Here is a 54,758-nt window from a genome sequence, read left to right on the forward strand (position 1 = left end):
TGGCTAGACAACTGGTTCACAGCATCTCCACAACTGCAGCTCTTGTGGGATGTTCTCGGTCTACAGGTGTCAGTATCTATCAAGAGCGGTCCAAAGAAGAAACAGTGGCGGATCAGCGACAGGTAAAAGGCGGCCGAGGCTCACTGATGAATGTGGGAGCGAAGGCTGACCTTTGTGGTCCGATCCATCAGATGTGCTACTGTAGCTTAAATTACCAAAAACAGTTCACGCTGTGTATTCTGACAGAAAGTTGTCAGAATACACAGCGCATTGCAGTTTGTTGCGTATGGGGCCGTAGAGAAGCAGGCCAGACCATGCTGACTTTGGTCAACCACTGAAAGAAGCAACAATGGACACATGAGCATGAAAACTAGACCAAAGAGCAATGGAAGAAGGTGGCTTTGAGATTGTTGCAGACCAACAACTGGTTTGACGAGCACATCAGCGAGTTTGAGGTGTTGACTTGGCCCCCAAATTCCCCAAATCTCAATCCAAACGAGCATCTGTGGGATGTGCAAACAAATCCAATCCATAGATGCCCCACCTCGCGGCTTACAGGACTTAAAGGCTCTGTTGCTAACATCTTGGTGCAGATACCACAGCACACCTTGAGGGGAGGAGTAGAGTCCATGCCTCAATGGCTGTTTAGGCAGTAAAAGAGGGACCAACACAATATTAGGCAGGTGGTCATAATATGGTGCCTGAGGTTAATATTTGAATTAATCTTATAAATAATGGTTCCCACTCTTCAGTTAGCTGTACAGTATGGTTATCTGCTTGACGTGTATCTGCTATTGTTGGACGCTTTCACAGGTCCACTAGAAAGTAAACTAAGGGTTGGTGGCACTGAAGCACTTTGAACATACATCAAAAAATGTGGAGGCATTTAAAACTGTAAAACATAAACTCACATGAGAGGCCTCAGATGTGATCACTGATAACTTTACTGATGCCCACAGCACATAATTGGACTTCCAAATAGCTAACAGCACACAAAAGGCAACGTGAAAATAAAACTTACTATCACGTATCAACAAATATACATTAGGGATCGTGACATCCATCGTCTCTATGTACAGCATGTACAGTATGCACAAGGCAGCAGGTGGCTGTTTGCCCATGTTGGCGAGCAGGTGATCGTTAAAAGCAAAAATGAATGGAATCCAACATTAATTAAAGCTAACGATAAACTAATGTAAATAATAACTCAGACAACATAAATCAAACACAATGTTTTCCATTGCAGCAATAAAATATTATAGTGAGCGTCAGATTGCAGACAGCTATGACATGCATGTGTATGAGGACTTAAATACGAATGTGGGTTCAGTGTGTGTGTGTGTGTGTGTGTGTACATGTCTGAGGCTCGGGCCGGTCCCTGTGCAGGCTCTGCTCATTCTCCTCAACTGCAGCCTTTCCAGGAGCTTGTCATCGGTGCTTAGTCCCACCACCGCTGACCGTCTGCCCTGCGTCTAATGGGGGCATCCTAAAACAAGAGGCGGGATGACTGACACGGCAACACAGACTCACTCTCATACCCTGTCTGACATGCGAAATATGGAAGGGAATGCAGTCCTCATCAACCCACCTCAGCCAGTGAACAACAGCCAGTGTGGTGATTTTCATGTATTGCACAAGCTGCAAGTACAGACTGGAAATAGAGCTCAGTCAGCACACTTTCACTTGACATTTTGAAACATAAATCATATCAGTACACTGTGGCGAGGCTGAATTAAGTAATAATGACAAGCTAACAATCAGCATTTATGTTTCAAATTATTCTTTCCATCATCTGGACATAATTTACACAGGACTGTCTGACAAATATCTCATCAGCTTCTGTGTTGTGTTGACTCATTTCATCAACCCTCAGCCCACATTTCTCCAGTCAGCTTTAAAGTCAAATCAGAAATCAGATATCACAGTTTCTTTTCTTTTTTTCTCTTCTCAAACAACCCCACGTGATGACATGACAAAAATATCACTATTTCGTTTAAAAATAAATGCTATATATGAGTTGTTTTTCAGGCAAAACTGTATAAGAAGACGGATGAAACTCTCACATTTGATACTTTCAAAGAAAGCAGAAGCCGGGAGCCACTTTAACTCAGCCGCAAACTGGAAAGTGTTTTAACACATTTCTGTTTCCACCCTTTAAAAAATTAAAGAAAATAATTTAGCTGACTCTAGCCTCACACTTGTGTGTTGAAAACTGGAACCAGCATGATTCTTTCCTAAACAAATACCTACCACCTCCAAAAGCCTGCAGACACACCTGCTGTTTCCTCTGCGCTCAACGAACATGATATCCTGCAGCTTCCGGTTAGAGCATCAGGCGTTCCCAAGATCCGGGAGAGCCATTCCACTTCCTGTTTATCCAACCGCACAGAAACGGGCTGCAGTTCAACCAGAGTTGCAACAGGGGGCGCTTAAAAGATGGTCCTACATGAATAATAATAAAGCGTATTAATGTCGTATGCTTTACGACATCAATACAATGTCACATTGACAAAAGAAATATAAAAGGATTTTTTTATCAATTAATTTTTTGATAAAGGATTTTGAGATAAAAATCAAAATACTACTTTAACTTTGTCGTAAAAAAAACCAAAACAAACAAAAACAAAAACCCCAGGAATTATTCAAATGAAAATTGGCCTTATACACCTTCGCACAAGATGCCTCACAAAATGAAATTGGAGGTGAGTTAAAACATGCAAAATATAAGGGAAACATTTAAGACAACCAGAAATTTCTTCTCTGATCACTAACTCATCAGGAAAGTGTTTACTGAGGTCAGAGGTCAAGTACATACGAGACATTTGGAGTGTCGCCCCCTGCTGGCAAGTGCAATGCACACAAGTCTACAGTATTTCCATGTTGGTTTCATTTATCAGACCCAAAAGCCACCTGCAACTTTTGTACTGCTGTAAAACTGCAACAGAAACTCACACATGTAAGAAACATGACAGATTAGCAGTGGCCGTTGCCGGATGCAATAAAGTATCTCCCTTGTGTTGTGGCATCAGAAAATTATTTCACGACAATCCGAACCTACAAAAAGAAATAAATGAAGAAGAATTCATAACATGATCAAAGATTGCAGAAGAAAAATGTCTTTCCACGTGAAATCTGTATTTTGTTCTACATCTTATGACCACTCACTATGAAAGCAGATATCCAGAGAGTAGAGGCTTTTAGTATTTAAAGTTCCTTGGCTATAGTTATGCAATATGCGCATAGAAGGTTGGGTTCACGCAGGAACAGCATGTGATGTGGAAGACTCATTATCAAAACTGTAGAATCAGCAGGCATGTCAGTAAGGACAAAAACCCTTGGAAGCTTTAAAGACAAGCTTAAAAATTAAGAGCATTGTGCTAGCATGTGTTACAATTACTGGACAATGGAAAAAATATAAGAACAGCTGACAGTCAGAGTCATTATAGAAGTCATCTAAGAGGTAAATCTGAAAAAAAATATATATATAATAACCAATATCCAGTTTTCCATAGTGAGTAAACAAGAATGTTAAAAACATTATTAAAAATTATTGTGTCCAGCCAAGAATTTCTTTGACACTCAAATCCCATTCCATTTCTGTATATTGAGTATAACCAGTTAATCTGTCAGCACCAGCGACATTAAAAAAATTCTTTCTGAAGAAAATGTCCCATAATTACCAAAGAACATTTAGATTTGAGTCAATCCATATAAGAACTAGTTTTTAAAAAGTGCACAGTATCTTTGCTGTTCCTATGACTGCATCTCGGATGTTATTCCTGGGATCTGCTAGAGCAACACTCGCCCAACTTGGAGGCCACAGTACTGACTGCATGTATATATATATGGAACGAGAGAGAGATTGTGAATAAATTGCAGCAATTCCTATTTAATGTCTAAAATGAAGGGGGGGAAAGTGTTGGTACACTGGATGTTTGATCTGTTTCCTGAGAATTCACTGGAGAAAACTTCAAAAAGGTGCATTCTGGGAAAACTTTCACGGCTCATATCACCCTGTGGGATAGGTGGCTGATCAGAACAAGTTGGAGCATGTGAAAGGTTTCATTTTTACCTACGGGTGATACAAGGCCCATCTTCTAGCTGCTTTCTCTTCTATGTCACAACAATTTTCTAATACTGTCCTTTTTTAACACTTTCATGGCTGAAAAATGGAAAGACACATTGGTATTTACATGCTATAGTTAGGTAACTGATTAAACAACTTTTTCCAAAGCTAAAGTTTTTGTTTTATTTATTTTGACTTTGAAGGCCAGTCAGTGAAAATGGTGATAGTCTGAAGGGAAATAGCTTCACTAAATATGATCACGTTATTTTACACAAATGCTTTAGCTGATTCTGAAGAGCTCAAGTGGGAGGCAATTACATCTTAGAGAGAAAAAAAAAGTTGGAAATGAAATTGTTATAAAAAAAAAAGTAGGTTGACTTTAACATTCAGTATTAATCCAAAAAGAAAACTGTCTTTTAAATGTTTCAAATGAAGCTGCTCAGTCTGTCTCTGAAGGAAATCACACAGTAAAAAAAAGGACGTGTGGAAGTTTATTCGTTATGATTTAGCAGTTATCCTTCAATCAGGCACTTGTGACATGATTAAAAGCTTCTAAGAAATTCGGCAGCCCTGAGGTCAACAGCACAGCACAGGGCTGTGAGTTAAGTGATGTTTTTCACTTCTTTAGAGTTTTGAATGCGCAAAGAATAAAGACAAATTTATAGGTAGGAGAGTCAAATGGAGGTTGCACATTTCTTGAATGTCCAGCTCAGCTTTTGTTTTCCATAACAGGAATCCAGGGTGTGTTCGGAGCTGCAACATTCTGCATAGTTGGGAGTGTTAGTGGATTTGACAGTTCTCCAAGTGTCCCATGGCCCTGAGTTCAGCGAACACACTCCAGACACAACAGTGACAGCTGGGGGAGGGATAAATAAAAACAGTGTCTCTAGCTCCGTTACAAGACGGTAGTCCAGACAAACAGCCCGGTAGCCTGTGTGTGCGCGCGCGGACACATCCGCACACAGCGCCGGACATGCGTGAACAGACACGCACGCGCCTCCCCTCACACGTTCGCTCCTTCACACTTACTGAATTCACCGCTGCAAGGGCAACAGATGGACAAACGAGAGAGGCGAGAAGAAGGGGAAAGCGCCACAGAAGATAATAAATGCTGTTGGACTTGGCCCGTTAGCAACCGGCATTCCTCTGACAGGTGTAACATGTTTACCAAACAAACAAGCAGCGCGCATGTCAGAGAAATGAAAATGGTGACTTGAGGTTGCATGACCTGTGAAAAGAAGCCTGGTATCCATGCTGGCATATGTATGAGAGCTTTGATGGTATTTCAGAGAGATGAGAAGACTGCGTGCCACACCAGGATTGCAAGAGTGTCTCGCAGAATTTGTCTTATGTTACTGGCCTCAAGCATCCCAGGCAGCTCCGGGGCCATCCGGGGTCACAGGCGCTGATGGGCAGTTTTTAAGCTTCTCACTTTGACGACTACATTCCACTTCAGGGCAGAAGGAAAAATCGTCTCGCATCACAATCAAGCAAAATAACCACTTGGACCTGTCGAGCCAGACATGGGGACTTCCGCTCTGGATTACAGTGACCTTGACCTCCAACAAAACAAGTTATACCCAACCAACCCTTCAACAAGGATCACGATAACAAGCCAATATAGTAGTCACCGATTTCATTTTGTTCCTATACTCGTCATGCATCTTTATTTTCCATAATAAGACTCAAACATATGCCACAGAGCAAGGGACTTTTTTATAGACCTCATCACTCTTTGTGTGCCAAAGCTAAACACACTGTCAGGAGACCATGGCTGCAAACTGCCAGTTGATTAGTTTGATGTTTTACTGGTGGAAAATAATTGGAGTGAGCACAAGTCATATTTTCTAGCCCCAGGCACAGGCTTACCTTTCCAGAAAGGAATGCAATCATTAGCTTTGAAAGTCATTTATCTTGTGAATCCATGTGCTTCGCTCTGACAAAGTAATGATGTACTCTTACTACACTGCACTGCGCTGTGTGCGGAAAGAAAAGTGAGAAGAAAAACAGTTTAATCGCTAACACTCCCAACGTAAACCTCTTGTTTAATGTAAAAGGTTGTGAATAAATCACACTGTCGTTCAAGCAGAATTCAGTTTATATCAGCTACTCAGGTTTTATCAACCCCAAAAATCACATTGATCGATATTTCATGTCAGTAGTAGATTATATGAAAGATGTTACTTTACTTTGCGAGCAGGAACCAAAATGTGTTCCGGCTAACTTGTGTGTAAAAAATGAGCAAATATTTAGTTAGAGTTAATCATGTTACAAAGTGGAGGCTGCTTTGTGTTATTGATAATTCATCATGGATGTCCCCTTTGGTAAAACGTGAAAGCAATAATAACAAGTCAAATATCTTTTCTTTTCATATGTCGTAGTAGGGTCTACATTTACAGTAAAACCTGAATGGATTCAAGCTAAGAACCGACCCCCATTCAATCAGGAAGGTCTAATATTGAAATTCCGTGAACTGTAAAGATTAATCTTGACTATGTCCAATGCAGCTTTGCACATCCAGTAGCAACAATTTGAATTTTGAAGTAAATGTCACGGCTGCCGAGGTGAGCCGTGTGGAGTTGGAAAAAGGACCCAAGAGCAAGCAGTGTATGAAAAGATTAGTGGAGTTTATTTACAAGGTGTCAGTGGCAGGAACAGAAAACGAATAATGAGACAAACTAACGGAAACCTAAACTGGGAAAACTAAAGAGCAACTAGAAATCCACAGGACACGGGGTGAAAGGCAGAGAGACGCAGACTGACGGAGGATACAAAAACGCAGAGAGACACAGATGAATGCAGAAAAGCGCGGACTTACATGGAGTAATACAGACGAACTGGCAACAGGCAGGAGAACACACAGGGGTTAAATACACACCAGTAATCAGCGGATAAGAGACAGGAGGGCAACACAGCTGGGAGAAATCAGAGCTGACGGGACAGGGGAAATGTAAACTGAACACACTCACATCAGACATGAACCTTCAGAATAAAACAGGAAATTAACAGACAGAGAACCAGACAGGACACTGAACTTGACAGGCAGACTCATGAGCAGACACAATAACACCATGGACAGACAGAGGGAACACAGAGAAGTGGGAGCAGGCAGGCAAAGAACAGAAACCTAACAAATGGCAAAAATAACAACAGAATACACACTCGGAATGAACAAAAGCATAAGGAAACACAAACACTGAGTGCTCAGACTCAGGACCATGACAGTACCCCCCCCCCTCAAGGGCTGGCACCAGACAGCCCAACAGAAACACAAAAACGGACCAAAACCAAAAAAAACCCCCCACGAACCAAAAAACAGAAAACGACCCGACCAGGGCGGGCGGTGGGGGTCCAGGACGGAGGGACACAGTCCGAAAAGGCCCAGACGGACAAGGTCAGGGGGCCGACCCGGAGGCCAAAACAGTTCAGTTCCGGGGGCCGACCGTGTGAAAGGCAGCGGCAGTGGGGCAGGTCCGGAGGCCGGCCACGCAGTAGGCAGTGGTGTGGAAACAGTTCTGGGGGCCGACCGTGCAGACGGCAACAGCGGCGTGGAAACAGCTCTGGGGGCCGACCGTGCGGACGGCAACAGCGGCGTGGAAACAGCTCTGGGGGCCGACCGTGCGGACGGCAACAGCGGCGTGGAAACAAGTCCGGAGGCCGGCCACGTGGAAGGTAGTGGCGGCGTTCAGGAGGGCGTTCACGGTGGCGGAGATGCCCAACAAGCGGCCTGGCAGATGACCGACGATGTGGAGGTGGTAGTAGGGGACCTGAAGGCTGCGTGGCCCCTGCAGCCCCAGGCGAAGCGGAGGCTGGACCAGACGAAGCCGACGAAGCCGACGAGGACGCAGAGGCTGGACCAGACGACGAGGATGAAGACGCAGAGGCTGGACCAGACGACGAGGATGAAGACGCAGAGGCTGGACCAGACGACGAAGATGAAGCAGAGGCTGGACCAGACGACGAAGATGAAGCAGAGGCTGGACCAGACGAGGATGCAGAGGCTGGACCGGATGAAGCCAAAGCAGACGCTGGACCAGGCGACGAGGATGAAGCCAAAGCAGATGCTGAAACCGGACCAGGCGAGGCCGAAGACTCTGAGGCCGCAGCAGGCGAGGGTGATGAGACTGCAGCTGGTGATGAGACTGCAGCTGGTGGCTGGACGGGCTCCTCGGGCCCCCCAGCTGACGAGGCAGATGGCTGGACGGGCTCCTCGGGCCCCCCAGCAAAAACAGTCTCAGAACCAGTGGGCACTGGAGCCCCTGGCACACACAGAACAGAACCAGCAGGTGCGGAGACCTCTGGCAGGAACGCAACAGAACCAGCAGGCACCCGGGCCTCTGGCAGGAACGCAACAGGACCAGCAGGCACACGGGCCTCTGGCAGGGACAGGACAGGACCAGCAGGCACACGGGCCTCTGGCAGGGACAGAACAGGACCAGCAGGCGCGGAGACCTCTGGCAGAAACAGAACAGAACCAGCAGGCACAGTGGCCCCTGGCAAACACATAGCAGACTTCAGCTGCCCAGAGCGTTGACTCTGCTCAGGCAGTGACAGCTGGGTGCAGTCCTCAGCTGGCTTCTTGACCTCCAGGGATCCAGAATCAGCTGGGGGCTGAACCCCGGCCTCTGGGGAGGCCCTGGAGTGTGTCGCAGTCTCAGAACTGGCCAGCTTTTGAGGACTGTTGACAGTATTGTTAGATTTGTCTCTCTGCTTGTAGTGGATGGGCGAGGAGCAGTGTCTTTCGGGTAGAATTGACTTGTATGGTTTTACAGGTGGAACAACTGACACAGGATGCAGGGCTGGTGGCTGCTGAACAGGAGGCTGAACTGAGGGTGACTGACATAGTGGTTGTGATGACAACGGTGGTGGAATTAGAGACTGAGCTTGAGGCCGCGCGGCTAACTGAGCTTGAGGCTGCGCGGCTAACTGAGCTTGAGGCCGCGCGGCTAACTGAGCTTGAGGCCGCGCGGCTAACTGAGCTTGAGGCCGCGCGGCTAACTGAGCTTGAGGCCGCGCGGCTAACTGAGCTTGAGGCCGCGCGGCTAACTGAGCTTGAGGCCGCGCGGCTAACTGAGCTTGAGGCCGCGGTTCAAATGAATAAACAGTCCTAGTATTATCAGAGCTGGTGTTAATGGTCTCTGGGTTATATGTCACAGTTTTAGCAGACCCTGGGTTGGCTGACACGGGTTTAACAGTTTCAGAAGAACAACAGCCCTTTGCTTTCACTGAAGTCTTAAAAATGCCAACCTGGGAGAGATCGGTTACCACGAAGGTACAGTGGGGCAAAAAAGTATTTAGTCAGCCACCGATTGTGCAAGTTCCCCCACCTAAAATGATGACAGAGGTCAGTAATTTGCACCAGAGGTACACTTCAACTGTGAGAGACAGAATGTGAAAAAAAAAAAAAAAAAAAAAAAAAAAAAAAAAAAAAAAAAAATCCATGAATCCACATGGTAGGATTTGTAAAGAATTTATTCGTAAATCAGGGTGGAAAATAAGTATTTGGTCAATAACAAAAATACAACCCAATACTTTGTAACATAACCTTTGTTGGCAATAACAGAGGTCAAACGTTTACTATAGGTCTTTACCAGGTTTGCACACACAGTAGCTGGTATTTTGGCCCATTCCTCCATGCAGATCTTCTCGAGAGCAGTGATGTTTTGGGGCTGTCGCCGAGCAACACGGACTTTCAACTCCCGCCACAGATTTTCTATGGGGTTGAGGTCTGGAGACTGGCTAGGCCACTCCAGGACTTTCAAATGCTTCTTACGGAGCCACTCCTTTGTTGCCCGGGCAGTGTGTTTTGGATCATTGTCATGTTGGAAGACCCAGCCTCGTTTCATCTTCAAAGTTCTCACTGATGGAAGGAGGTTTTGGCTCAAAATCTCACGATACATGGCCCCATTCATTCTGTCCTTAACACGGATCAGTCGTCCTGTCCCCTTGGCAGAAAAACAGCCCCATAGCATGATGTTTCCACCCCCATGCTTCACAGTAGGTATGGTGTTCTTGGGATGCAACTCAGTATTCGTCTTCCTCCAAACACGACGAGTTGAGTTTATACCAAAAAGTTCTACTTTGGTTTCATCTGACCACATGACATTCTCCCAATCCTCTGCTGTATCATCCATGTGCTCTCTGGCAAACTTCAGACGGGCCTGGACATGCACTGGCTTCAGCAGCGGAACACGTCTGGCACTGCGGGATTTGATTCCCTGCCGTTGTAGTGTGTTACTGATGGTGACCTTTGTTACTTTGGTCCCAGCTCTCTGCAGGTCATTCACCAGGTCCCCCCGTGTGGTTCTGGGATCTTTGCTCACCGTTCTCATGATCATTTTGACCCCACGGGATGAGATCTTGCGTGGAGCCCCAGATCGAGGGAGATTATCAGTGGTCTTGTATGTCTTCCATTTTCTGATGATTGCTCCCACAGTTGATTTTTTCACACCAAGCTGCTTGCCTATTGTAGATTCACTCTTCCCAGTCTGGTGCAGGTCTACAATACTTTTCCTGGTGTCCTTCGAAAGCTCTTTGGTCTTGGCCATGGCGGAGTTTGGAGTCTGACTGTTTGAGGCTGTGGACAGGTGTCTTTTATACAGATGATGAGTTCAAACAGGTGCCATTCATACAGGTAACGAGTGGGGGACAGAAAAGCTTCTTACAGAAGACGTTACAGGTCTGTGAGAGCCAGAGATTTTCCTTGTTTGAGGTGACCAAATACTTATTTTCCACCCTGATTTACGAATAAATTCTTTACAAATCCTACCATGTGAATTCATGGATTTTTTTTTCACATTCTGTCTCTCACAGTTGAAGTGTACCTCTGGTGCAAATTACTGACCTCTGTCATCATTTTAAGTGGGGGAACTTGCACAATCGGTGGCTGACTAAATACTTTTTTGCCCCACTGTAGGTAGGCTTAGCGAATTAGCTCCCACTGACACACCCCGAACAATCCCGGAAGAAAAAGTCTTAAGGTCCGAATTGGAACTGTTATCCTTCCTACTCACCTCAGTCGGCCGCTCTGATATCCTGGGGTCCGACTGTGGCGAGGGGCGTCGACGGCGTGAGTGCTGATCCCCATTTGAAGGCTGGATCGACGGGCCGGGCAGGACACTCTCCGTCGGGTCGGGGAGTGAAGCATGAGTTGCAGGGTGGGTGGTAGCAAGGGGGAGAAGATGAAGCTCGTTCAGAACAAAATTCTGTGTGAGCGGGTGAAGTGAGCTGAGCAACCAGGGGAGACCAGAAAGTAAGCGCTGTAGCCGAACAGCTATGCTTTGGCGGAATTCTCTCCCCTCATGCTCCAGCCATAGGTTAATTAATTTGTCCACTGAGTACATAATGTCCTCCCGGAGCTCCTCGGGCGGGTTGACTGCTGCTGGGTCCATAGTGGCCGGTTCGTACTGTCACGGCTGCCGAGGCGAGCCGTGTGGAGTTGGAAAAAGGACCCAAGAGCAAGCAGTGTATGAAAAGATTAGTGGAGTTTATTTACAAGGTGTCAGTGGCAGGAACAGAAAACGAATAATGAGACAAACTAACGGAAACCTAAACTGGGAAAACTAAAGAGCAACTAGAAATCCACAGGACACGGGGTGAAAGGCAGAGAGACGCAGACTGACGGAGGATACAAAAACGCAGAGAGACACAGATGAATGCAGAAAAGCGCGGACTTACATGGAGTAATACAGACGAACCAGCAACAGGCAGGAGAACACACAGGGCTTAAATACACACACCAGTAATCAGGGGATAAGAGACAGGAGGGCAACACAGCTGGGAGAAATCAGAGCTGACGGGACAGGGGAAATGTAAACTGAACACACTCACATCAGACATGAACCTTCAGAATAAAACAGGAAATTAACAGACAGAGAACCAGACAGGACACTGAACTTGACAGGCAGACTCATGAGCAGACACAATAACACCATGGACAGACAGAGGGAACACAGAGAAGTGGGAGCAGGCAGGCAAAGAACAGAAACCTAACAAATGGCAAAATAACAACAGAATACACACTCGGAATGAACAAAAGCATAAGGAAACACAAACACTGAGTCCTCAGACTCAGGACCATGACAGTAAATTTCATTTGCATTTTGGAGCAAATCTTGGGTCTGATGATGTGATGATGATCTTGGGGCTGTTGTAGCAACAGCGTTGGGAAAAAAAAAAAAAAAAGACCCAGCGGCTGAAAGTCAATAAAAAAAGTCATGACTGCTGCCTTCATTTTAGTTCGCGGATGTGCAGCGCATCCAAAAACCACATGCAAAAGACCCCAAAAAATTACAGCTGAATACTTCGCAAATGTTTATGTGTTTATTTTTCAGGACCTGCAGATTCAAACCCACGGATGCAGGAGCAGACAAACTTCCCTCTTTTTGCCACCTTGCATTTCCATGCGGCCTATCTCCCTTTTTTTGTGGTGATTTTGTGTCTTTTCATTTTTATGCACTTCGACTTTTTTTTTTTATTGATTTATGGTCCTTTGCAGTCCTGTCACAGTAGTGCATACATACAAATCGTGAGCACAAATAAAAGTCTTATTTCAGTTGGTGTACCTTGAGGGCTGAACATAATTATCCCTAATGAAAAAAAAAAGAAAAAGAAAAGAAAAGGATCATCTAAGGACAAAAGTGGATCATACACGGCAACACACCCTCCTATCTCCCGCACGCACCTCTGCACACACACAGGCACATGTTTAATCTATATGCTGGCATTAAGAACAAGTCACATCACATCTACACATCAGCCAAGAGCAGTGGTGACCTGAACTTTTACAAAAACAAATGCTGAGAGAAGAGAAAAGGGGAATTTGAAGCTCCGTTCAAACATAATATCTAAACTACTGCAGCAAACAACACGATCACAAGCATGAAACTGGGAAGTCATTATTTCAAATGATTTGTGACAGGAGCTTCTTTACCTGAAGCTAAGGCAGAGTAATGGCATTTTAGGAATAAAAAGATTACAAGTGCCAATGTAGTCCATGGTAACAAAACAAAACAAAGGCACTCATTTGAATGTTCTTCACTTAATGTTTCCACTTTGACTGGCCAAACGTAAAACTCTCGAGGGGCCGAGGAGCTCCTTTGGCAGTTAATCCTGTTTTCTGAACGTCTTTTACAACTTAAGGAGCAGAAATATGGACGAGGTGCTTCGCTTCAGGCCAGAGGAGTGCTTGATCCAGGATAAGAGACACGTTTTCGTCCTGGGAGGAAACGTGTTAACCCCTTCGAACCCTAAGGTAATGATACGTGATACTGAAGGTGCTGAACTTAGACTTTCACTTGCAGAGTGACGGTGGTGAGTATTCCTCGGACACTTTCTACTTAACCTTGTTTCCTGATGAGAATGCGTTAAGAGAGACTAAATACCGCTTGGTCAGGTTGTCTGTATTCACTTACATTTGGTCCTAACTAGAGATGGCACGATACCACTTTTTAATGTACAATACCGATTCCAATATTATAAATTTGGATATCTGCTGATACCGATATGAATCCGATATAGCGTATTTTGTCATCAATAAAACTGTTTTTATAAATATCTTGCTGCATTTTGTATAAGTTCATACTCAAGTTTTAAAAAACAAGAGACTGAAGCTATTCTGTTATACCTGTATGCGAAAAATGCACTCCACCCAAAACATTTTATAGTTCAGCAACATTGATCAATCTAATAAATTTAAACCTACACCATCCTCCCTATTCTGGTATTTTAAAGAGTACTTACCTACCTAACTAATAGGGTTGCAAACTCCCAGCAAAAATATTAGGGAACCACCCCCCACCCTTAATCGATGTAATCAACTTTAATTTAATGCAAGTGTAAAACAAATGCACATAAATCAATTATTTTTCTACAATATTTAAATAGATTCAACATCTTTCTTCAACAGAATTGCAGACTGCACAGATGGTACCTTCCCAAAGGAAAAAGTACTATAGTTTACTAGGGTGTATATTACACTTATTAGTTACTATATACAATAATGGATTTCTATACATTTAATCAGGTGACCACTTTTGTTGTAAGATTCAGATAATTATTTATTCAAATTTTTTAAATGACATAACAAAGAAAAGTATTTCTTTGTGCCCCCCTTTCCCTGTTAATGCCCACCCTGGCCCCCACAAAACTTTGCTAGACCCGCCCCTGCACAGTTACCAGCTGTCAGCTATGTAGAAAAGGATCCTGGTGTTATTTGTCTCTCAGAAACAGTTCATAAGTTCCATTCAACTCATTCGTGTCACCTAAAAGGTAAACCTGTTTCTCCATCACCTGTTCAGCTCTGATGATTCAGTAAGGACATCTCCTGGTTTCATCTTCATGTTTCCCTCTCACCAGATGTCCAAACGGACATCATGACCAGCAGCTTTTACAGCTGTGGCTCCAGCAAACCTCAGCTGATACTAGAAAGTAATATTAAATACATTCTAACAACAGCTTATCACGCTTAAACGTGCTGCTGTTGTTTATCCGATGGTCTTCTCTTTCTAGCGTAAACTGGGCGATAAACAAACAAGAAAGACGGGACTTGCAGCAGAAAAGCCGATCAGCTGATCGTTGATCAGTTTCATGTTTGAAGTAATAACAGGAGAGGAAGGGGGAGTGAATGAGAGAAGTAGATGCAACTGCGCAGCAAAGACAAAAATAACTCCAGCTTTGTGTCTATTTTTTAATTCTAGTTGAAGTCCGGGACAAATTGCTTCCTTTTCACCTCAATATGGAACTCTGATGGCCAGTCCAGCTGTGGCTCAATATATCAGTTGTTAAGCTTAACGTGGAAATACTATGCAAACATCCAGGGATGAACTTAGACACTTGCTTTACTTCTCTGGGAGAGTTTTCGCCGAGATAAAATGCCGCGGTTAGGAAGCATGTAGCGAGGCTCCAAATGCTCCAACAGACCGTGGACAGGTCCTGCAGACAACAGCCACTCTATCACCTGACACATACTGCTCCGATGCGCCGAGCTGGGTTACGCCAAGTAGCGCGTTTTGTGAGGTGATTTTGTGATGCTTCGGATCATTACATTTTTTATTTCTCTCCGATATCTGATCCAGTAATTTAGGTCAGTATCAGACCGATACCGATACGTAATATCGGATCGTTACATCTCTAGTCCTATCTAACAAAAATGTGAGACATACCCCTATAGCCATTTAATGTAAGTATAATTATTCCTATTGCTATGATGATTACCTTTCTATATGGTATCTGCCATCGTTATTGGGAAGAACTATTATTTCTTTAATGACTTAAAGTGCACACATATGCATGAGAAATTCAAAGGGGTTAGACAGTCATGCATTAACTGTAACAGTTTACTAATGGGATTAGTTTCTTAGAAAGAAAGTCTCAACTAAAAAGGAGTTAAAATTTCCAGAATTAAGAAATATCAAGGTTAACGCAACCCCTAAAAAGGGTTTCAACTTTTCCCCCAAAAGGAAAATGACCAAGATTTTATTAAAATATTTTTATTATTTATTAAGGGGTTTAATTTACTTGCAAAAATCAAAATAACAGCAAAACATTTATAGAAACTCATTGCCATAAATATATGCAGACCAATCATGCGGTGGCGTGTAGTCACCCCCCCCCCACAAGTGCCCCTAAAGTGGCCTTATTTACATGTTGTGTCTTATCTAAAATTAAGTGATGGGCCAGACCAGAGTCAACTTAGTCAATGAGATTCATGAAAAAGAAGAACGTCTATAGCTAAGAGGTGAGGCTAGCAACTAATGTACTACACATGACATCGCCCACTAGTGGAAAACACAGCAACTGCAGAGAAGTATAATATACCTTTAGTTCACATGCTAATGCAAGTCATACTTTACAATATGGAGTCATTAACATTGAAAATAGAATGTTGCAGGCCTTTATTAATATACTACAGGTGTTTAAAACAAACAAACAACTCCCTGAATCTCAGAGGATGAGGTGGAAGGAGTTCATGTAAGTTCTCAGTAGTTGTTTGCTGTAGTGTTGCTGTTCCTAAACCCACTGGAACTTAACTCCCCTTAAACAGGTAAAGCCAACTGCATGATTTAAAAACAAAAAAACAAAAACACAAGCAGTGTACAGGAATTTGCATAAAGAGAGCTGCATGCTTCATACCACTTTTGTTTTATTTCTGTTCCATCCTGACAAACACATAATGCCAATCAAGGCAGAGCGTACGGTAAACACACAAATCAAGGGGAAATTCCAGGACTGTATGCACTGCAAAAATACATGTGAATGATAAAACTAAGCTGACAAATGCGGCCCAATGCTCCAGTGAATCTCTAAGGGGCTGAATGGCATGGGAATGAGCTTTTAGCAGAGACACCGGGGGTGGAAGAAAGGAGTCTCATTGCAAAAGAGTTGAATTACCATATCACTGAGGAGCAAATACAAAGCTCCTTGAGAGCAGCGGGGGATCCATCATCCAGTGAAGAGCGGTGTTGAAATGTGGATATTTCTGAGCGCTCAGACACCATACACTGGTAATAAGCAGTGGGGGTGATCACGCAGTTGTTTGAAGCTCACATTAAACATACTAAAAAACATGTGAAACGAAAAAAAAAAAGAATTTTCTTGCCAATCTTTGTAAAATATGAGCTGCCTGTAAACAAATTAACATGAATTAAAGGCTTATAAATGAGAGCAAACAGTATGATTCTATTAAATGCTAAAGAGATTAGAAGCCCAAGTTTCCTCGAGCCATACAGTAGCCCAGTTTGTTTTCGTTCCCCAGGAAAGACATGAAGCCCACATAGGCCTCGATTTGAATGGGCTGGTTAAGGACCAGCACGCCATTGGCTTTCCCGGGAATCGGCTTCAAGGTGTGGACTTTCTGTGCTGCATCCTTCAGCTGTTCACGAAACTTTTCGACCTGTGGACCAGAGAACAGGAAAATCAGAAATACAGAGAATTCAGAGCACTTTGCTGTCTGCACACTTTTTTGCTTTGTGGTTTTTCGTTTATATCACTAAACACCCAAATCCTGCTTTTTTTTTTTTTACTACAAAGGACTATATGTAGCTTTTTAAGGACAGAAAAAAGTCATTTATTAGATTGAAAGATAATAAAATGCTGAAAACTTGCCTAATAGATTTCAGTTTGTTCCTGTAAATCAGGAGTCTTCCTTACACATAAAGGTTGGTCATGGAGTTCCACAGGGTTCAATGCTGAGACTCATGCGTTTTTACAATATACATGCTTCTCTAAGATAATATTACAAAATGTATCATAAATTGTCAAAGCTATGCAGATAATATCCAGTTATGTTTAGAAATTAAGCCAGATGACAAATCAATTGATTAAACTCTGGACATGTCTTAATGAATTTTCTAAACTAAGCTTCTTCTATTTCTGCCTAAAAAGAAACCCTCAGGAACATAATCCCTGCTTTCTTTTTATCTGACCAGTATCAATACTGATCCTGTTACATATCCTATCTCAGAGTGACACTGGGACTAACTAGCTCATGTATTTGTTACTTCTAGGCTGAACTATTGTTATTCATTATCAGGTTGTTGTACAAGCTCTCTAAAAAGACTTCGGTTGATTTTAAATGCTGCAGTGAGACAAGTAACAGGGGTAAGAAAGACAGACCACATAATATTAGTTTCTGTTCATTGGTTTCCTTTAAAATCCAAAGTTTAATCACAAAGCCTTCTCCTTAGATACAAAGTCCTGAATGATCATGTAGAACATTATTACTATCCAGTCTGGATTCAGGAGAACCATCCCTTAGTTGTCCTACTATAGGCTCAGACTCCTTTAGTTTGAAGGCACAAGATAATCTGTGCTTGAATATCTCAGAAAAAAATTAAACTAGACTTATTTTAATTAGGTGGAGCTTGTTTGCAACAGGTTTACTGTTAAGCAAACCAGTTGTGAAGGCTGGGTCTAACTCCTGGCTGTGTCTGTGACTGCACTGATGACTCCTACCTGAGTAAATGCGTGAGTAATAGCGCAATATGTGGGTGCAGCAATTTCCCTTTGATGCTTTTCACCCTGGGGTGAAAGAAGTAAAAGAACTGATGTCTTATTAACATCTAAACCTTTCTGCATCTCACTCTATCGTATTCTCTGAACTTCTTTTTTAAACGTTGATTTAAACAGCAATCTCTTGAGATTAAACCCAAGTGTCTAAGAGCATTAAAACAAATAAGACAAGAATAAATAAATGAAATCAAGTGATCTAAAATACCAGACAGTGAAAACATGCTGAGAACACAATGTTCCAACCTGGAAGATGTGTTTTAATTAGTTTAACCTCCTAAGACCTGAACTCTTCCACGGCATGCATTTTTAATTTCTCTTTGATATTTGGGCTGATTGGGACCCGATGAATGTAAAAACAAAGAATTACCAGATTTTTTTTTTACCTTATTTTTGTTTCTAAGACAAATAAGAGCCACATATGAGGATATTCGTTTAAATTTTGATAGAACAGTAGCAGCATAATGTCCTCGTAAGTGGATATCAGGCCCTTGTAGAGCAAAATTGAGTATTTTGGGCTAAATAACCAAAAATGTGATGTCCACATATGTGGACGCCAGGTCCTAGGAGGTTAAAGGCCAGATGGTGCTAATAAAAGGACTGTTTTGATGCTAACTGAAAGAAAATCTATCAATTGATTTAGCTAGAATGACATTGTATGGCAGAATCTTAATAAAGAGTGAGATGTTTAATCCGAAATATACTCACGTTTGTGAAAAGGCTGGATTTGTCAGCGATATAAAATATTAAAGACTCTAAATCGCATCCATTGACTGTATTGACACGACAACTCAACACAATATGGGACATATGCTGAGAAAAAACCCATCCTCTAATTTCCGCCACACATTACATCGTCTGTAGTATCTGCCCATAAACATCTTATACTGAAGTTCTGCACAAATTTCCCCTTAATGGTCTTCAGTGTCATCGCGAAGAGTCTCCCTAACCTGAAACCTAAAATCCAGTCGTTTAAGTTGCTGTTCCAACACCTTTAAACGATGCTTTCCCTCCTTTCCATCCGTCATGTGTTCATCCACGCAGAAGTCAATAACCTTGTGTCACGACACTATTTTTTGTAACTCTTAATCTATGCAGAAGTGAAAATAAAACCAAGCAGCTTGTTTTGAAGTGGAACGGAATTTCAAATGCAACGTTTCATGAAGCTCAACAAATGTTTCTGTGTACTTTTATATACAGCCTGTCAGTGAGCTGAAAGTACAGAGGCTGTATTTGATAAATAAAATGTTAATGTATGATAATGCAACTCAGAGATGGGGAAAGATGCAAGAGTGAAAGGACGCGGGAGAGACCTGCGAGATTAGTTGCACAAGTTAAGAACTCACATTTTATGAGCTGTAAATTTAAAGTGATTCCTTTTACAGATCTTTATTAATCAGACAGCGCATCAGGACACGATGTGCTGCTGGTATTATCTGGTGATTTCATACCATCAAATGTAATTCACAACAAACTGCTGTTAGGAGACCGTTTTTACAATTTAAAACTGCCAAGCTGTTTGTTATGTGTCGGCTTTTTTGTGTTTGAATGATTCATAGGTCAGTGTCAAGGTGGATTAACAACGTTTTCTAAAAACTGTTCTTTGATTTGTCGCTTTTAAAAGGGACAAGGATTGGAACCAAAATGAGTGAAAAAGCAGCCAGTGTCCAAAGAAGGACCATTAGAAAGCCTGAAGAACGATTGCTCTGGACCACTTTTAAATTAAAAGAGTAAGTATGGCTGATTGGAAGTAAAATACATAGAAATGAGGGATGACTTCAGACCCTTGCATGGTACTGTAATCTGCAGTAATGCAATGTGTTGGAGTGGTGAAGAACCGGTTGTGGTGTCTGTGCTCACTCTTAGATTAGATCAGTTTTGCCTCACTTGACAAATTCCACTGCTTTCTATTAACTAGGGGTGAGGGTTAGGATTCTTCCACCTGCCAAATTCAACTTTAACCACTGCATAGATTCAGATGGGTGTTTATCTTCAGTAGCTCATTAGGTGTTGAAAATGATGAATTACACATCAGGTGTTATCTGATGGCTAATTCCAGCTAGTTATTTCGCAGTGCTGACTCATTTCGCCAGACAGGGACTCCCAGCACACGGTTTCATTTTTGTTCACTTGATGGATCAATTCATCCAAATTACAAATAGGTATGTTGCACTCACAGAAGGGAGTCATGCAGCTGCACACTTGAACTGTTTTGAGAAATCTGAGTCCTCACCCTGTGCCAGCCTTCACAGGAAAAGCTCCTATTGGAAAATGTTTACATTAAGATTAAAGAAGATTACGTGGAATTGAAGGTGCAGTGCTTGGACCCACGTCTATAGGGTACAGACTGAAACCTACACAGGGGGATACTTCAAAAAGCATGCAAAGCACTGCATAGAACCAGGACACTGCTACTGGAAATAAACTCCAAATAAACCACATCTACTTACATCACGAGATAAACTGGAAAATGTTTTGTGTGTGATCTATAGAGATCCATGCATGCTTAATCAACTTACATCAGTGAGAGCAGTGAAGACATCGCTGATCTTTCTCACGGGGTGGTACGTGAATGTGATGAAGGGGAAGTCAGTGGCGAAGGGGTTCCACCTGGAGGTAAAGGAAGGCTCTCTCAGCCGGTCCCAGAAGACTCGCACCCCTTCTCCGTTTCTCCTGAAAACGCACCAAAACGCAAACATGAAAAAGTGTTCTCCTCTGCCAGTGACAACCGACTGAACCTTCATCAGATGAGTGATAAAAGGGCTGCGTTCAAACAAACAAGTCCTTGTGTTATTTTGCGCTGGGAGCCATGCTTCGCTGCCTCACTGCACAAACAGAGACAGATACCATAGATGCTTACAGGTGACAATTACAGGTGACACTTAAAAAACACTGACTCATTTTTTTGCTTACAGGTTTTAACTGAGGTAAATAGTGTTAAAGTTCCTAATCAAGCCAAATGAGCATTAACTGCATTCGGGCTGGGTAATACTGAATCGTGTCAGCCGTAGTGGTGTTTTTACTCAGCAATCGGTGGACCAGAACCCTCAGTCACACTTTCTCGATTACTCTTTTTCATAGGCACACAGCCCGAGGACAAAGTGAGAGAGAATGATCCAGAATTGTGTTCCAGCACCGTCAGTCAAATCTGATGGTCAGTTAAATACAAAATAATGTCAAGCAGGTTTATTTTTCATGGTGTGGAGACACTTGCTACCCTCATCCCACAGTCCCGCTTATACCATATACAGTGTTTCTTTCTCATCCCTGCAACGCATTCATGCACGCAGATGTCAATAAAGTTGTGGAAATTCAGCATATGTGACGAATCCCGGCTACACACAAAAACAGCCGAGCACTGACGCCATCAAGAACAACTGGACTTTCCAATATTTCCAATGTTTGTTATCTTAGCTTCACTGTCTGCAAATATCTCTCAGAACTGTATCTGAAAAATGTTTATCACACATTTCTCTTGCATAAGATGCAAATAAACAGCATAAATTTTATCCAAAATCATCATCCAGTAAACCTGTCAGCTGTGAGGGGAAATCCTCAGCTCAGTGCAGCCTCACACACCTGGGGGGTGGGGTTTGATCTGTCAGTCAGCCAATTAATTCTGTTCTATTAGCGATCAACTGGCAGTTTCTAGTAAACCTAGTGGAGTTTGTATTAAATCTCAGTTACAGTTTAAAAATTTATGGAAAATAAACAAATGTTTGGGGTTTTTTTGCATGTTAACCCAAATGTTTCAAAATTTTAGTTTACTAAAACATAAAAAATGAAAGTGGAAGGAGCATAAATGGAATAGCTCTGTGCAGAGTGGCAGGTAATCTCCAGTGCGGTGCTTCAAACAGTTTAGCAAAAAATCAGCAAACACACAAACTGTTTCTGTTTGGATCATCATCTGCCTGCAAGCCGATGGTTCAAGCTGCTGAATTTTCCAGGGAGAAAAAAGTTTAAAAAAAGAGATGGAGAAAGATCTAAGAGTAGGATGAAAGATTATTTTAAGTGACATTTGATAAAGTGAAAACTAAGCTGACATTCTGGATTTTTCATGGATGTGAACATCATGTGCCGCTGAATTTATCTGTTTATTACATGTTCTGAAATAATTTGAAAAACAAATTGAATTGTAATCATCTATCCAATGAAAATGCTAGGAATTAGGGCTGTTCGATATAACGATATGTATCGGATGACGATGTAAAAACGTCTATTGTTTCATTTTACGCTATTGTTTGTTTCGTGGTGTCGCAAAATAAACAGTTTACGGCAATATTTTTTAATCGTTTTGATGGTCACTGTAGTGGCTATATAAATTTCTTAAAGTTCTCTCTTTCTCTTTTATTTTATATAACCACACTGTGGATGGACAAGTGCCTGTTTTTATGCTTGTGGTTAGCAACAACGACGGTAACAGCATCGCGTGTCCGCTTGTTTATGTTCCACATAAACCTTTCACAATAAAGCTCAAGATCCTGTTCAGACTTTTCAAAATAAACTGAATCACGTGAAAGAGCAGATTGTTTACGGATGAGAAGTAAAAAAGAGCCGCCAGGTGCTAAAAAATAAACCTTAGACTCAAACGTTAGAACAGGCTTTTCCCGCCGTGTAATAAATACTCACAAATAAAACGGCGGCCGTTACAACTTATGTCTAAAAATGTATAGTTTCATGCATCGGTTAAAACACTCGACTCCAGCTACATGACGCGCAGCTGGAAACACTTCCCGCAAGTCGAGCTGCCCGAGATTCACAGAATTTACAGATTTTGTTACATTTTTGTGATTTATATCGTTATCGGACGATAGAATTCTTATATCGGGATATGAGAGTTTGGTCATATCGCACAGCCCTACTAGGAAGTGTACAGTAGTTTAGTTTAGGCTAAACTAATTTGGACTGCTGTACAGCAGGCTGTTGTCTTCGTGGTCACAGGTTAGATCAGTGAAACAGGAAGTCCAGAGGGTTGGAGTTCTCCATCATATTAGAGGTTCTTTGTGTAGAAGATGACCATAAAAAAGAAATCTGTGACACGCTGAGATCAAAATCAAAATTGCTGTTAATAAGATATATTATAACATAATCTACAACTAAGCTAACTGGTTAGCTCTGAAACAATGTAAAAAGGTTTAAAGTAATATAGATTAAAGTTCTGTTTTTATTATATCGCCAGTTTTTTACTCCTTCAATTAAAAGCAAACAAACAGGATATCAAGTGTTATAGAGGAAGTGGGTTGTATTAATCCGTAAATTAGATTATTATCAAGCATTAAGAAGTTATTTTCTTAAGAAATTAGCCTGTTAAACTGAAAAAAAAAAAAAACAGTTTTTGTTCTGATTAGATTTTATCTACTGCAGTGATTTTTAGCTGATGAATAATCTGCCTCAAAAAACAAATAAAGCTCTGAGGTGTACCCAAAAAAACCTGCCAAACACTGTACAGTAAACATTTTACATGCACAAATAAAACACACAGCAACCTTCTGATATTTAATTCCTACATATTCGTGTATCATTTTGTTTCACTTATGTCCCTAAAGGGGACAAGCAGACCTGCTGGTTTCGTATTAACAACGTTAGAATAATACAAATCTGCACTGATCTGTCCTCGGGATAAATACTTAATGTGAGGGCAATCTCATGTTTGCCACGCTCAGAGGTAATCCACAGCGTGCTCATCATATTCTCTTTATTCTGCTGTTCTTTCTTTAGTCCTTCTAAAGTAAATACTGTAGGTTTTAATGAAAAAGCCCTCTAGTCATATATTTTCTGTTTAATGAAACCTCAGAAGACTGAGAGCAAACAGACGTCTAAACACTCACAGATCCCGTCTTTGAAATGATGGTAGTGTTGCTCCACATTTTGCAAAGATCGCCATAATTCTCTGTTTACTCTGCTACAGAGGACTCACTAATAGTACTGCTGCTACTACTCAAAAGGAACAAGGTCAAAGAGAGTCCCACGCAGCCCCTCTGCACCTTTCAGAAAGTCAAATCAAATCATAAATATATCTAAGAAAATTTACACATGACTTCATTCATTTCAAAACCTCTGTGAAAAACACCTGGTAACGTTTTGAGTTATCCATGGAAATGAAAATTTAAGTGCAAGCTTAAAAAAACAACATCAATAGCAAAAAGTAGGGCTGAACGATATATCGCATTTGCGATAATATCGCGACATGATCAAGTGCAATTTTCTAACCGCAAAGGCTGCGATTATACTCTGGACATGTCCAAATTCATGGGCTGCATCCTCCTGAGGCCGCATTTGTAGACCGATTACGTCACAGCGACGCGCCGAAGGCTGTCCAAATTACTACCATATCCCAGAATTCATAGCGCGGCCCAGCCAAACTCCAGTTTCCAGCAATGGCGGCCGCTACTAAGTTTTAAAATTACTCATACTAATCTTTCTGGGTCACAAAATAAACTTTTAACATATTTTCAGGCGAGAAAGTAGTTGTGTAAACATCAAATATCTGCTCGGTTTATCAAGATATCCCATATTTGCAAAAGTGCTTCGACGTTTTCAGAGGCGTCTGCTACCCACCAGCTCGACAGCTAGCCGGGAGCTCGAGGGTTACTGATGCGGCCGAGAACGGCACAACTCCCGGCACATCATTTTCAGATCACCGCGGAGTTTCGCTGCTCGGGTTAAACGTAATATATAAGTCACTTAGACAACCTAAAAATGTTATTGTTGGGCTTTTTTCAGTGTTTTGTTTGTTCGTGAGTAAATCGGTTTGGCTGAGATTAAAGTTATTAGATTAGATAAAATAAAACTTTATTAATCCCCCGGGTGGGTTCCTCCTTGGTTTTCACACAGCTGACTAAACGTCAAACAGAAAACTTATTAAACAGAAGTATGAGACAGTCGAGAATTTACACCAGTGTCTGGTTATATTTTAGATAGCAAGAAGCAGACGGCCGAGTTTATTAAACTCCACCGAGACAGCGGTGACGCTAATCAGAAGGCTAGACCGTCCAATTTCACGCCTTTAAACTTTAAAGGCGTGTTTGTGTGTGTGTTTATACAATTGCTATTATGTTTGCACTTTATGTGTAATGTTACTGACTGCAGAGATCAGTAAGATGTGTGCATTTTTTATTTATTAGTTTTATTTATTTAATATTATTTTTTAATTTAATGACTGTCTAGTAGTTCACAGATGTCGAAAAACTGAGTGTGGTAAAGCCACTGATTTTTTTTATGTATATTTCTGCAATCTGCACATTGTACTGACTTTCATTTTAATGTTTACACCAGGGTTCCTTGTCAGCACTTTATGCTCAGATGTTTGTAAGCTAAAAATAAACTATTGTGTATGTTCAAATATACTGTTGTGATTGAAGAAGTTAAATAAAAATGTCAGTCATCAATTCATGCATCACCTCATGTCATCATAACAGAGGTCTGTCTTCCAGGAAAGAACAGTTTAAAATTAATGTAATATAGTATTGGCCATACTATATGATGTATTGCTTGTCTTTGTTTAATAATACAGAAGACAAAGACCTTAAAAAATAATCGCATATCGCATCGCAATCGCAATATTGGGGCAAAAAATCGCAATTAGATTATTTTCCATAATCGTTCAGCCCTAGCAAAAAGCTTACACATATCTTTTAGAAACTGAACATCGATACAGCAGAGCTAAGGCAATTAACAAGGATGCTGCATGTTACTCTTTGAGATCTTCTCCTTTGTACAGATCCGACACCTACATTTGTTCTCCTTTCTTCACATCTAGGAGTAAAAAACAAATATCCAGGGACATTTCCTTCTCTCCTAAGTATTTAATTAGTAAAGAAATTAATTTGCTGCTTTGCCAAGACGAGAGGTGAGACAGGAGAACAAATTAAACACCTGATTATTGTTAAAGGCGCTGCTCCAAGAAAAACTCTACTGGATGTCACAGTACAAAATAATTTGGAGTTATTTTGGGTGTATGTTTTGTTTCCCTGCTGCACCCAGGTGGCTCCAACCTGCCAAATCCCACTTTAACCCCTGATGTTACCTCAGCGAACACGGAGGAGTAACAGTGTTCCCCGCAGCACTAAAATCTCTCTGATGGTGCGTTGCTTGGAAAAATGCACGACTACTTGCAGAGAGCTTTAAAGAGCAGAAGAATAGATGTAAAGCAACAGTATTTGTGGCGGCTGAATTTGCCAATAATGTGATTACTGCGGTGTAATAAGTAAAACAATGTGTTTCGGATTATTATGCAGGTTGATACACTGAGTCTCAGTCTCTGGTAAGTGATGGTTTATTTAAAGGAAACATTACTTACAGATGTTCTTCCACTTTAACGAGCGAGTTAAAGTGTTTTCTTGCAGTGTGAGGAGGAAGAAAGATCATTTAGCAGATAAACAGGAGGCATAAGATCCCCAATATCTGCTGAAAAGTGAGGCGAGACCATCACACTGTGAAAGCCCAGATAATTGATTCAGAGCAGAATGTATGCAGTCTGATAAAGAAAGGTTTAAAAATGTAAAAATCAGATGGTGTTGTAGGTGGGCAGGACTGCAGCTTTAGAGAGGAGGTACTGGAGTTAACACTGGGGCTACATAATTAAAAAATGAAGGCATGAACATTTATTTTTTAAAGTCTGATCTACTTGCGCAGTAATTGCAACAGAGTTGTTTTGAGCTTATTTGACCTACTGAACTAGAACACAGTTGAGGGATTTACATAACCATACATACAAAACCAGCTACACAACCATCCCTGTTTTTTTGTAGTGTCTGTTTAACACAGCAGGTACCAAATAAACATTTACTCAAAACAGCGGCTTGACAAACTTGCTGCAACAGGTTTGACTACTCCGTCCATTGCATCTGCGGTTGAACAACAAAAAGAATACTGTTGCAGCAGCTTCATTATCCTTCTAAAGATAATTAAGAAGAAAAGCAGCGGGGAATTAACTGCTGTATATGTTTTGCTTTTTCTTCAGAACATTTCGTCAGTAGAACAAAAGCAAAAATGGTGGCATCACCATTTTTATGTCAGGAGAAGTTCAGGTAACATTGAACATTTAAGTCAACTGACTGAGTTTAAACTAGTTTGCAGAAGGTTCCTGTTCTGCAGGACATGCAAGTTAGAAACACTACACATAAAGCATTACACAATAAATCATGAAAGCAAGACATAAACAGCTACACAGTGAAGGCAACCAAAAGTGAAAGAAGACCAGAAGCTCTGTGAAGACTGCTTTAGTCAAAACGATATCACAGTCTTTACTTGCAGTCATTCATGTTTGGTGGTTTCAGTTCTGGGATTAACTGCACTTTCACACAAACACCCACTGAAAGCCTAAAGCACCGTGAACAGCATTAAGACCCTCATAACACAGAGTAAATAAGTAAGTCAAAGATGGCATAAATAAGAAATGAAACAGAGGAGCTGAGGTTGGGGTGGGTTGCAAACCTGTTTGCAGGGCCACCAAAAATTGTAGGCCGGCTAAGACAACTTGCATAGTGCATCCTGTATTGCATTTTTCAAAAGGACATGAGAGGATCCATCAGATGATTGGTGGGGATTGCAGGCTTGGATTAACTCTGTGACCATACAGAACTAAAGCTATGCTCAGTTTGCCTGTTGGAAATGTATGAAAGAAGTTACTACCAATCATCCAATCATCCATACATTCATTCATCTTCCCCTGAACCAAAGACACGTCATGGTAGCATTCCAGCCGTCCTTTTCCCAGTAACATTTGACAGTTCCTCCTCGGGGATCCTGAGGCGTTCCTAGGCCAGATGATATATAACCTCCCCGCCTGGATAACCTCCGAAGGTAGGTGTGCAGCAGAAATCCTTGTCAAATACCCGAAAAACAACTAGCTCCACTAAACAAGAGGAAGCAGTAAATTTACTATGATTTTCCACCTCGTTCTATTTCCAAGGTTGAGCCCCACCTCATTACGGCGCTGTACCTGTGGCCTTATTCTATTGGTCTTCATCCAGATCTCATGATCTCAGAGTTGGAAAATAGATAAGACTGTGTAAGACTGTGAAAGCTTAAGACTAATCTTTCTCTTCCTCCTAGTACAATGCTTGCATTCCCGTTGACCCATCTGTTGGTCCCAATCACCCATGTCAGCACCAAGGTTTTCTGCTGGAAACCACTGGATTGCTCACTCTTGGGTGGGGGAGAGATGCTGCCCCAAGTACTTTTGGATCTGAGTCATTTGAAGGTATAGTGTGAAGTTATTTTGTGTAAAATGTGAGATCTCGTTACAGTTTTTAGGGTTTTTGTCAAAAAAAAAAACAAAATCTGTTTTCAAGCTGATGCTGGAATAAATGAAACTGATATTGTCTGAGGGAGGTTTGGGCGTTTTCCCTCTAATTTTGTAAGGTCTATGATATAAATAAAATTGAACTGAATGGAAATTTAGTTATCATTTTGAATCTGAAAGTAAAACATTTAATGGCTTGATTATTTGTATAACTGTTGGGGTTAGTGTCTAATGCAATGGCTGGTCTACTGTGGTTTAAAGATTTCTTTTATGATGACGGAATATATTCCTGAAAAAAAACCCATTGTATTTAATTTTTCCAAGTCCAACTTTTAGCGTTTCTTTGTTAAACACCCCTCTATAGTTATACGCTTTTTTGTAATGTTGTTTATATGCAGCTGATGCGTTTTTCACTTTTTCTTGGAAGGCAGATATGATCACTGGAGATAAGACAAATGCCCACACACCACCCCCGCTATCACAGATTCCTGTGACGATTTGCACCACACTGTGGATTTAACTCATTAACCTTCTGCACATTTTTAACACTGACAATCAGGTATGAAATAACACTGAACCCACACATTACTGATCGCTGCTTAAGTAGCACGGATGCGTGGAAGCACAAACACTCAGGTTTTTTCAGTGTTCAACACCATGCAGAGACCCTGAAGTGAAGACAGATTTCAAGAGGCAACTTGCGCAATTTACTAAATAAAAACTGCAAACTGTCGCTTGCAAAGTGCAACTGTAGAACGCAGCCTGAGACGGATCCTGCGATTCTGTCAGCGGCTGTCACGGCTCAAGGTGGCGTGAGTGGTCGCAGTTTTTGGTGGCAAACGTACCTGCTGGTTTGCATATAATAAAAGGCGACAAAGAGGAGAAATAAATCAGGATGGAGATGATTTCCCAACAGTGTTCTCGTTTCCTTAATGACCTGTCATGCCTATGTGCTCATTTTACCACATGCCTTGTGCAACAGAGCACTTCCTGCCAACCAGAATTAAACACCTGAGGCTAAACAATAGTGGTGTAGCTGTTGATATGTCACGGTCCCAGGGAGGGGCTGCATCATAATGCAATCATCTAGCCCTGTTTACACAAGTGCTTTCAAAATGACAATGTGGCTGCTGAACACTTTGTGCCTCCTCCTGAGCAAATGTTGTGCAGGTAGAAAAAGAAAAAATGGCACAAAAGCAAAGCCCAGCCTAAAAGACTGATTATATTTCAGCTCCAAGGGTGAGGATGGTGGAGTTAGGTTTGTACACACTGCCCTTTGTAAAAGTGCGCACCTATTGCCCGAGTATCAATGAGGATATAAAAAAGCTTTGGAGAATTCCACAGGTAAGTTATCACTGTGAGAGGGACCAGCCCAAACAGGCAGAGCAGGGCTGGGCTTTCCAGCCAGAGGCCTTGGAAGTTTTCACTGTGTTTATTTGGCAGAGCTGGGGTTGGACTTTCACTGCACCTCATTTTGTTACAGCCACCGAATCACACAACTGGAAAAACAGGCAATCAGGGCCGATTCAAGGTTTGCACCAAAATAAAGGCGAGAAAAAGGTCAAACTGGGGAAATCCACCCTTCCCTGACCTTCCCATTGCAGTTCCACTTAATACACAGTGTTTATACAAAATGCACACATGCCTAAGAGACGCATGTGTTTTCTGAGCTTTAGGGCAGGTGACGATAAATTCCTCACTGGGCTTTCAAGCGCTTCGGACTCATAAGTCAACATGCAAGATAAATATCAATCCCAGCTCCAGTTATCATGGCAAGTGTCCCACATTGTCTAAGAGCACATAAACAAATCTGGTCTGATTGCTCAACACAGCCTGCGGGTTTGTCAGCCATCCATAAATGTATCCATCAAACAAGGTTGCACTGAAAGGACTAAAAACAGATGAAAAGCAAAGGTGGATTGGTACGTAGAAAAACAAAGAGAAGATGGGGAATTGAGCTGCACACATGATCAGACTGCTTATGCAACCTCTGAAGCCTAAAACACACAGCCGTGATACTGTACATACAGTCGTGCATACGCTGCGATATCATAGCTGCAGGCTGTTGGCAATGATGTTTCCACCGTGAAAAAGCAGAGTCCACAGGCTGAAAGCTGCTCCCCAGGTGTTTGAATTTACAGCGGCCTGCCCCAAACCATGAGTCTGAGTCTACTGCCGTTTATTAATTCATACTGTACACCACGGGTGCAACCTGCGTACACACTCTGCTCCTCATTTATGCTTTGGGCTTCTTAGCTTGTTTGTTTCCTGTTGTATTTACAGTTGGAACAAGACTTGCAGTACAGGTAGAGCTACAAAGCTAGGCATTATATTCTTACAGTTACGTATGTGATTTTGCTGGGCTTTGTTTCACTTGTGCAAATTCAAATCTGATTGTTTTTTAATTTTGCATTTTATGCAGAGGACAGTTTGCGTTTTTAAAAGTGCAATTATGGCAAAGCCCACTGAACCTTTTTTGCACGTGTTTCAGGTTTACTGTTTAGCTTGATCTAAAAAGACTACAGACTGAACACATTCCTAAGTCCTGGTCCTGGTAATGAGTTGATAGTCCATCTCATGATATTTTTAGTGCTTCTCTTGTGTCTGTGGTGAACTCTGCTTCTGTTTTCTTTCCTGTTCACTTTTCAATGAATCCAAATTCTACCTATTCATAGCATCAACACCATAGACCAAAAAAAAGATGTCTGCAGCACCGTAACTTCACCTTAATGGAAATAAAGGATCCACTGGTGGACCATGCAAGCTCAGCAAACATTTACTGCATACTTGATGTTGACTGTGGCACTTGCACAAATTTATTTAACACTTTTCTCCATAATTTTACTGATACAAATGTGAAAAACCTCCCTCCTCTTCCAATTTTTGCAAATTTGTATTTATGTGACTAACTATAGAACATTTGCCCATCAAGTTTGAGTTCAAAAGGTAACGTTCAAAAGACTTTCTTATTTTTCTTTATGATAAATGTACAGATTGAAAAATCTAGCTGAGTTATAATACAAATATATGGAATTAGCCTGCTTTGGTTTACAACAGCTGCAGCTGCTTTCACTTAATGCTCATCTCATGAGGTCTGCAACTGTGTGTTTTGCTGATGATACATTAAGTACCTACTTTGTACTGCCTGCCACCTGCTGTCTGAATGTATATGCTGCTTTAGTTTGTATAGGTGTGGTCGAATGACTTCACTACAGCCTAAAAGCAGAAGAAAGACGTTTGACACACCATTCATCTGTAACAAGTTAATTACCTCGCATGTATTAATGAGGAAGCATTTTATTTATTAAAACTAACTTGAGCAGATGAAGATGGGGGCTAAATAATAGTTGGCTACACACATTCTGAAGCCTTATAGAGAGAAAAGTATCCGACCAGATGAGAAGCAAAGGAGAGCAGAGCTGGGATTACTTCTAGCCCTCTTAAATATATATTTTTTCTTACAACAGTTACTGAAGCAACCTCTAGCGGGGCTTCTTTAAACCTCCACACCCAGCTCTCTCAGACGGGAATAAAAAAAATAGATGATGTGCTGGGTAATTAGATTGTCTAGACAGTTTGGAAAGAAGGCACTTAAAACACATCTTTCCCCACAGATGCAGAAGAAACTGTGCTTTTTCTTCACGGGTGCACCTGGAGAATGTGTGAAGAAAACACAATAATCAGGACTAAAAATACTGACACTCCCTCCACGGTTTCCAGTGACATCATCAAGGTTTCGGGAGACTGGTGGGGTGCGCACACACACACACACACACACACACACACACACACACACACACACACACACACACACACACACACAATGTGCTTATTTCTGAGGAGGTTGGGAACACTTGAGGTCAATTGTTAAGAGAAGTGCTTTCACTCAGGAACTTTAATTGTATTATTACTTTTAGGCAATCAGACTAAAAATGGAAATAATCAAATTAAAGAGTCATCCTTTGATGTCATCTCTCTGATACCGTGCCTTTGATATAGAAATGTAGCCAACAGTAGTACATTTAATGCCACAAACTGCCTCACTGCGGTCAGACAATGTGCTGATTTTTTGCCAGAGCCGTATCCCATACCATGAAAGGGGTTTGGACGTGATCCTATCATCATCCATGATGACATGACATGAAGAAATGTGATGTGGCGTGCTCCTGACTTGAACCTTCCCTTCACCAAGGGTGCACACTGACATCAAGTGGTCATATGACAACTGTCAGCATTCAAATCACGCTGCGGCTGCCTCGAAGAACAACAGCACAAAATCACACAGGTAGCAGAATTTCTCTGCTCTAGGTCAGTAAAAGAATTGTTTCATCACTCTGTGAGCTTTTTGATTTATAAAGGAAGAAGAAGCCTTTGTATTTGATTAATGCAGCCCCGCTGGGTGGGATCAACATTGCAGACGGAGGTGGAGCATTGCATATTCCTGATAAGGGAATGTGAACCAACAGGCATTTAAAGGGTGCTTTTCCAGTCATACTGACCATCCAAAGCTCGTTTACACTATAGTGAGCAGATCCCAACAGACAATGCAAACAAATAGGTGCAGGTATTTGAATGTAATTTTCCCAGCTCCTGCGTTAAGTAAATGCAGTGAACATACGGCGAGCACTTTGTATCCCAGTGGATGGAACGATGACTACAGCATTTTTTAATCTGGTCACCCTAATTCACCCACACATATAGTACTTTCTGGACCACCTATATATTCAAAGGTTTCTAGAAAGGTGCTGGAAACAATCCCAGCTGACTTTGGGTTAGTCCAGGGGTCCCCAATCCCCAGTACACGAGGGCTGGTGTCCCTGCAGTTTTTAGATGTGTCCTTGATCCATCACAGCTGATTTAAATGGATAAATTACCTTCTCAACATGTCTTAAAGTTCTCCAGAGGCCTGGTAATGAACTAATCATGTGATTCAGGTGTGTTGACTCAAGGTGAGATCTAAAACCTGCAGGGACACCGGCCCTTGTGGACTGAGATTGGGGGCCCCTGGGTTAGTCTGTTACAGGGAGAGCAGAGACATTCCAACTAGGAACCTTCCTGATGTAAGACGCAAGGCGACAACGCTGCAAACTGCACCATCATTACTTCCCCACATTATTGTTTGTGTTTTTAAATTAGGGCTGCCACAAACGATTATTTTGATAGTCGACTAGTCACCGATTATTTATGCGATTAGTCGACTAATCAGATCATCATCCACTGGACGTAAAACTACAGCTTATTGCACCAGCAGCATCTGCTCTTATATAACTATCATTAGCTTACAGCTTTAAGTGTTTAAGGTGCTAACTAAAAATAAATACAAGATGATAGTTTATTCAATTTTAATGAAATTTGCAGATTGTTTCGGTGAAGTTTAATGAACTCCTTGCTATCTAAAATATAACAGGACACCGGAGTATATTCTCCAGCATCTCACACTTTTGATAATCAGCTGTCTGCTTGACGTTTATTCAGCTGTGTAAAAACTATAACTTTAATCTCAGACAAACCGATTTACTCAGGAACAAATAAAATACAAAAAAAAAAGCCAAACAACAACATTTTTAATTTATCTAAGTGACTCATATATGTTTAACCTGAGTAGCGAAAGACGGCGGTGGGTTAGAAAACAATTTGCCGGGAGTCCGGTGTTCTCACCGCGCTAGTGACCTAGCCCCCGGCTAGCTATCGAGCTAGTGGGTAACAGACGTCTCCGAAAACGTCGGAGCGCTTTTGAAAATATGTGGTGTCCTGATAAACTGAGCCGATATTTGAGGTTTACACAGCTACATTCTCGCCTGAAAATACGTTAAACGTTTATTTTCTGACCCAGAAAGAATAATAAGAGTAATATTAAAACTAACTAGCTGCCGCCATTGTTGGAAACTAAGCTGGGCCGCGCTATGATTTCTGGGACACAGCTGCTTCTTCTTCTTCTTCGGGGTTTAACGGCAGCTGGCATCCTTGTACATGCAGTGCTGCCATCTTCTGTTTCAGTCCGTTATTACACTCTTAAATCCTGCTACTTATTCCTGCGTCTTTTGGGATCTTACAAAGCTTCAAACGACGCGTCGACTATTAAATCAGTCGTCGACGATTTTGATAGTCGACGTAATCGTGACTAGTCGACAAATCGTGGCAGCCCTATTTTAAATACACAGGAAGTAACTAGAACACCTGCATTAAATTTGCCAGCAGCAGATCACAGTTAAATAGTTTCACAGCTTTGTTTTGTGTCCAAAGATGTGAAGTCACGACACAATTCAAAAACACATGGCTTAAGCCAAATATGTACTGCAGGTCACATGGATGTGTTCCTCTGGACATCGGCTCCACACAGAAGATTCTCTGACTTTTACATTGGTAGCTCAAAGTACAGCACTGCAATAAAGACTTTCGCAATACGACTGTAGTCGCCTAAGATTGTTGTTTATTTTTTATAAATTCATGTTTTATGCAACCTTAAGTGAACACCATTTCCCATAAGCCCTGGGGTGTTAGCGAGACACATGTTTCGAGTGAACAGAAACTCATAGAGGAGCTATGGGGACATGACGTCATGACTTTGGCTCTGTCTTCTCTCTGTTCGCCACTGAGCTCCTCCATCACTCAGAAACGAATCATTAACACTGCAGCTCATCTCCCCAGCTGGCCTCGTATTAAGGTGTCGTGTGGAAACAAAGTTTTCGTGAAGCGTCAAAAGAGGAGCGAAGCAGGAAGATTCATTTCCATATATACATGAACATTACTGTAGATCGGCTTCTCTCAAAATAGGAACGACCTAGACAAAAAAAAAAGAAGACACTTCCTGGGGGAGAGACGAAGAGGAAGACGGGGAATGAAAGGGAAGGAGTGCTGAAGATGAAGACAGAAAGAGGAAATGTTTGAGGCTCCAGTCTTTCTCATTTGAAACCGTCTCTTTACTGCCGGACTCCCGGGTGGCTTCCACGAGCATTTTATGTATAATTTAATGTAATGCGCGGAGATAAAACCTCCAATAAAGGCCGCGCTCTCTAAGCTCTTCACAGCACATTACGTTTTATTCATCAAATTAGTTTTAGTTGGTTTGGTATCCCCTGAGCCGTCTTTAAAAGGTTTAGATGAAAGGACTGCATTAATTTTGCCACTAATCAGTTAAGTGACAGCTCCAAGTGACAGCTCCAAGTGACAGCTCTGCACTCCTTACCCTCAAAAACCTTGCTGCAAACACTCTCGCCATCCATGCTGTCCCCATTTGCTCCTTGCACCGATCCGCCGCACACATTTCACACTTTCTCCTACATCTTCTAACGTTTCTTTAAATTTGACACCGTGTTATATGATACTAGATTAAAATCAGCTGTGAGATGATTACAGACCGGCCACAAATGTGACCGGGCATGTTTAACGTTAAGGCGTAACGGTTAATGATGAAGCAAAGGGACTTATTCTTCACGGGGAATTGAGCTTTGTGAAACAAATTAGAGCAGAGTGAAGATAATTGGAGCTAATATTTATAATTCTCCAGGTAGACATTTTCGTTTGTTAATGACCGACTAAACCCCACAAAGAGTAGTTTAATGTAGTGTCAGGAAGCTTTCGTGGTTATGATTCAGAGCCACGACACTCTAAACTTCTGAAGTCTGAAGTCTGAAGTCAGCAAACTAGTTTAGGAACTAAAATGACCGTCATATTCCCATTCAATTTTGTACAGTAAAAGCTTTTTTCTTTAATTAACACCCCTGTTTGCTCAGTTTAAATACCAATGTGAAATTCCTGCAAACATTTGTAGGCATACAGGACATTTCTCGAGCTCCCCCTTCTCTTTTTATTTTGCTTCCTAGGACCAAGACAAGGAGTCATTTTTAAAATGGTCTTGAGCAATAGTTCTTCTGTTTTTTCAGTTACTCTATGGACATTAGCTGCTTATTCTCCCATTTTCAGTCCAGTCCTTGCATCTGACAATTTTCAGAGGTTTTATTTGATCTTTTTTCTCTGAACTAACCCAAACAAATCAGACAACTTAGCAAAAAACGATTTCAAATTGCATCCTTGGGCATTCGTTAATAGCAAAAAGCTACTTTGGCTGATCTGTTATTCACAAAGGCTCACCACAGCAGGTAGCTCCGTATGATTTGGCAAATTTGTTTTACATGAAATGGCCTTGTTAACATTAGATTCAAGGTCTTTCACTTGTTAGGCAAACGTGTAAACCACTAAACAACAGAACCACTACTTTATGTTTTAATTTCTAATTTAGCTGAATCGATAAAAAAAGAAAACTGGGCAAGTGGAGGACAAAAGAAGAAGTTTCAGGCCTAAGAAACTATCTATAGCACACAGTATCGTAGAGTCATGTCCTTAAGAAACAGGAAGCAACGGTTCACAGAAGCCTAATCAGGAATGGTCTCAGCAGAATTTACAGCTGTCATTCCTAAGGAAGGGAAAGAGGAAGGAAAGGCTGAGGAATGCCAAATGACACAAGAACTGGACTGAAAGCCAGTAACAACAGGTCTGATGGAGAGATAAAGCCAAATTTGACATTTTCGGTTCAAATCATAGTAGGCATGTACAGAGAGCCATCTGTAAAACATGGTCTGTCGTGGTTTGGGTTGTGTTTCAGATCAATCTTGTCAAAACTGATGAAATTACAACAGCTGAAAAGTATGATTTGATTTTGATCCACCATAGCACTGTTGCCTCATAGCAAGAAGGTCCTGAGTTCAATTCCACTATCAGGCCGAGGTCTTTCTGTGTGCAGTTTGCATGTTCTTCCCGTGTTTGCGTGGGTTCTCTCCAGAAACACCGGCTTCCTCCCACAGTCCAAAGACAAGCACTTAGTGGGGATAGGCTAATTGGAAACCCTAAATTGCCCATAGGTGTGAATGTGAGTGCAAATGGTTGTCTGTCTCTATGTGTTAGCCATGCAACAGACTGGTGACCTGTCCAGTATGTACCCCGACTCTCGCCCTAAGACAGCTGGGATAGGCTCCAGCGCCCCCCAAGACCCTGAAAACGATAATCGGAAGCAAATGGATGGACAGATAACATCATCTGCAAAACATCTGATTGGCAACAGCTTAATTTTTAGCATGAAAATGATCTTAAACACACTACCAATGCAGTAAGACATACCTGAATAGAAAAAACACACAATGGAGCACTAACAGTCATGGACTGGCCTCCACAGAGCCCAGACCTCAACATTGTTTTAGCAGTGTGGAATCACCATGATAGAGAAAAAAACAAAAGGCAGCCAACATCCAAAAAGGAGCTTTGATTGTCCTTTAAGAAGCCTACCTAAAAGAAGACTACCTAAAGAAATGACAAAAAAGCTGAATAACAAAGTTCAGCCTGTGTTGACGAATAAAAGTCAGACTAAATATTGACTTTCAAGCTTGGCAGGATAGTACAAACACTGTCTTTGCCTTATGTAAAGTATTTCCATGTATGTTTGCACATTTCAATTAATTCCTGCACCTAATTTAAATTTTCCAGAAAAATGCAAAGAAATGCACAGGACTGTAGATGATAAGCATTAGTAATCAACTGACAGTCGTATTGTTTTTGCTTAGAAGCTTAGAAGGCACGTTTTACTGTTGGACAAAATGAGCGGACTTACTCCAGCAGGGAGCGCTTTGGGAAGCTGAAGGTGCCGTGGGAGATGCGGTCCACAAAGTTAAGCGGGATCCTCTGCATCTGGTCACAGTTGAACATCATGAAGTCGTACTTGAAGACCAGGAGAGAGAATTCTGTGATGAGAACAATGCGCTCCTTTTCATTGTTCCAGTGATCCACTCTGAAACAACCAAACAGTGTGTGAGCAAGAACAAAAAGAAAAACAGAACAGAAAAAAGCAGGTTTTTAAATGTTAAATAAAAAAATATTTCAGCTTCAGTATTCAAATATTACAATGTCAGCACTCAAACCGCTTCCAACAAAAGGTATTCTTAAGTTATTTTGCTTTCACTGACTCGTCATAGTCTTCTTCAAGTAAACTAACTTGTTTATTCACCTGCTATAAAGATGGATTAGCAGCATTGCGGTATTAGGAAACAGCAACAAGAAAATCAACCTCACTCATTTATTACTTCACTAAAAACCTTTCAAAACAAAACACTTAATGAAATGTTTTACATTTTTCATCAGCAAGTTTAAAAAATAAGCAAAAATAGCCAAAAATGATTGGAATTCTGGAGGTCATATAAAGTTAACACACACGCACACATATTGTAGAGCTGCTCAATTATGTACTCTTACAGTTCACGAAGTAAAATAAAAATGCCCTGGGCAAAGATCATACAATATGGATGTAAGCATTTCTGAAGCCCTACATTTTTACTGGAAAAATGGGCTTTCTTTTATGCCCTCAAAATGTCTCCAAAAATGTTTGCAGTACTAATTGAAATCACAAAAAAACCATCATTAAACACACATTCATCCACACACTCCATCCCTCACCGCTGTGCGAACAGCTAATTCGTGGTGGTATGGATTCTCTTGGAGAAGCTCCCTTTCTTACAGCCCACTGAGCTGGGCGCACTTGGTCACCTCAGAGTGAAACACTCCTGATTGCTGCTGGCATCCGTAAGCCAGAGAAGACAGTTCACTGAACAGTCAAAGCTTTATAGAAAGGTGTGGGTGAAGAGCTGTGACTGTGCTGATGAAATGAGTTAACCTTGACTGGGCACGGGGCAGCAAGCATGCTACAGATGTGATGCACACTGTGGGTGGGCTGACATGCTGTTAAGCACTTGAGCCTGACAAAACAAACTGTTGGTCAGGACAGAAACCGACAGGAAGTACCTCTGCAGGACCCTGCACACTGTTTGGTAGGGTACATTTTGAAAAATTGTTTGTTTTCTTTCCGCTAGCTTTTGCTACAGCTAGCAGACTGTTAGCATAGCTTAAAATCTCAAAGGAGTTGGTGAGCGGCGGCTGATCAATGAGCTCAACTGCGTTGCTTAAAACTGAGATAAATATCTATCTATCATTACCACAATTCACACAATTTCCCAGACATGTCTTTATCTCTGGTTGCCACATTGCTGCCGCCCCTTTAGAAATATGGTTGCATGCAACTCTAAGCTAAATATGAAGGCACAGTGGCTTCTAAATGGCTTGGCTTGTCATGAAGATTGTAAAAAGACACAAGTCTATCCTGAGACAATGAGATCTATGTATGCTAAAAGTAAAGCCAGCTAGAAAACAGGACAGACCAGGTTTTATCTCTGGACAATCAAAAGAAGCATTTAATTGCCCAGATTTACCCAAAGTATGTAAAGTATGTCTTTAAGTAACTTAAAGAATCTTCCGGGGCTTTTCTGAAAATTAACTGATGGAAAATAGTGTAACTAACATTATTTCTCTCATTTTTCCTACATAAAAAACACCACCTAGTGTATTTTTAAAAGATGGCCCTATTATAAGAAATGTACAGCAATTGAGACGACTTTTTGTAAAGCAAGTGACAACCTTCAGCTAAGCCAAATTTGAGGAATTTCTCATGCTTTGCTGACATAAGTCTTCGGCCTCCCTTGGGGCAAATTCTGCAGCAGAGTCGCAAAATTACCACATGATGCACTCTTTCTGTTGCTTGAAGTCCTACGCTGGCTTCTATGGCCATGATAACAGCGGGCCTGATGTAGGACAGGCGTTAACGTGCATGTGTGTGTGTGTATGTACCCAGAACCGCATAAACTGGGATGCATTATTCATTCTCACATGGCCAGCCTTTTAAATGTTTCCTGAAAGCTTGTGCAGGAGTGATGCAACCTGACATCACATCGAGTGCACTTTGTAAATGTCTTGCAGTCACTTTGTGTTGCTCTGTGTTCAATCACTATCTCTGCTTGAGATTAAGAGGTATTCGAGGAGGGGTTTTTTTCTTGGCTTTGATGAGAACAGAAACATTTGGAAATATAGCAAAAATAAAATATCAGCTGTCTTTCCATTTTATCCTGCGGATGCACACAAACTCCACAATTCACACACACATTCATACAAACACTTTTTCCTACATCTAAGTGTTTTAGATGTAAAAACCCCACACATTCACATTCTGATGAGCGCATTAGGAGCAACTCGGGGTTCAGTATCTCGCCTGAGGCTACTTTGGCATGCAGATTGGAGGAGCCGGGGATCAAACCACCATCCTTCAATCCCGCATTACTTCCTGAGCCACAGCCACCTATTAGCTGATCAACCTGCGTGTGGTGAGACAGGAAAGGCTAGCGAATTAGCAGCAACTGAACTTTCAAAATAAGTGCAAATGGACTATCCACTAGTAAATCGATCACATCGTTCTCTCAAAGACATGAAAAACTTACGGTAACTGGAATACACCTGTGTTCAAGTTTGAGTTAGCTAGGTCAGGACAGAACAGAATATGATTTGAATGAATTCATATGAATGAACACAATATGAAATTGCTCATTTATTCTAGTGGTTTTCAGTCATCGATTATCAGGGATGGGTAATTAATTTTCACAAAGTAGAGAGCAAAGACCAAGAAGCTTATCAATAAATAAAATGAATATTGAGCAGAATCGAGTTTAGATTATTTGTGCGGCCCTCCACAACAGCCCCAGCTTCTCACGGGCCCCTTGGGAAAATGAACGACCGACCTCGATATATAAAAACAACTCAAACGTAAAAGCTGATACAACATTTAAATGGATTTTACAAATGACTTAGGCTTAGGTTAAAGCAAACAGCCCTGACTAGCAGAACTCATCCTTTTATACATGTTGCAGCACTTTGGGTGTCATGTTTCCTTTCTGCTCTTTAATGTATGACCTCTTTTACTTTGTTTGACTTGGTTTCTACTGTGGGTTTATTTCCCTTTTAGTCCAGGGAAACAAACTTATGTTTAGTCACAACTCATTTAGTGCCACCTCTTATGTCCAGTCTGGTTATAACAAAACAAATGCATTCAAAAAAAGACTTTTAAATTCTTTTGGTACAAGTGTACTACTATATTATAATGAATTATTAGCCTTTTATTCAATGTTTAATAGTGTTTCTAAATGCTAAATGTGGGTGATGGTGTGGGGTTGAGGGTAAAGGTAAAAGGTTTTCACTTGGCGCACAAGGCGCCGCGCACTCAAACATGGAGGTGTATAACAGAACATGATCTCATGAACTCACTCTGCCATCAGCCAAACGCTGAGAACGCTGCCATCTACCTCCTCATTCACCAGAGCTTCAACGTCTTTGATGGCCTGATTCAGAGTGCCAGGCTGAGGAGACAGAAATGCACGGGTGTCACTTTCTAATTTTCCATTGTGACAATCACAACGTGTGCACAGAAAGCTTAAGGGGTAATCTTTGAGGCAGATGTGCAGCTGGGACTAGTAAAATGTCAGCGTGTGTGCGTGTCAAACGAAATCACAATAAACATAAGCATGAAGCCCGGGCGTGTGAAAATGTCTGCGAACGAAGAGAGCCGAGCGTGTAGAAATGTGAGTAAGTCAGGTATTTGAACACACAAGGGAACACTCCAGCGCAGAACACACTGTCATCTGTGAGCATTTCTGGTTTTGAATGCTCTGCCAGTCTTGCACTTTATGTTTTATTATTTCAATGCCAAGCTGGAGCGAGTGAAAAGATTAGGAGTTCATATTGAGGTGCTCTTGACAGTCATTCTGTAATCTGAGGATGGTGCTGAGCTGGCCTGGCAACATAGCAGGTATGACTGATTTCCCATCAAAATCCAAAACAACAGGCCTCCAATGAACAGAATCTTAGCGATCCTGATAACGTTCAGCTTGTTGTTGGTACTTTTTTTAAGTAAAAAAAGGTATTCCAACCTATATACTCATTTTTTTCTAACATAAACTCGCCTTTATTATGTTTGGTGCTATACAGATTACTTATATGCTTCTGTTGAAACCTTTGCACACTTTATACTTTATCATTATTTAAAAATAAAGTTTTTAATGACGTTACCCAGGTGTGTGGTCCACTCTGGGCTGATGAGTTTAAGCCACAGACAGGAAACAGCTTAGGCATGTTTCAACCACAAGTTAAGTGCGGGACTAAAACCAGGAAGAAGTTTGCTCCTTCGAGCCAGATGAGCTACTTTCTCATATGGAGTCCTATGAAATGACAAATTATATGTTGTGTCTCTTAAATATAGTAAATAAAGAAGATAGAATACTTTCATTTTTTTAATACACTAAATAAAAGTCTAACCCAGGCGTCAGTGCGCTTACAGAAATGTGTGACATATTACTGGGAGCACTTTGCGTCAAGAGGAAACGCTGATGATATTTTACCCTTAACACGAAGAACTTCCTTAGTTTAAACTGGTCCAGGGTGGGCTCCACCAGTAGGTGACGGCCCTGGGTCGAGGTGGCCACGCTCTCCGCTGGCCGCTCCTGCGCGTCCCCTTTGCGGCCAGCAGCTGTCTGAGAGTCCTCCGGAGGGGTCGGAGAGGAGCTGAGATCAACCTCCTCCTCCGCCTGCTGCTGCTGCTCTTCACTTCCTTTAACTACTTCATCCTCCGCGTCTGCCATGATGAGGCTTCACAACTCTTCTGTTAAAAGAAGTCAGAATACTGATGTGTCTGGATCTGATTCTGTCGGCGCCTTCCCAGCGACGGGTTCCTGCACGCAGTTTTTCCGAATCGATACTTAAGTCGAGTTATTCTTAGAAGCTGGTAATACAGGTTTCTTACCTTAGATTATAGAAAGCGCAGTACGTGTGGAAAGGTACAGTAAGGCAGGAGCAACAGGTGCACGACTTCCTTGTTCCGGGCCCAGTGTTTGTTTTGAATGGCGGCGGACAGCAGCGCTCACGTTTGCGCACATCCGATTTACACAGACGGCGCATGGTCTGCGCTTCTGACAGCAGCTCACTGGAAAGTCAAATTCATCTTATAATTTATAACTGCAGTGCACAGAATGACCAGTGGAAATCAGATGGAAGTTCATTATCCGCAATAATATGTGTGATATTACTGGATCAAAGTTATGGCTCACTCATATATAATTTTATCCTCTGCAGATGCTTTAAATTGCTTATATACAGCTAGGTAGCTTTATTTTTATAATATAGCATTATAAAACGGTCTATTTATATTTTAAAATCTGAAAACTTTTAAAATATAAATATACTGTGATTAAATAACCAACTATTTTTAAATAAGCAATATTAATATTAAATAAGTCTAAATACAGCTGTACTGGTTGTTCCACGCACTCATCCATCCAAAGATTAACAGTAGTCAACGAACTCAGTGGCATTAGTGGGACTGGTGTCACCCCATGTGTCCCCCCTGGACACGCCCCTGTTGTTGTAACTCAGACTGACTTCACTTACAAATTGCATGGACAGATTTAATTAAGGAGTCCATAGAGCAAATATTTTGGCACCCCATTCACTTAGCTTGTTGTGCTCCCTGGAGTGAGGCAGCATAACTGACATGAAAATTATATTGATGTAATTTTTCTGAAGAAAACTTTGTCCTCCTCAGTGCATCACCATAAATTTCATGGTACTGTTTGCTGGTTGGTTTGTGAAATAGACCCAGCTTTTAAACAGCTGGTTTGAGTTTCGGACCAGTCTGATATATACTGATTCTTGTCCATCTACACAAAATGAAATGTTTTCAGCTTTAAATGGTGTAAAAAATACATGTTTCGAAACTGAAGAGGCTGGCTTTCACTTTAAAACCTCAGCAGCTCAATTTTCTTGGTTGCTAGGGTGATGTATCGGCATTGCAGCCTCGTTTACTGTACCTGCCTTTCCAGTTGTGCCAACTGTTATGAAAAAATGGGACAGTTTGTGTTCCTGAACATGAATAACTTTTCGTGACTAATTTATTTGCCGTGAGAATGGGCTGAAATGTAACATAATATTGAAAAATGATACTAATGTGCACTGAAAGTTTTAGTTCTAATTAGAGATGCAAACCGTTTCCTGACCCTTTTATTTAACAGTCTTTTACCAGGGATCTGTGAAACACTGGTCTTTACTTTGACCTGTTTCAAGTGTAGAAACTCAGCTGAAACTAGACTGTACTGTTTTCATATTTATTATACAGGAGGTCTGCCTTTAAGTCATTACAACACACTGAACCTCTAACCAGGTTTCGAGGGATTAGGGCTGGTATTCATTTCTGATAGACATTTCTGACACTCCTGGCTATCAGAAACTACAGTGCACACAAACACACACATTCATTTCACATTAATGTGCTTAAGGATGTTTAATTACTGTTAAAACTTTAAGGTTTGCTGACACTGCTGTACTTTGTGTAATCACCTCAGTCTGCACTGTACATATCTGAACCATAGTGTATGTGGTATGTAAATATGAACCATAATGCAGGGGTGTGATATTTGACTTTACAGGTGTGTCTGATAAAGGGGATGCAAGTATACAATGCACAATGATTGGACTGGTGTATTAGACTGCATTAGTTTTAGCTAGGAGTACTGAACAAAAAGGCAACCAAGAGCTGGTTCTGTGGAGGAAGGAGGTTTTGTTATTGTAATCATCACAATCCTGTTGAAGTTTACAATCAGGAACAATGTAGAAGTGAAGAAGCTACCAGTTAGGCTCAACACGATCCTTTTAGTTTGCTCAATATTTCTATCGCAGGATGAAAACTGCAGAATTGTTGCTTTGGTTGTATTTAAAGGCAGCTTGGTGGGAAAAGTTGATTTCTGATTAGATTAGGCTCTCCGCTCTTTTGTCAAACTGTGTTTTTCTGCTGCTTAAAAAAAGCGTTAGATTGCTTTGAATTTCCTCTCCTGAGCTTATGTTCCCGTCTTGACATTTTCCTAAAATACCAGTGAATGGCATTCGTGATTTGGCTGGACAATAACACAATCAAGCAATTGTGGGATGAACCAGATCACTGAAAGCGAATACGACTTTTTCCTCCCACAAATCCTTGAATAGCATCACCATTTAAACATCAGTCTGCGTGTGTGCTAATGTTTTCTGACAAAGCATACTGTTAAGGCCACTCAGCCCCAATCATAACTCTGTCAGGGAGCTTTTCCAACGCCTTGTCAGGAGTTTAAAACCAATCCAGTCATAATCTGCAGCCGTCAAAGGAATGCAGACAGATTTCTAAAGGCGTCCTTTCTGCATGGCTGCTTAGCTACTCCCACAGACTGCAGCTGAGATTTTCATGCTCTTTAGTGTCGAGTGAATGGCCGGTAGCTTTCAATCCAAAGCTCTTTTTTTTTCTTTTTCTGGCCTGCAGTTAAGTAATTACCTCTAATCAATCCATAGCTCCCTTTTCAGCAATGGTTTAATAATCAGTTTCTAAAAAATAAAAAAAAGAAAAGAATAAAAAAGTGTGGTGTAAGAGTCTACATTCAGTATTCATTGTAAATCTTGATCTCACAGATAACCTAAAGACCAGAGCATAACTGAATCACTGAGCTGGTGTCAGGCTTAAGGCAAGGCAAGGCAAGTTTATTTGTATAGCACAATTCAACAACAAGGTGATTCAAAGTGCTTTACAGAGACATTAGAAACAAGAACAAATAAAAAGCATGATTTAAAATTGAATAAAACAAGCAAATAAACTAACTAACTAATTAACAAACAAACAAACAACAGTATATAAAATCAAAACAGATAAAATCAGAACAGTAGATAAAATCAGTAGTTAAATGTAAGTTTTGAAATTTAAGCTTAAAGTGTGGATTTGGTGCTTTATTCAAATGCAGCTGAGAACAGGTGAGTCTTCAACCTGGATTTAAATAAACTGAGTGTTTCAGCTGATCTGAGGCTTTCTGGGAGTTTGTTCCAGATATAAGGAGCATAAAAGCTGAATGCAGCTTCTCCGTGTCTGGTTCTGACTCTGGGAACTGATAAAAGACTGGATCCAGATGACCTGAGGGATCTGGATGGTTCATACTGGGTCAGGAGGTCATTGATGTATTTTGGTCCTAAACCATTCAGAGCTTTATAGACCAGGAAAATATAAGGAAATATATCACTACATATCAATTCTTCTTTAAAACGCTTTACGTAAAACGGTGAACTTAGAAACCCCGTGCCCCCGATGCATCACATCATTCGGAGGAGTGAAGATAAGAATAATCCATATTGTTGTATCTAGGCCAAGTAATCAACACTGCATATAAGGAAATGCTCACTGGTGCCAAGCTGTAAGCATTCCACTTGGCAGCACCATACGTCTCTTTAAGTTTCGGATTCAGCCTGTACGTACACTTCTTCAGGGCTCTCCAAAGACGCACATGTTTATCAGTGCTGGAACTGACCATGAATTAATAATAAGTTAAATAATACATGCCATATTTTAGCGAATGTTTTAGTTAAAACATTGCCGCATTAAAATGCACTATAATGGCATGGTGAGTTGCATAGCACGTGTGCTCCTTTGTAGCTATGTTCACCAATGATTTGAGTATGTAGCATTTTTCAGATGCTTTTATGTGTTTACTGTTGCAGAGGATGCACCGTGTTCAGCTCAAAGGGAGATGGTGACATTTTATCATCATTTCAAGTAGATATGTTTAATTTTTTGTCAAATCATGACACACTGCATGAAAGCGCAGCTGATGGGAGGGGCCTATACAGAGAGATAGAAATGAAATGAAATAATACCCCGCAGGTTTAAGGTGTAGTCACCAGTTTAGTTGGAAAAATACTACAAGTTTTGTTCTGTGTTGTTTTGCCATGGCGGATACCACAGTACTACAGTACCCACAAGCCCGAGTGCAGCTCTGTGGAGAAGCAGCCTGTCACTGATGCAAATCAGTATGATAAGAATTTCAAAACACTTTGTGCTACAGTTGTTAACCAAACATAGAACAGAAAAAATTCAGTTCACCGCATCAGCTTTATATGTCACCAACATGTTTAAAACACGTATGAGAGGTTCAAGTTCCCGCAAAGATTTACAGAGACCAAGACTCAAGCTGCTCTTATTCACAGAGCATCAAATGCTGCTGTTATGTCAAAGCTACTGGGCTCTTAAAACTGGCCAAAAGACAAGTGTAAGTCCTGTGAGACAGTTTCCAACTCCCACTTTGTCAGATAGAGATGCTGTTACATTTAAAAGCTCTGGGTCAGCACTATTTTTCAGCAAATTGTATTTACGCGCTGGGACTTGTTTTAACCTCTTTCTAAACCTTACCAAGTAGTCTTTGGGCAAAAACACAGTGCATACAATACAAAATTAAAGCAAACAAAGTGCAAACCACAGTGCTCTCAAATAGGATGTGTAAAAATGAAATGCTTCTTCTTCTTTTTTTTTTTTTTTGCAGTGTGTAAGCAAATGATGTAACTAAAAACGCTGTTTTATCAGTATTAACAGTGTACAAACTGCAGTGGACAGTGTAACCTGTCAGTAAGTGAGGTTTCTCAGGACAGCATCAGGCCTGCGGTCGTTCTTCCTGTTTCCAGTCTCTGCAAAAATAATACTGTGACTAAATGAGCGGACTTATGAGTGGATGGGTTTATTTAAATTTAATGTCTTAATTAGTTGTTTTTTTTGTCTTCTGAGTTGCATCTTTGCATCCAATATAAAATATTAACAGACACGACAAAGACAGTGAATTAATTATATATCTCAATGATTGCCTCGTTACATGTGTTTGAAACAAAAATGCTACGTATGTGACAGCACACGCTTCCACAGAGTTGTCAGTGAGATGACATTAGATCACCTTACAGCTTGAACAAGACACACAAACATGTCCACGGGAACCCACCCTTCATCTTCAGTGCTTTATGTGCATGGAAGTAATTCAATTATGTCCCAGCACGTTTGTGTTTGTTTATCCATGTCGCAGCAAAACCTGATTTCGCTCCCCTGAGATATCACACGGGATAAGCAGATGTTGCATAGACCTCCACGACCCCGTAAGTTCCAAAGTCATGATCTGTGTGTGTGTGTGTGTGTGTGTGTGTGTGGTGGCTTGCTGAGGCGTAGAATCAGTGGCAGCTTTTTTTCCCCTGCTTAGCCTGTGAGTAATGTTCAGACCAGAGTGCGGAGGCTGGGACATGAGGGTTCATTAACTCAGCTGAAGCCTGATGAAGTGGAAAACTCCTAACCTCAAATGTTTTAGCCCAGCAAAAGCTCCACTAAGGGACTATAATTTCACATGGCATGGTAAACGGCCTGACTTCTTTTTCAACCACTGGTAAACAGATAATAGGAAACACACCAAAAATAAAGGTGCCTTTTAGTCAGTGCAAACATACGATTTGAATACTATGCAAAGCGGCATCGGGTTACTTTCTGCCTTATGTAGGGAACACTTCCTGGCTTTGCAGTAAATAACGCGGTTGAGGATTGTTGTATGTTGAAGGTGTAGCACATTGTGACCACGGTGTTTACGTCTTAGAGGCTCCAATTGTATGGGTCAAGAAGAAGTTGTAGGTCAACGATGTAGCGTTTCAGGAGGTGTGTTTGTTGTCTGGCAAGCAAGAAGAGATATTACACACACAAATCAGAGTGACAGGTGGCTGTTATTTCTCAGAGATAAAAGCTTCAATGCCCCGACCTTCTCAGTCCAGATCTAAAACAAAGTTTCACATGGGTCACAGGCTCACATTTCGGGTTAAGAAGTAGCATGCAACACTACTGCCGTGTTCAGCTCAGAGTAGAAATACTTTCACTGAGAAAATAAAACTGTATGTTATGAGTTTATTTTATTTGACAGAACAATTTCGTGAAATTTGTATATTATCTTTGTTTGTGAGAGTTCAGTCTGTCCTAGTCTGACGCTACAGCAGAGGTGGATAACTTAAGCAGCAATCGTAGTCTACTGCAGAGTAGCCATTCCTGTTATACTTCTTTAGAGTGCGTATGTGTAGTGCATTGTAAGGGTTATGTCCATGTTACCTCAAACACATCTAAGCAGGGCCTCGTGCTCTCCATCTAGTTGCAAAGTTTACACCACTTGGACCAAAAGAAACTATAATTCACCTTTTCCTCTCGTGTATTAGCAAAACAGATGGCCTGTTAACACCAGAGGACACCCTGTGGTATTGTGAAACAGCAGTTTTATAATCTGAGAATTTGGACGGGTTCAGATGTTACCCGCCATGCTGTTATGCTACTGGTCACCAAAACACAGTGACAGCAAATTACTCAATAATTAAACATATTTACAAGACTACAATGTCTTATTTATAAAAGACATGCCATTACTCTTCTTGTTTTCTATTCTTTCTTCTTCTTTTACTTAACAAACCTTCAAAATACATTAACAAAAGTTGGTTTTTAACCTAATTGTTTTTTGGATTTTTTTTTTTGCGCTAATGTATTTATTATTAGATATTCTTAGGTGAATGAACAATGTGGGAACAGATTAGAAGCTGTAGTAGTTCTATATAATGTTTACAATGAACTGTCCTGTCAAAGCATTGACTTGAAAGCAGGTCTGTTAGTTCAAAGTCTCACTGTGCTCCATAAATGTGGTTATCATTTGGTAATCAACACACAAGACAAGCCTATGGAAGCATGTTCGACAGCTCTACATGTTTCTGCTGTTACAGTTTGGGAACTGTTCCTGGGTTTGACATCAGAGCCAAGAAACAGATTCGGCCTAGTCTGGACCTAAGACAATGTCTTAATCTTGTTATTTATTGGACATAAGCCATGATTACTTCAATTTACTGTAAGGAGAGTCTTAAAAGTTAGCGTAGACATGTTTGTGACAGCAAAATAGTGCAAAACAGCTTCCCACCAATGGAACAGCATTAATTTTTTCTTTGTTTTGGCACCATTTGGTGGTATTATTCAGAAACAGGTCAGCTTCAGAGTTTGACACTATAAGCAAGGTGATAGCGTCAGAAACACATCAGCCTGGAAAACCTGAGGTGAACAATACCATACAGTATGACATTACACCATGTTTTTAAACTAGGCTAAAATGCAGAAGCAGTGTGTGAAAAACAAGGTACACCTTAACTGCTTCTGTAGGAATCAAAAGGATAAGTAGCAGCCAGGCGCTGCTGATCGGATGCACTTGATTAAGTGATCATCAGCAAGTGTGAGCACCTCTATAAAAGCAGATTTTTTGACAGTTTGGTGGTCCCTAGGAACCAAAAAGACATCAGCAATAATCTTGCAGAAGGTCTATAAGGCCATTTCTCTAAACCATTTGCAGTCTGCTACTTCACACTGACAAAGATTATTCACAAACTAGAAAGAATTCAAGTCAGTCACCATCCTCTGCAGGCCTCAGGTAGCAAGTTCATGTCCGCACATAACAGACTAAACAAGTATGGCTTGTTTGCAGGGTTGCCAGGAGAAAGCCTCTCCTGAAAAGAACATGGCAACACTGCTTAGATTTACAAAGCTGCATCTAAACAAACCACAAGACTTCTGGAGCAATGACCTTCGGACAGGAAAAACAAGAGCGGAGATGTTTTGGTCATAATGCACAGAACACAAACATCACAAACATCTCATACCAGCTGTCATGATTCCAGCTTGCAGCCCAACTGAAATGTGTGGCGGGACCTCAACAGAGCTGTGCATAAACAAATTCATGCAAACCTCAATGAAATTTAAACAAAGCCGTAAAGAAGAGTACGCCTGAGGATAGATGGAAATGATTTTAGAAGCTGCAAAGAATCGGATGATTTTTATTTTATTATGTCCTGATACGTTAAACCTTCGAGTATTGCAGAGGGCGTGCATTCTTTTACAGTGACTGTGGGTGCGTATGAAAACAGGCATTGAGGTGAGAGTAATTGCAGGTTTTGGTGTTCCTTTGTGTGAAACTTTTAGCGGGTGGAGCACCTCTGACCAAAGACTTGCTTTAACTTCTGTAGCGTGTTTCCATTATTTGCCTCGGATCCCTTTCATATAACGTGTGTAAATAAATACAGCACTGATTCGAGCATGTAAATCTTCTTTACTTCTGAACTGGGGTGAAAAAGAATGCATTTGAATTTATGACATTTTATTCATTTTTAAGCACAAAGAAGCAAAGCGTGTTTTATGTTTTCAAGCTCGTCGCCCAAGGCCTCGGGTGACAAACGAGAGTGACACAGAGTGGAGTTTCCTCAGAGATCTCAGACAGAAAAACAATAAAAGTAAAATAGTTTTTCAGTCCACATCATTTCATTGTTCCAAGAACAGCAACAATAGAAAAGCAGGGAAAGCTGGCTGGCTGTTTTTAATAAAGCCCTTCCTTAATTACATCATCTCTTAAAAAGGTTGTACATTTTTCTTGTATACTTTATATTTCTAAAGTAAATCATCTAAATCCCACACAAAGGTTCAGGCAGTGTTGTACTGCTGAATAGGAATCCAATGCAAACCCAGAATTACTCAGGAATTTCTGAAAAATCAAAAGTTTACTTTGAATCTTGAAAACACAGAGATATTATAAAGCCTGTTCACATGGACTTTTTGTTTCTTTTAAATTATCAGTTACTCTTTTTTTTTAAATCTAGATAATTAATGATTGATAACCTGTGTAATATTATCTTCTTTGAGGCACTCCACAGTTAATGTGAGATTTGAAAAAATGATTCTAACTTCGGAAAAATGCCTGAAAAAGTTGGACAGAGGACTTTTTTTTGTTGGTCGCGAAAATTCTTCCTTTCTTGCAGCACGATACAAAACCTCTGAGTAAAAAAACAAACAGACAAGAGGCTGAAATCAGTGAGACAATGAGATGCACATCAGTTCGGAAACTTTAAAATGTTAGTCCCCGAGGCTGAATCCAAACTACAGCTGAGTTGTAAATTGTTGGAAAATAACATTAAGCTCTGCACACACTGGCAGTCCGAGATTGTGTAAATGTCACTTAGGTAATAATACCTAACACTGGCACTAAATCATAGCAGCAGGAGGGGGTTACAAGCAGTTCAAAAAAGCAGGAAGGTAAAAAAAATAACTTCCCATGCCCTATATTTGGGGATGAAGCCATTTTTCCTCCAGGGTGTTAACCCTCAGTTGATACTCATGAGTTCAGTTATGGTGCAAATGCCACGCAGGGCTCAGAGCCGCACAAGTGTACTTAGGCCAACCTTGTGTTTTGTCCAGAGGTAGATGATCCAGCCACTGAGTGGCAGTGTTGTTCCAGTGATAATCCGACAGCCGCGGAAGGAGGAGAGCAGCACCGCGGGGAGCAGATTCATGTCCTACACGCGTGATTACAACATGTTTAACATGTATTCAAACTCAATTTGTGCTTATTAACGGCGTGACAGCAGACACGTGAGAATGGATGCAAAGCCTCATCGTGGTTCCAGCTCATTCGCATGCCCGTGCTCTCTTTTTTCCCTCTCTTGCCAGCCTGATTCTGTCTCATCTTTCTCACATCACCTCTGACTGTAAAACAGACAAGGCCTCCTGGCATGTGTCATTACCAATCCAAACCGCCTCTCCGTGACGTACCGTGTCACTCTGGACACTCTGACTGCTCTCACTCGGGCCAGCCGTGCAGCAGGAAGCAGCGATCAAATATCGTGTAATTCATCAGAATTTGTGATGTTGTGACTCATGTGAGCAGCACTTTAGCCTTAAGCTCAGATTGGCACCGAAAAGTAGCCAGAAAAAAAGATGGCTTTGATATCTGGGCCTAATGGGAGGAGGATGAAAACCAGAGTGGACTTGGTGAATTAAAGGTGGCAAGTAACACATTTAGTCCTAACTGCTGCCTTTGAGCAAGGCTGCATATTTTCACCTTCCCCTGTGTAACATAACCACAGTAAACAGTGTGAGAACATTCTCTAACACTTTCATTTCTACAAAACGGGGGAAGAAATGTGAAACTTCTGCGCACTAATTCTGCGGTTTACTGGCTATTACATCAGGGGAGTTTGACTGAAGGTGAGTAATGTTAGTGGGTTTTCCTGGAAACGTACCCCCTCTGTCACTATGACTGGAAGGATGAAGCCATTAGGCTGCTGGGCTCTCAAGAGCAGAGACTGATCTGCTTTTTATCTCTATTTTTTGTAGCTAACGGTTTAACATGTGGTGCAGATGTGTCACCTACATATACATGAAATCCTCTGGGAAACGCAGACGCATAATTGAGCAAAGTTGCGGCATGTACTTTAAAAATCAGCAACATTTCATCTTAATTTGATGTCATAGGAAAACACTGATTTTGGGGGCTGAAATGAGCCGCGAACGGCCCTTGCTTAGGTTTCTCGTTGTCGCAGGTTGTGCCCGAAGTGAAACAGCCATTTAGGAATTCTTTACAAACAATGCCCAACCTCTGCTCAGTGGAAGTTCAGAGATTTGTCATGCAATGCCCGCAGGAATACAGTGCATTTTCTGCTCTGCCGCAAATTTGCTTTCTGCTCCACTGACATTCTGTTGCCCGGTTTGTCGGGCAGTGCACAGTCTCGTGTGATTTATCGAGTGTGATTGCAAGATGCGCAGTAATTCGCTGCACGCCGCCGCCATTAACAGTGAACAGGCCTTCCTAACGCTTATTGTAGTTTCCTTGATTTCTTGCAGAGTAAACGTGTTCCCTGCAACTTTCAACATATGCAACTTTATGCTCCGTTTAGTTGACAAACTTTTGTGCGCAATTGCGCAGCATTAAACCAGGGAGGTGCATGTGAGGATGTTGTCTCCGGTACGCCTCCATCACATCATCGCCCACAGTGTCACTTCTAACAGAGGAGAAGGCAGCAAACGCTTCCGTTTCAAGTGATATCTTTGGGAATGAAAAGGCAATATGAGCGAGAAGCCGGGAAAATGAGGAGGAATTACAACAAGGTAGCCACGCAAGGCACCGGGACTTGGAGATGATGAAACGGAAGCCCACTTTAGAACAGAGAGCCCTACAAATCTCACAAGTCCCCCAGTTTATCAAAGCCAATCCGGGAGGCAAAGCCGCCCCCTTCCCAGTCATCTCATGCCCTCACGCAGCTTCTCATCTCCGCAGGGAAGTGAAGTTTGAAACCAGATAAATAGCTCACCCCATTTACCAGCAAGCTCAACACCTTGATTTCCCCTGAATATTTGTTCAGTGTAGCTGGGTGACATCTCATCTGGATTTTTTTTTTTTTGTATTTAGTTATTTTGCCTTTGCTTGTTTGCAAAAAGAGGTGCAATTGCTTCTAAAAATAGATCCATTGACCCACTTTTTTTCAATAGGACTCACTGGTATTGTTGAAGAGAATAGATCGCATCAAAAATATCCACTCATCATCTTTTCAATGTAATCTCGAGTTTATGATGACATTGCCCTTTCAGTTAGGCCCTCAGCGAGGCCGCTCGGGTTTCAGGCGTTGGGGTTCGATGATGTGTTTGAACATGGACACCTGGAAAATATTCCTCAGTGAAAGCAGCAACCACACCAGGCTGTAACGTTGGGCTAACCGTCTGCCTTGACCTTCATGTTCATGAGCCACGAGCAACGTCAGGCACCTGCAGTGATTTCCCCCAGGGAAACAGGTTAGAAATAGGTTTTAAAAACTGTACATATAGGCTGTAGGTTACAAACATATGTTGAGGAGTAAACCTGTTGTCAATGTAAATTA

General features: G+C 41.3%; 1 protein-coding gene and 1 long non-coding RNA gene across 3 annotated transcripts; both read right to left on the reverse strand.

Annotated features, from left to right (window-relative positions):
• Nucleotides 1-1,069: 1,069 nt before the first annotated feature.
• LOC143415143 (uncharacterized) lies at nt 1,070-2,403 on the reverse strand. Its single transcript, XR_013095753.1, has 3 exons — nt 2,276-2,403; nt 1,589-1,651; nt 1,070-1,486 (listed from the first exon to the last, which is right to left on the reverse strand). It is a non-coding gene; the product is annotated as an uncharacterized LOC143415143 (long non-coding RNA).
• A 13,540-nt stretch (nt 2,404-15,943) lies between these two features.
• Nucleotides 15,944-43,135, reverse strand: tprg1 (tumor protein p63 regulated 1). 2 transcript variants are annotated; one of them, XM_004552831.4, is made up of 6 exons: nt 42,979-43,135; nt 42,578-42,837; nt 41,448-41,539; nt 37,921-38,097; nt 20,593-20,746; nt 15,944-16,958 (listed from the first exon to the last, which is right to left on the reverse strand). In XM_004552831.4, exons 2-6 carry the CDS (start codon nt 42,815-42,817, stop codon nt 16,764-16,766), a joined length of 858 nt encoding a protein of 285 aa, XP_004552888.2. In that variant the 5' UTR covers nt 42,818-42,837; nt 42,979-43,135; the 3' UTR covers nt 15,944-16,763. The 2 variants fall into 2 exon arrangements, with proteins under 2 accessions (XP_004552888.2, XP_076736376.1); XM_076880261.1 differs by lacking the exon at nt 42,979-43,135 and having other exon boundaries at nt 42,578-42,965.
• Nucleotides 43,136-54,758: the final 11,623 nt, after the last annotated feature.

This window comes from Maylandia zebra, linkage group LG23 (assembly GCF_041146795.1).
Source record: "Maylandia zebra isolate NMK-2024a linkage group LG23, Mzebra_GT3a, whole genome shotgun sequence".
Classification (NCBI taxonomy): Eukaryota; Metazoa; Chordata; class Actinopteri; order Cichliformes; family Cichlidae; genus Maylandia; species Maylandia zebra.

What these genes read in the sequence shown, in the direction of transcription:
- tprg1 (XM_004552831.4), bottom strand. Translation starts at nt 42,817, where the DNA reads ATGGCAGACGCGGAGGATGAAGTAGTTAAAGGAAGTGAAGAGCAGCAG. An exon ending in GGAAGTTCTTCGTGTTAAGG is followed by an intron (nt 41,540 to 42,577) that starts GTAAAATATCAT and finishes CTGTCTCCTCAG; the next exon opens with CCTGGCACTCTGAATCAGGC. An exon ending in TCTTCACTGCTCTCACTGAT is followed by an intron (nt 16,959 to 20,592) that starts GTAAGTTGATTA and finishes TCTGGTCCACAG; the next exon opens with GTCGAAAAGTTTCGTGAACA.